Below are 72,089 nucleotides of genomic sequence, written 5' to 3'. Positions count from 1 at the left end.
CTTCGAACTAAGTGACTACAAGAGACTCAACAATCCCAAGTGTAGAGTATGAAATCTTGAAACGCCCCAATGTTTTTGGGCCACGCCTTAAGTTTGTACGAAGCGTGGACGGATCTTTAGTATGCCTATGACCGAATGCAAATATCAACAATGATCATGACCTTACTCAAATCTTACCCCCCATTTTATATTTGATCTCCGTTTAAGTTTACTTGTGTAGATAAACAGGTTGAGACCGTAACAACTCAATTTGTGCACCCGAAGAGTAAAGTAGTTTCTAACTCCTTGTGGGATTCGATCTTTGCTTACCATTAAGACTAGCTAGTCCGGTGTGGGCATATGAGCGTGTACTGTCCGTGGAGGGCATATACAAGTATTTTTATCGTACCATACGATGGGTGCGTCGTCACCTGTCCCCTTTATATCTGAGCCACTGCTCTTATGTCCCGACGGTGGCAAAGTATCGTTTCCATCCTGCTACACACGTATGCTGTTGATGTCCCTTCGAAATTAGCTGCTCCATAAGGTGCGGAAAACCCCTAGCATCAAAATGCACCAACACCGGCGACCCCATCTCCTTTTTGCCCGAGCTATCACTACCCCGATGTCCCAACGGTGGTAAAATACTCTTCCCATCCTGCTGCAGCTGTTGATATGAATCATGTTGCTCCACATGCTGTGGAGAACCCCTAGCATTAGAGTGCACCAACTCGGGACTTTGCTGTTCCGACTGAATGCATTACGGAGATACAGTAGCATGCTGAATATTCCCCACAACCTCCACCCACTGATCATCTATGAGATCCCCATATTTATTAGTCTCGGCAGATTCCTTGTGCTCCACACAATCTTTAATCCGTCAATTAGAAACCTTTTTGGGCGCCACAAAGCCAACCCAAGAAGTAGTAGCATCTTTCTTATCGACAACATCATTAGAAACGTGAGACTCACGCTCCTTGCCCTTAGCCATCTGACCCGAATCAACCTTACATTTCTTGCATTTTCAATAGAGTGGCATGTAATCCTGCATCGCGTACAATAGAATGGTAATTGTTCGAAACTAAATTCGACATAAAAAAGAGTTGTTACCACAGTCGATAAGCAGCGACTCCCGCAACGGAAGTGAGAGATCTATCTCGACCACGACACGAGCAAATTACCCCACTTCGCGATGGGCAGAGGCACCATCGATCTTGACTGGTGGCCTGAGCTTACAAGCAATTCCCGTAATGATTTTCTGATGCCAACATTCGACCGGTAGATAGTATATTCGCACCCAAACTTGGCATAGGAAATTTCCTTGTACGAATTAAAATAACGTGTTCAGTCTCGAACACGCAACAAGCCAATATCAAGCTCCCATAAAACTTGCTTCCTGGCCATAATCTTATCTGAAACATCCGAAAATTTAAGGGTGAAAAAACCTTTACCCATCTGAATAACCTGCCAAGGATGTTGAATTCCTGCACCTGTTTATTGTAAAAATCCGCTGAGATAGGTAGGAAATAGTCATCACCGCGTTTTTGGGGCCTGATCGCAGAAAATCTGTGCGCTAACACATTCGACTTCCTTGCAATACGGCTAGTAGTAATCGACAAATAGGAAGCTTTGGGGGACAGACCCTTCCTCATCTTCAGTATCGGATGATCCTTAGCAAGATGAGGGTTTTTAGTGTGAGCTTCCTCCTGAGGAGGAACCGAGTAGAAGTAAGACTTTTGGTTCCGCTGGGAGAAGCATAAGTCATATGATTCATGCCCGACGTACTATCTGCAGACATGTGAGCGTTGCCACCAAAAACGATCAACATATAGAGAAATTGGATGAAATCGGGGGGAAGAAGAGGCCAGGTTTGACGTGAATCATTCCGGCAGCCGCCCCTCTCCGATGACTCCATAGACGACGCGATGAATTAATTAGGTTAAATTCGCTAGAGAGAGAAACATGCTTCCATTCTCCTATGTAAACTAGTTTGTAACTCTTCGAGTTTCAACGGAATATTACTTTACGTTATAATTTATAAGTATAAATTATAAGAATAGTTTTATAATTGATAGGATTTTACCATGTGGAATTGTTGGTCGTGATGGAGCATGGCGATGAAACAAAACTATGAAGTTATAGTTCAACTATCCACATCCATGTAAAATCTATGGACTTGTACTAATCTCAAATGTAAAATCTATGGACTTGTACTAATCTCAAACACAATTAAAAAATAATTTTATTACGCGTTCTATCTCAAACTTATATAACATTACTTACTAATTACCCAAACCCATTTGAATGTATAAATACAATTGTTACAATAGTACAATATTTATCGCAATAACAACACGAGCATTTTTAAGTAAATGTTGCATGTAATCCTTAATGGAGTAATATATAGTATAAATATTGCTAGTAAGACTTTCTCATCTAAAACTCGCTTAATAATTTCACTGACTGACCAAATTCGTTGGAATTTATAAAATTAACTTGTTAACATAAGTAATTATATGTCTCAATAAACTCAATTATTTAAATAGTAATATTCATTTCATCTATAAAAAAAATAGTACTTATTTTTCTATTTTGGTCCGTCCACTAAAAATATATTCATTCAGATTTGATTTTCAGCAAGTATACCCCACTAGTTATTGATACGGAGTAGGATCAGCATCAGCGATGACATGTTTATTTACCCTATTAATTTTATTATTCCATACAGGAAAATCAATTAATTCTCAATCAAACGGATATACACCGATGATATAAGAAGAGGTGGCTTCAGTCAATAAAAGATCAATCGAATCTAAACAAATGGTTAAGGAATATTTTCAGTTAGATAGTGAATGAAGTCATAGAATTCATGCTTTCTACGTGATGTTGAGTCATTTTTACTCTTGTGCCCTTCTTGTAATTCCTCTATGAATAGTTGCCGTGAATTCATTTGCAGAGGAAGACATTTTTCGAATATAAGTGATCTAGAGTTTTTTTTGTGATTCTCAGTGTATCCTAAAATGGATAGGAAGTTATTTTGAAGACATCCCAAAAAGGAAATATAAGAAGTTAATTGTGGGACAGAGAGAGTATTATAAGATTATATATATATGTAAATAAGCAGTAATGAAATAGCATGTAATTCTACGCTAGTTTTTTAAATAAGAACATCAATTAGCTAAGCAACAATCGAAATCGTAAATAAGAATTAATCTAAAGAGCATACGCGAATAAATAACTGATAATGTATTAAAATCATAAATCTAATAGTTTTATCTAGACAATAAATGGAAACTTACATTAATGACGATAACTAGAAAATAAATCTCTAACTAGTGAATTACTCTAGGCGTAAGGATGAAAGTCAAAGCAAGAACCCTAACTAGGAAATCTGGTGTCAGGAATGATGGCTAAAACTGCATGTGGGAAAGTGTTCGTGTACCCTAGAAAAATGAGAAGTCAGCCTTTTATATCCCCAAAATAAAACACGCTTCTCTTTTATCTTAAAGTTGAATGGTATGAAAGGCGCATGCGTGAAAAACATACCCAGCGGCCGTTGGGTTTCTGAGCGGGCGCGGAGGCGAGAAGCCCCGCGGACGCTGGGTCTTCGAGCGGGCGCTGAATTTTGTTTAGCAATTTAAATATTTTTTGTTGAATCTAACTCATTTTTACATATTTAGACGGTATTGCATAATGAGTTTGAAAAACTCCATGGAACAAAGCCGAGTGGAGTTCATATTGGTGTGAAAACCCTGTACAATTTTTGGACTCCACCGAAGGGATTGGTGACAGACGTGAGTAAATGGGGGAAGGCGAAACAGGTATGTATTTCTAATGCTTTGTCAATTTTTTTTTGTTATTGAAATACTAACACAAATTCCTATATGTAATGTAGGTTATTATCATATGTAATGTCGGTCATCGTCATTGGGTCATCGTCCGTGTACTATTGCATGAATGGATTGTAGAGTTGTACGACTCTTTGGCCTTCAAGTACGACACTGAGGTTAGGGTTTCATTAGCCGCTCGAACTTTGGAATTGAAGCCTATTACTCGTCTCCTTCCCCGACTCTTGAGGAAGGCAGATTACTGGCAACATCACGATTCCAAGCTGGAGCAACTGTACGAGATTCCATTGAGCGTGATGCCTTCGCGTGATCAATTTTATCAGACGGACTCGGTTAGTTGTGGCCCCTTTTGCACCATGATACTTGATCGTCTCGTGACGAGCACAGAGCATCACCGAGGGGCTATCGACGAGACGTACTTGTCCCAGTATAGGCATCGTGTTGCTCGTCGGATATTTTCTCTTACTATTTGATATTTAGGTCGGATGTTGAACTATGCTTTGGATTGTGGGCTGTTTTTAATGTGGATGAACTGTGTACGTATTTAGCTACTGTGCACATATTTTGAATTTATCAATTATGCACTTATTACATCATTTGTGCTAATTAACTGTGCACGAATTTTCAAGTGTGTACGAGTCTTCAACTGTGCACGAATTTTCATCTGTATTAATTGAATTAACTGTGGTCAAATTGGATGAACTATGTACTAATTAATTAAGAAAATTAAATTACATGTGTACAAATTGGATGAACTGTGCACGAATTTTCAGCTGTGTACCACATTCTCAAGTGTGTACGAGTCTTCAATTGTGCACGAATTTTCATCTGTATTAATTGAATAAACTGTGTACAACTTGGATGAACTGTGTACTAATTAATTAAGGAAATAAAATTACATGTGTACAAATTGGATAAACTGTGCACGAATTTTCATTTATGTACCAAATTCTGAAATGTGTACGAGTCTTCAATTGTGTATAATAGTGCACAATGACAATACACAGTTTAATGCATACACATTTGATAATTGAGATGCAGTTAGGTGAAATTAAGTATTTAAAATGTATTAGTAAACATTATATTCAATATAATGAGTTAATTGTGTTCATATCCATCACTTAAACATATTGAACATATATAACATATAACTTAAGTATAGTAAGTGTATATGTTAGTGTACATATAATAGCATCTTAGTAATTTACATGTGTTTGATTAAAAACAAGTATTCAATTTGATTTGTTAACCATTGAAATTAACTTAGGAGTTTCAATTTCTTAATTTCCATTGCCCAAATACCTCAAATCAGCCAAAATGAATAGTTCTACGGTGCACAATGACAGTACACAGTTTAATGCATACACAGTTATCCGCTAACTACCCTTTAAACGGCGCATATTTTAGTAATTGAGATGCAATTATGTGAAATTAAGTATTGAAATGTTTTAGTAAACATTATATTCAATAAAATGAGTTAATTGTGTTCATATCCATCACTCGCTCAAACATATTGAACATATATCACATGTAACTTAAGTGTAGTAAGTGTATATGTTAGTGTGCATATAATAGCATCTTAGTAATTTACACGTGTTTCATTAAAAACAAGTATCCAATTTGATTTGTTGACCATTGAAATTAACTTAGGATGTTCAATTTCTTAATTTCCCTTGCCCAAACGCCATCAAATCGGCCAAAAGGAATAGTTCTACGGTGCACAATGACAGTGCACAATGACAGTACACAGTCGAACGCATACACAGTTGTGGGCTAACTACCCTTTAAACGGGGCATATTTTAGTAATTGAGATGTAATTAAGGAAAATTAAGTATTGAAATGTATTAGTAAACATTATATTCAATAAAATGAGTTAATTGTATTCATATCCATCACTCGCTCAAGCATATTGAACATATATCACATGTAACTTAGGTGTAGTAAGTGTATATGTTAGTGTGCATATAATAGCATCTTAGTAATTTACACGTGTTTCATTAAAAACAAGTATCCAATTTGATTTGTTGACCATTGAAATTAACTTAGGATGTTCAATTTCTTAATTTCCATTGCCCAAACGCCCTCAAATCGGCCAAAAGAAATAGTTCTACGGTGCACAATGACAGTACACAGTCGAATGCATACACAGTTATCCGGTGCACAATAACAGTCGCACAATTATAGTACACACTTGAATGCATACACAATTGCTCACAAACTACGTTTGTGGAGGGGGAGGGCATTTTTTCTTCGTATGATCCGTACTCTTACATATACAACACTTCTTCTTTTGTCGGCCCTTCTGTGGTTGAGGGTCCACGTCCTCGGTAGAAAGAGATGTCGTGCATGATCTCCTATTGTACCCATGGCCTTTACACTTGCCACAAATTTGTCGCGGTGTGGTGGACGACGATTTCTCAAGATTTGATTTAGCTCTGCTCTCTTTTGGTCGTCCAGATTGTCGATTAATCACTGATGGTCGAATAATGTAGCTCGATACTGAAGTCGGCACATCCCACATGTCAGGTTGTGGAACTGGCTCTACCCGAGCTGCATAAGTTTGTAATAAGGCATGTTGTTTGAAATAACGTCCCACAAAGTCATAGACATTGAGGTTGGCATGCCTAAAATAAAAATAAAAAATAAAAAAGGATCAATTGTAAATTTCATTTATCACTAAATAAATTGGAAACATTATACGAAATAAATAATTGAGATACCGTATAGCAGCACAAGCGTGACGACAAGGTATCATGTCCAAATCAAACTCACGACAATCGCATGTCCAGCTTTGTAGATCAACAAAGGTTGTCTTGTTCTCTAATTCGACTTTAAATACATGTGTCGTTGTTCCCCGAACAGTATAGCGACGACCCCCGATTCTACAGACAAAGATAGTTTTCTGAAAGCCTTCTCTGTCATCTCGTGGTCTCTCGCTAAGGCTTCTGCGCGTCGTTGGTCAAACCATTGTTCTACAGTTGAGCGATACACTTCCAACATGGCGCAAACCGGCAGACGTCTCGCCCATAACAATCGAGCATTCATACTTTCAGCTGCATTAGACGTCATAAAACTGTAGCGCCGTACCGAATATTTCGATATTGCCCACCTTAATAAATAAATAATAATCTGTCAACTGTGTATAAAGAATTCAATTGATTGTGTGCTCTGTTAATCAACTGTGTATAAAGAATTCAATTGATTGTGTAATCTGTCAATCAACTGTGTATAAAGAATTCAATTGATTGTGTACTATGTGAATCAACTGTGTACATTATGTGAATAAAAAAACTAACCTTTGAACCCCAATATCTGTCAGTCTCTTGTAAGCACCCGCCCGGTGGTGGGCTTCCAAAGCAGCAAAGCTCAAGTTAAATACTTCATGTCGATAACTGTAGGCTGCATTTTTGTATATTTTAGCTACGTGACGGCCAAATCGCGCCAAGTTCTTCTGTATATGATAAAACCACAACCCGTGAGCAACATTCGGGTATATGGACTCAATGGCACTTCGGATGCTTGTGTGTTGATCAGACACGATCAGTAAGTCATCCGGTGGATCTCCTAGGCTCGCACGCAGCATCGAGAAAAAATATATCCATGATATGTCATTCTCGATCGGACCAAGACCAATTGCAAGTGGAAAGACCCCTTCGTTACCGTCTTTGGTAACTGCGACAAAGAGAACCCCTTTGTTCTTTCCTTTAAGGTGGGTTCCATCTACTACAATGACAGGCCTAAGATGATTTTGAAAGGCGTGAATAGACTGTCCAAGAGCTAAAAACATGTAGCGGAACTCACCAGTCTGAGTAGTCTGAACATCATATATGGTCCCAGTATTACGCTCCCTCAACAAGAATAGATAAATCGGGAGCCTCTGATAAGACTACTCGAACCCACCATACATAATCTCTAGAGCAATATCCCTGGACCGCAAAGCAAACTTGTAGCCCATCTCAATGCCAAATAGCCTAAGCATTTCATCCATCATCTCTTTCGGTTTTAGAACAATCCTCTCCACCGATAATTTTTGTGAAAAGTATGCAGCAACTACTCTAGACGGCACCATTCTCAGAGCAGTGCGAGTCAAATTCGAACGGCAAGTGTGGTTTGGAATGAACTTAATGATTCTCCAAAGTCCAACTTCCTGTACTGCACGCAACATGAAAGGGCATTCATCGTCATGTTTGCAGATATAACCCAAACGTTTGCTGGTGGATCGATCCACCGCGTACTCCACTTTTTCCTCCATGTGATAAAGCCCTACAACAATTGCCAACTCATCCTTAGACCGAAATGTGGCATTCACCGCAAGTTGGTCTTTATTTGGAAACGATGGTTCAGCCCAATTCAATGGTAAGACACTAACAAAATCTGGGATAACAATCAACTAATTGCGGAGTTCATTACGCGAAGGAGGAACGTCATCTTCAGCAGGCACATCTTTGTTACCAAGATCATCAGAAAAAAATTTACGATTCCCAATCATCTTCTCGAGGTGACCAGGTTGGCGAATCCAACCTGTAAATTCATGGATTGCCGCCAACACTATCTCTTCACGACACTTGTCGACGACCTCATCATCTGAAGACTCATCATCGGAACACACTATCTGAGCATGCGCGTCGACTGTTTGACGCTTGCCGTCACCAAAACACCTTGATTCTGTGCGATTTTCTACACCTTTAGTCAACTTTGTACATATAATCACGTAATAATCATGATTTTTATGCGCTCAATTCTTAATTTAATTAAGAAGCTAAATTAATAAAACTATATATTAATTATTTTTTAATAAGAAATAATTAAGCTAATTGATAAATAATATATCAACTATGTACATTGTTCAACTGTGCACAATATTTAAACGGTTGATTTTGATCAAACGTGTACAAATTGAATCAACTGTGTACGCATTTTAGTCAACTGTGCGCAAAATAAATATAATAATAATAATAATAATAATAATAAATAAATATATAACTTAATTAATAAAAAATTAAATAATAAGCTCAATTAGTATTTTAATTAAGTATCTAAATTAACAAAATCAAATATTAATTAATTTTAATAAGAAATAATTAAGCTAATTCATAAATAATATGTCAACTGTGTATATTGTTCAACTATGCACACATTTATACGGTTGATTTTGATCAAATGTGTACAAATTGAATCAACTGTGTACGCATTATAGTCAACTGTGCTCAAAATAAATATAATAATAAATAAATAAATATGTAACTTAATTAATAAAAAATTAAATGATATGATTAATTAGCAATTTAATTAACTAGATAAATTAACAAAGTTAAATATTAATTAATTTCTAATAAGAAATATTTAAGCTAATTTATAAATAATATCTCAACTGTGTATATTGTTCAACTATGCACACATTTACACAGTTGATTTTGATCAAACGTGTACAAATTGAATCAACTGTGTACATATTATAGTCAAATGTGCGCAAAATAAATATTATAATAATAATAATATATAAAGATGTAACTTATTTAATAAAAAAATGTGCGCAAATTAAATATTATGATTAATTAGTAAATTAATTAATTAGATAAATTTACAATATTAAATATTAATTAAATTTAAATAAGAAATAATTAAGATAATTAATAAAATAATATGTCAACTGTGTATATAGTCAAATGTGCACAATATTTATACGGCATGATTTTGATCAAACGTGTACAAATAGAATCAATTATTGTGCACATATTAATTTAATTAACTAGCTAAATTAAATAAATTAAATAGTAATAATGATTATACAACTGTGTACGTATTTTAGTCAACTGTGTATATTGTTCAACTGTACATATTATTTACGCGGTTGACTGACTTTGTACATAGTTGATGTTTTACAACTGTGTCGTTGTGAATGCAACTGTGTTTATGTTTATTTTATATTTTACACACTCAATGTGGTTTTAGACGTGAAAAAACAAAATTTTATCATACAAAACAATAAATCATGATTTTGATATCAATATATTTTTAACTGTGTCATTTACATATACAACACAGTCAACATAAACACACTGCACAATTTAGCTCAACTGTGTAGTTAAGAACACCTTCATATCTCCCAACTGTGTCTTCAAAATCAAGCATTTATTTTATATTTTTCACACTCAATGTGGTCTTAGACGTGTTTTATCATTACGCAACAACAAATCTCAATTTTGATTCCAATATAATCTTAACTGTGTCAGTTACACAGAGGCTACTGTGTACTGAAATTTTCTCACCAAAATCAGAAAATAAAACATACAATTGATATATTTGCTATGAATTTAACATACATACCTAAATATAATCAGAATGCCCAAAGAATTTCGTCCGACCCAAGTTTTTTAATATAAAAAATCGCTAATTTTTTCAGAATTTTCGTGGGTTTTCGTCGATAGAAAAACAAAGAGATGAAGAATGAACAAACACCCAAATATTCATCCATTTCTTCACCAACGTACCTTACATTTGCATTTACTATCACATTAATTGATTTGTAAGGTGAATTTGCAGGTGAATCCTTAACATGCGAAATTCTAATGGCTGAGGAAGATAACTTCATTTATGAGGAAGAAGCTCAATTCGAAGAGAGAGAGAGGGTCATTTAGAAAAGAGAGAGAGAGGGTCATTGTTGGCTGAATTCGAAAGAGAGAAAGAGTAATTTATGAGTCAATTAGAGAAGAGAGAAAGAGTTGTTGGGTTCAAAAGTGAATTGTTGGCTGAATTCAAAGAGAGAGAAAGTCATTTAGAAAAGAGAGAGTCAATTTCATTTTTCTTTTATTTTTATTCTCTAATTAGTAAGGGTGTGTTTGTCATTTCAATGCCTTTTGACCCCTAAAGTCATCTTTTATAAATGGTGGCTATATAAGTCACAAACTATCTCATTTTGGCTAAGGAAGAGAATTCTCACATATTAAATTGTAAATTCTTAAATTTAATTGTGAATTCAAAAATGTTAATCAATTATCAAATATCTCAATTATTTAAAAACTCACCCAAATTGAAAAAGCTAACTGAAAATCTAATGGCCGTAAGTCATTTGCAATATGCATGACCACCATAAAATCAGGGATAATTCCAACACTTAACAATTCGAGTTAAAATCGAGAAAGTGAAAGAGAGCTGGTGCAACACGTTTTCCTGCTGTTTTTGAATTAATACCTATATGATTGTTTTTGAATTAGTTCGGTCAATTCTTCACCTAACATAATGTTGGATTATAACGATGATGAACGATCAAACAATAAGAACACAAAAGAAATTACTCAAGATATACGTGGTTCGGATATGAATATCCTACATCCACGGAGGGTCAATCAAACTCTTATTAATGTCACCGGAGAAGAACACCGGAGCAAGCAATTACAAGAACACTCTCTAGAATCGCAACTGAGAGTTACAAAACACAGCTCACTCCAAACCTCTCACTGATTTTACCTCAAAGCTCAAAAGCAAAAATACAGGAAAAACTCTCTCCGCTCTGCTCTCAAAACGTGAAGAAGAAGAAAGAATAAACCTAACAACCACACTTGAATAAACGGCACCGTATGCAAAAATTGTTATAACTGTAAACTAAGAATTAGTTTAATAGCCCTTAAGTTCCCAGAATTTACAAATAAGTCCTCCACGTGCGACTGCAGTCACTCTCCCATTTACAATCTCCACCTTGACAAAAGAGCACAACATAAGAGATGCTGACTTCCCCTCAATCAGCCCCATCACAGGGCATCCTCCTTAGTTCACAAGCTCTGCTGTGACAACAGATTTACCAACCTAAGACAATGCCTAAACTTTGAAGTTGGCAAGGTCTTGGTTAAAGCATCTGCTGCGTTGTTCTCTGTTCCTATCTTAACAACATTGACTAGACCTTTATTCACAATGTCCTTGACAAAGTGATGTCTAACATAAATGTGCTTAGACCTTTCATGAAAAACACTATGTTTTACCAATTGTAGAGCACTCTGACTATCACAGTATACATCCATTGAATTCTGATTAATTCCAAACTCTTTAATCATTCCCTTCAGCCAAAGACTCTCTTTTACTGCTTCTGTCAAGGCCATATATTCTGCCTCAGTAGTAGAAAGTGCAACAACACTCTGCAGACTTGACTTCCATGACACTGCTGATCCAAATAGGCAGAATATGTATCCAGACTGTGACCTTCGATTGTCCAAATTTGCTGCATAATCCGAATCCATAAATCCCATTAAAGGATTCCATTCACAGGCTTTATTCTGCTGATATAATATCCCAGACTTAGCAAATCCTTTCAAATATCTCATTATCCATTTCATCGCATCCCAATGGTAATGACCGAGATTAGCCATATACCTACTTAATACACTAATCCCATGCGCCAAATCTGGCCTTGTACACACCATTGTGTACATAATACTTCCAACTGCATTAGCATAAGGCACTGCTTGCATCTCATCTTTCTCTGCATTTGTTTTAGGCTTTTGCTTCTCACTCAACTTGAAATGTGGAGCTAATGGCACAGATACAATCTTTGCCTCATGCATTCTAAACCTTTTAACAACTTTATCTATATAACTCTCTTGAGTAAGCCACAGTTTCCCATTCTTTCTATCTCTGCAAATATCCATACCTAATATTCTCCTTGCTTCGCCTAATTGCTTCATTTCAAATCTGCATTCTAATCCCTCTTAAGCAATGATAACTCCCTTTTGCTTTTACTAGCTATCAGCATATCATCCACGTATAAAAGCAAAAAAGATACTACTTGTGTTCCAGCATGTTTAACATATACACAATTATCATGTAATGATCTAGTGTAACCTATATCATTCATATGATGATCAAATTTGAGATACCATTGCCTACTACTTTGCTTTAAACCGTATAGGGACTTCTTTAGAAGGCATACCTTATCTCCATTCCCTGGCATCTAAAAACCACCTGGCTGTTCCATGTAAATAGTCTCCTTCAAGTCCCCATGAAGGAAGGCTGTTTTAACATCAAGCTGCTCCAATTCCAGATCATATTGAGCAACTAGGGCCAGCAAGATTCTTATGGAACTGTGCTTCACAACTGGTGAAAAAACCTCATTATAATCAATTCCTTCCTTTTGATTATAGCCTTTGGCTACAAGTCTAGCTTTGAACCTTAATATTTCAACATCAATAAGCTCTATTTTTCTCTTGAAAATCCACTTGCAGCCTATAGTTTTCTGTGCAGCAGGCCTATCAACAAGTATCCATGTACCATTCTTCAACAGAGATTCAATTTCTTCTCTCATTGCAACCATCCATCTTTCCTTATCTTCACTTATCAGAACCTCTGCATAATTTCTTGGCTCTGAATACAAAGTGTCTGAAGCTGCCATGAGAGCATAAGCTATTAGATCATCATCTCTGAATCTAATAGGTGGCTGAGTAATCATTCTTTGCCTATCTCTTGCTAGTTGGTAGTTTGTTAGGCCTTGATGATCTGATTCAATAGTTTCAACTTCAGTCTCTTCATCAGTCTCAGTTACTGGTGTTGGAGAGTTTGAATTCATCACATCAAACTCCACCTCCATTTGTGTAACATCTTCTCCATCTACTACACCCTGACCTTTGTCAGCTGACTGTTCAGATTTAAGATAATGCATCTTTGTCTCATCAAAGATCATATCTCTACTGATCAGTATCTTCCTTTCACCTTGTTTATAACACCAAAGCCTGTACCCTTTTGTACCTGCTGGATATCCCAGCATGATGCACTTCTTAGCTCTTGCATCTAGTTTATCCTGTTTAATATGTGAATATGCCATACAACCAAAAGTTCTTAAGTATGAATAGGATATAGGCCTTCCTATCCATCTTTCTTCTGGTATCTCATATCCAATGGCTGAGGAAGGACTTCTGTTTATCAAATATGCTGCTGTACTGACTGCTTCTCCCCAGAAAACCTTTGGAACTCCAGAAGAAAATAACATACATCTAACTCTTTCAAGGATTGTTCTATTCATCCTTTCTATCACTCCGTTTTGTTGTGGATTTCCTGGTACAGTGGTGTGCCTTATTATTCCACTTTCTGCACAAAATGATTTGAATTATCTTGATAGAAATTCCAAACCATTGTTTGTTCTCAAGTATTTGACCTTTAAATCTTTCTCATTTTGCACTGATTCACACCACTCTTTGAACCTCAGATAGGCTTCGTCTTTGGACTTCAAAATGAATACCCAAAGTTTCCTAGAATAGTCATCCACTAATGACATAAAGTACTTGCCACCACCCAATGTAGTAGTCTTGTTAGGTCCCCATAAGTCTGCATGAATGTAGTCAAGTGGCCTTTGAGATATATGTTTTCCTGTTGGATATGCTTGTTTCTTACTTTTACTCAGAATACAATACTCACATTTTCCAAGCTTGAAAGCTCCACCTTCATCCAATACTCCTTTCTTGACCAGAAAGTTCATTCCTGATTCACTGAGATGGCCAAGTCTCTCATGCTATAGTTTTCCTTTGCTTTGACTCACTAGATCAGATTCTCCCACAACTGTAGTGCCATCTAGGTGATACAGTCTATTCCTTCTAGTTCATTTGAGTAAAACTGTAGAATTTTTCATGACATTCAATGAGCCTGCTCTGGAAGCAAACTCAAAGCCTTTCCTTTCTAGCATGCCAAGAGAAATTAGATTTCTCTTGATTTCTGGGATATACCTTACTTCAGTCAGCATTCCTGTTGCTCCATCAGATAATCTGAGCTTTATGTTTCCTATTCCTTTAACACAGCATGAGTGATCATTTCCCAATACCACTGAGCCCATATCTCCTTCTTTGAGATCCAGAAACCAATCTTTGTTGGGGCTCATATGAAAAGAGCATCCTGAATCCATAATCCAGGAATCACCTGCAGATCCATTCATGATGTTTAAAACTTCATGATCCTGCTTTTCTTCAGCTAAGTCTGCTGAATTCTGTCCTTGAACACCCTGCTTTTGTTGTTACTTTTTCCAAGAATAACAGTTTTTCTTGATATGGCTGGGTTTGTTGCAGTGAAAACATTTTCTTACTTCATCTTCTTCAGGATCCTTCTGCTTTGACTGGTTCCCTTTCTTGCCTTGGTGATTTCCTTACTTGAACTTTCCCGGCTTTCCTTTCTGCACATTCAGACTTTCAGGCTGAGCTGGTGCCTTGCCATTTGATGATTTCTGTAGCTCCTTAGTCTTTAGAACCCCTATTACTTCTTCGAGAGTAATCTTGTTATCCCTACCAAACAAAATAGCATCCTTGAGATTCTCATAGGATTTTGGTAATGCATTTAGGAGCAGAATGGCCTTATCCTCATCATGGGTTTTTCCATCAACATTTTCTAAATCATCAAGTGATTTCTGAAAATCATCCAATTGTTCACCAAGATCCTTCTCCTCCAGTATCTTATATTGATATAGATACTGCTTCACATATAGCCTATTTGCTATAGTCTTGGACATATACAGAGAATTGAGTTTGTTCCAAACCTTGAGAGCAGCATCTTCTTTACATACTTCACGAAGAACTCTGTCACTTAAGCAAAGAATAATGGCACTATGTGCCCTCTGATCCATATCCTCACGAGTAATTTTCAAGCTGCTCTCAGATCCTTCTTTCTCATTTGGATCTGCTTTGACCTCCTTAAGTGCATCTCCTAACCCTTGTTGGATTAGAAGTGCTTTCATCTTAATCTTCCACAGATTAAAATTGCCCTTTCCATTGAACTTTTCAACCTCAAATCTTGTTGTCGACATCGTAAATTTGATTCCCACCGGACGGCGCCAATTGTTGGATTAAAACAATGATGAACGATCAAACAATAAGAACACAAAAGAAACGACTCAAGATATACGTGGTTCGGATATGAATATCCTACATCCACGGAGGGTCAATCAAACTCTTATTAATGTCACCAGAGCAAGCAATTACAAGAACACTCTCTAGAATCGCAACTGAGAGTTACAAAACACAACTCACTCCAAACCTCTCACTGATTTTACCTCAAAGCTCAGAAGCAAAAATACAGGAAAAACTCTCTCCAATCTGCTCTCAAAACGTGAAGAAGAAGAAAGAATAAACCTAACAACCACACTTGAATAAACGGCACCGTATGCAAAAACTGTTATAACTGTAAACTAAGAATTAGTTTAACAGCCCTTAAGTTCCCATAATTTACAAATAAGTCCTCCACGTGCGACTGCAGTCTCTCTCCCATTTACACATAACTCAGACGAATTTGAGATGAAGTAGTGGTGAAATTAGTGAACAACGAAGTCCAGATCTCTGTGTGTGTGTGTGTGTGTGTGAGAGAGAGAGAGAGAGAGAGAGAGAGAGAGAGAGAGAGAGAGAGAGAGAGAGAGAATGAGCGAGAGATCGTACAGAGACAGCAAGAGAGTTAGCTCAGGGGTAGAGCAAATTGAAGATGACATATGTGATGTTTAGCTCAGGGGTAATTTGAAATTTTATACAAAAAGTGGCCAAAATTTAAAGTTTTTATATTTATGGACAAATTTTAATTTTACTATAGGAAAGTGGATATATTTATATATGGGTCAAAATTTAAAATACCCACCTTCATAACTTATCTATCAAAAATACTCACTTTCACAAAACATATACCAACCATCTCCAACTCATAATTAATGACAAAACTACCCTTTAACAAATCCTCTTAAAAATTCATCATAATACAATTCCATGTTCAAAATGGAAATAGTCTGTAAAGACATTATCAGGCCCAACATGCTTCCGTAACACTTCAAAATAATTCAAAACATAAATCAACATTATACCTTTCGTCGACTGGTCACCTTCAGGAGCTTTTGTCGCGTTTTACGGACTTCCTGCCTCCTCGGCCTTCGTCCAACCACGCACTCGCAAGTAATGGTTGCAACCTTCTTCCTTTACTGTGTTTCGGCTTTCGCCGAATGGTCACCTTCAGGAATTAGTTTCCCTCCTTCACTGTGTTTCGACGTCGAATACTTTTGTTGATAAATGAAAAGAAAATATTTTTACTAAACCGGATAGTTGAGCAAAAACAAAAAGCGTTTATAGAGGAATTATAAAATACTTAATTTATTTCATAAAATTCTCCCCAAGGGAGGAGACTAACTTGTTTAGCTACTCATAGTAGCTAATACTTGTGTACAAAAAATAAAAGGAAACTAAGACTAAAACGAAAAACTTTGAAAACTAGAATTAAAATACAAAGATAATTTTTCTAGAGAGAGAGTGTGGTGTGTGAAAATGTGTTGTGATTTTCCCGTTGCCTTCTTCTCTCCAGAACTTGGGTTTATATAGAGGTTTGATCCCCTCTATAATTGCTCAGTTGTTGGCCTTGGATTCTATCTTCGTGGCCAGCTATCTTAAATGTGATATCCACCTTCTTTTGTCGGCCATGATTGCCGACATTTGTTAATGTCATCACATGGTGCTGGACCCTTGCTTTATCGTTTTGTGATAATATTGGTAGGGGCCGGCTGCTTTTTTCTTCCATTCACGTTTGTCCTGGAACTTTTTGGTGAGGGGTCCTCCTGTCATTCCACCCATTTTTCGCTTTTTTTGTGGGTGCGATCCTTGCTGTGAATCACATGATTCACTTTGCTTTGTCGGCCACCTTACTTTGTTGGTGCCCGAGGGTTTCTTCCTTTTGGAGTCTGATGCTCATCATGTTCATCCGACCGGAACCTCCTTCTGTCAGGCTTTGGGAAGAATCCTCTTCCGAATTTCGGCTCCTTCTGCGTTGAGCATTGATCGCAGACTTTCTCAATCCAATGGCCCAGATGAGCCATGTTGCAAAATTTGCGACGAGTCTCCTTGCTCCCCGCTATCTTGTTTTCCCACAACATTTGCCGTTTATTTTTGAAGGATTTTTCGGCAAAAGGGATCGTAGTTCCTGTCATTGTGTTAACCAGGAACGTTCCCAGATCTGAACTTTGGTAGAACTTGAATCTGGACTTCATTTTATCCATGACAGACCCATAGACCCCATGCTCGTCTAGTGGTGATTTGGTCCTCCTTGAATGTTGAGACGATTGCGGCCTGGAAATCGGGAACTTTGATCCGGTTCACGGCTCCCGTGTCAGGTCTCCGAAGCTTGATGAAGTGGAAAGCTTCATGGATTCCTTTTCCAACTGGCTCTGGCGCTGCACTGAAAAAGTACAATTCCAGAACATCTCCCCGTTTGAGGGACTCGTTGTTTTCCCATGCATCAAACACCGTTTTTTGGATCCATTTGGGTAGACCCTTGATCTCGGTCAAGGCTGGAGAAGTAGTATAAACTGAGGCCAACACCCCAAACTCATACCATTCCTTGACGTCGTGTGGATTGGCTCCTGGAGTCGTCCATACTCGAGGATATTTTCCTCCAACATCAACCCGGCAATTTCCCGGATTAATGCCCTTTCTTGTGAGAAGTTTCTCCCACCTGTCTTGATACATCTGCCAAGAAGGAGAAATTTCAATAAAATCAGTATCAACCTTAACTTGGCCTGTCATTGGCCTAAGATTGATCTCTTCCTCTTTTACCCCAGAGGTGGAGGGTTGACATGTTGACTCAGGGTGTGATCCCTTAACAACATCTTCTCCTTGAGGATCCGGCTGTGAAACCATCACCTTAGGACTTGGGCTAGGGGTACTTGAATCCCCTGCTACAGGTAATCCGCCCTGTACGAAAAGCATTGCTTTAATCCGATTATCTCGGATAACGCGCAAGAGCGGCTTGTTGATTACTTCTTGAAGATTGAACATCTTCATGAAGCATGCATCAATTTGGTTAGATACTTGAGCTTCGTCAGCCGCTTGTATCTTCCCTGCTTGTTTGGTGTGTAGAACACACTTTTGCCATTCCTGTTGTAGCAACTCTAAACTTTCAAAGAGCTGCGCCTGTTTTACTTCGATGGCCTCCACCTCAGGGAGCTCCATCCCTTGTTAGGAAATCTGCAAGAACATTTTGATCAGATTTCAAGATGACAATATCATAATCATAATATTGGCATTCTGCTTGCCATCTAAGCAATCTAGCCTTTTCAGGTTTAGATTCTATCTTTTTTGTTAAGAAAGCTTTAACATTAGTGTTATCAACTTTCAAAACGAATTTCTTAGCAAGTAAGAAAAGCGGCCATTTTTTAAACGCCTTTCGCACTGCAAAGAATTCTTTTTCGTTGATGTGCCATCGCACAACTTCGTTATCGGAGAAAAGACCGCTACAATATCTGCAAGGTTCTTCTCCATAGGGGGTGATCTTTGTGAGCACCGCTGCCCACCAGAAATCACTTGCATCTGTATAGAGGACCAAGTCATCCTCATCTTGTGGTATTGAAAGTTTTGGGAGATTTTTGCAAATCTCTTTTAACTTCTTCATACCCTCCCGATGCTCCTCTTTCCATATGAATGGAATATCTTTCTTCAGTAGCGGACTGAAGACTTTCCGGTACTCTGCAAGATTTTTGATAAACATTCCTGCAAAGTTAACAACTCCGAGAAAACTTTGGAGCTGCTTCTTTTCTTTGAGATCCTCCGGGAAATTCTGGACCTTTTCCACAATATGATCTTGTAGAATGATTCCAGATTCATCAATCTCAATTCCCAGAAACTCCATCTTCTGGGTGGCTATGACTGCCTTCTTTTCAGACAGCACTAGTCCTTCTTTTTGGCAAACATCCGCAAAGATTTCCAGATGCCTGACATGTTCATGAATGTTCTTTGATGCAATGAGAATGTCATCAATATAAACAAACATAAACGAAGAATAATCCTTGAAGAGATTATCCATCTTTCTTTGGAATATCTGAGGCGCGTTGGCTAACCCCATTGGCATGACATTCCAGACATAATGTCCTTGTGGAGTTGAGAAGGCTGTGAACTTCTTACTTCATTCCTCCATGCGAATCTGGTAGAAACCTGACTTGCAATCGAACTTTGAGAATACCCTTGCATTTCTGATGCAGTTGATAAGGTGTTCTCTGCTCGGGATGAAGTATCCGTCAAACTCAAGAATGTCATTAATCCCTTTATAATTAATGACTAATCTTGGTTTTCCTCGCTTGATCTCCCCATGATTTCTCACCAGAAATCCAGGACTGCTGTAGGGTGATCTTCCTTCTTCAATCAGCTTTAAATCAAGGTGTTCCTTGATTATACTCATCATATCCTGTTGATCTTGAGGGTTCATCAGGATAGGTCTGAACCTTACGAACTCATGCTCCTTTCCAGTTTTAACTTTCAAGGTTGCTCTGAGCTGGTTCTTGTCCCACCATGCCAAAGGATCCTCGTGGTAACACTTCTGGATTCTCCTTTTGACTTCGGCAATGGACACCTGTTCTTCTTCCTTGATATCCTTGTGTGATATCAGGGATACTTTGAGGATTTGAGTTTCTTCCTCGGAGAGATCTGGGAATCCCTCAATTATGCATTTGAGCAAAACTTCTCCGAATCTCCTTTGATCCTTCATTTGGGGTCTCCGGAGTCTGCCATCATCACCACGCTTGCTGCGGAATTTGATTGGCATTGAGCGATGAAAAGCTCCATTGAGCCTTTGCACAATGATCTTGTGATCACAATTGGTTGTGAACACTAGTCTCCTGGCTTCATTGTCTTGTATGTACCGCTTGAAGCTTTGCAGAAAATTATTTCCGAATAATATATCTGCTCCGGTATCATGGAAATAAATTGGTGGAGTCTTGACCTTGTACCAAGGTGTCTGTCCTGCTCCGCCGATCAATATTTCCATTTGTTTTACTCCCTTTGATAGAAGCAAGATCTTTTTGGAGAAATCCCTTCCTGCAATTCGAGGTAGTTCTTCTTCCACCTCTACTGGAAAAACTCCTCGTTTTGCTGTACAGATCCCTGCTCCTGAATCCACATAAGCAGCAAAATATTCTGCTTTGAATTTTTCGTATAACATCCCTACAGAGATTTATATCGAGAATGGACTTGTCATTGGATCAGCAATCTCTGTCGTCCGATTGTGATCTCCATTCCTCCTGATTTCCATGACCATGGTTTATATTTGTTAAGGAAATCTCGTCCTAAGATCAGGACGTCCGCTTCTTGTCCGGCTTGGCCTTCGGTCTGGATTTCAAAACCTCCAACCTCTAGAGTTCCGATGTATCGGTTGTCTCCTGGATTAGCCAAATAATACAACGAACTACAAGGAAACTTGTTTTCCCTGTTAGTTGTATCAAATCTTGTGGAAACCTGTCTCCATCATTCGGGACATTTGAGCTTGACTCTTATGTCCAGAACCGGTGTTTCCTGAATCACTCTCCTCTCATAATTCTGAGAGAAACTCCTTGTTATAGGCCCTGAAGTTAGCCTATTTCCTTGGAATGATAAACTTGGTGCTCCCAATCTGAGACTCTGGGTATGACTAAGCACCTGCTTGTCTCCAACGTCGATGTCGATTTCTCCGATCTGGGGAATCTCCACTCGGTTTGGATTGACTGCTTTGGCTACCTCCTTGAATATTTCTGGAATTTCAATAAATTATTTTCCTAGAAATAACTCCGTGTGATGGGAATTTGATAAGGCATACGAGACTTGATAAGTTAGCGAGTATGGCCTATTTCCTCTCGTCATAAGTTCATTCTTCTTGTAGTCCTGATAGAGAGTCAGGGCTCGGCTGAAGGATGAATCCTGCAGATTATAAGCGATTTGTGGGTAAAATTCGGTTATAATCTTCTTGGCATAGAGATTGCCCGAAAAAGCTGCAAGAACTGATTCTCTGGAATCTCTGATCCTTTTGTCGCAAAGTGCGACGTCAATTGGTTGGTCTGTCCCTGGGAAGAGGGAGGATTTGATTACCAACTGAATTGCTCCAATATGAATCCATTTCATCGTACTTGCGACTTCTGGCTTCATTCTCTTAAGATCCTGCCTTATATCTTCGGCTGGAACCAGCTGGATTTCCACCTGATTACTTGTAATCTCAATTGGAAGCGCCATTTCTTGGCTTGTAACACCAAAATAGACATGATGCTTCCTTTTGGATGGAATCAAGCTATGTAAAACTCGATTCAATCTCCCATTGGAAAACCCTTGGTATGTCTGTACCTCTTCGGTTTCCTTCGTGAGTTTTTTCACGAGTTTTTTCACCACCTCCTCTTGTGGAATCAGAAAATGACTAGAAAAACCACTCTGATCCTCTTTCTGGGTGTGGTGGACCTCGTGTTCTTCTTTAGTCTGACTCGTCTCCGGTTGATCCATCAGTCATCTCCAAATCTTCAGAACTAAAGACTTCTTCCTGCTCGTATATACTCTCATCAGAGGATATGTCTTCGAACTGATACACGGGTATCAATTCCTGGTGGTAGATGGCGTCTTCGATATCCGGTGTGGATTCGAATCTTCTTATCATCCTTTTCTCATTGTCTGGGCAATTGGTGGAAATATGCCCCTTTGCACCGCACGTCCAGCAGTTGCAATCCTTAAAACTTTCATTTGTTTTGGCTTGAGTACGCCTGAAAGTTTTTCTCGCCGGGATTCTCTTTTGTTTTGAGAATTGGTTTCTTGATGGTCCGCTCCGTTGGCCTGATTTGTAGGAGCGCGCCTTCTGTCTGGTCCACATAGTTCTTGGCTTCCAAGAACTTCTTCTGGACTTTCTTTCATAGGGTTGGTACCTATGTTTCTTTCGGCTCCTCTTTTGATACAGCAACTCAGCACCAATCTCTGTTGGAAGATCAATGTTGTCGCAAATCAATAATGGAGATTTCTTATTGAGTTTCCTCAATCTCTTGAGATTCCTCTGGTCCGCCGCCTTCTGGCACCACTCGGACAGCTTCTTGTGAACATATGACATCCTTCTTGATGCACTATCAAGTGAATATTCTCCAGGTGAAACGTACTCGTTGATGAGCATCTCCCTCCACGGAGTTGGAAACTTTGTGAAAAAGAGGTCCTTGGCAGTCCGATCATCAACTATCCCCATATGGACATATAGGGTGTATAGGCGCAGAAATTCATCAAGAGCTTTTGGCTCTAGCACGACCAATCTTAGATTGTAAAGTGCCTGATGATATTTCTTTTGTTTTTCCTCTGCAGATCCTTCGAAAAAACCCATTCCAAGAAAATGGATTTTAATTTGTTTGGTAGCCAACCCAAGAATTTCAGCAGCTGATGTATGGCTGAACAATTCATTCTTTCCTTCGGCGTCGGCCCTATCCCAGAATTGTTTTGCCATGCCCGCAAAACTTGCCTCGAAGATTTTGACAAATTCTTCTTTGTCATATTCTATCGTGGCAATCACAATCTTCATTGCTGAAGCCCATTCATCGATGAGTCCTTCCCAATCTTTGAAACTGGCTTCATCGAGGTTAAGAATCAATCCGTATGGATGGATTGGTTCCAGTGTGGCCTTTCCTACAGGAGCATCCCGCATCTGTGGCCGACGTCGTCTGGTTCGTTGGTAATGGCTTGCATCATCTGAAGCCCCACCCCTTTTTGACGAATCTCCTTCTTGGTGCTCAGTTTTAGGCACCTCGTCTCCTTGGTTCATCTTTAGATCAACCATGTTGAGGTTAGCAAAAGATTCTGCTAACTCCTGTAGATCTTCTAATCCGATTCGATCAAGGCTATTCATTTGCCTTTCATGATTCGAATTATGTCCTCTGGTGTCAGCTCCTTGGGTGCTGTATCGAGTGGTAGTGGATACGTCGGGTCTTTGGACCATTTTTTCCGAATTTTTCCGGAACATGGTTTTCGCCGTTCGATGTCCTCCACTCTTTTCTGGATATCACGCAAGAGGGTTAGTATTTCCTCTTGTTTGAGTGATATTTTGCTCATCTCCATGGGTAGCTCATACAGCTTGTTGCCGTAATATTCCACCGTTTTTTGAATCTCCCGCAAGTTGACATTGTCGGAAGAGTCCGGCTCGATCTTGTGGTAGCTTGGATAAGCTACTCCTGCCTTGTTTTTTGGTTCCATCAATCGTGCGACTGATGGGCTTCGTCTCTGGTTCGTTCAATCGCCGTCCTGGTTGCGGCGAGTCCCATGAGGTTCTCATGGTAGAATTGGATACTCGTGATAATATCACGAATAATCTCGATATCTTCTCCTCGTCGTAAGTTGGTAACGAGGGCTCGATTGTTCCAGTTGAGACCGTCTAGTAGACGAGTGGTTTTGCTCTCCAAATGTTGGAGAGAATTCCTGTATGGTACACATCTCGGACACTCGTCCGGATCCATAAATTTTTAATGGAGTCTCCTCCCACATAGGTTAATTATAAAATAAATTAAAGATAATATAATTTCTCCATAAAAACCCGCTCTGATACCATTTTGAGAAGCGCAGATTAATGTATAAGATGAAGTATTAAGAAAGACTAAGTATAAGGGTAGGAATGGTATTTCACTATGAAGTGGGTATTTTTCATAGATATTTTATATAGGTGGGTAGATTTGATAGATGTATTATAAAAGTGGGTATTAAAAACCATTTGCCCTTTATATATTGACTCTTGATTTTAATGTAGATTTAATTACATTCAATTTTTCTACCCCCATCACTTAAAATTGGATAATTATTTATATATTATTATAAAGATATGTAATTGAGTATAATTTATAAGTTTTTATTTATTTTTATTTTTTATTTTTTAAGAAAGCACTTGAAGGGTGAGGGATTAGACCGACCTCAAACTTGTAAATAAGCATCAACCAATAACCCATACATGGCAACAAATAATACTCCCTCCGTCCGCCAAGATTATGTTACAATTACTATATCGACCGTCCGCCAAGATTATGTCACTTTCCTTTTATGGCAATGGTCCCACCATCCTCTTTAATATTTTATCCTTACTAACACTCTTTGGGCCTGTTTGATATGGGTTTAAAAGCAGGATAAGTTAAATTAGTATGGATTTATGTAGTGTTTGATATTATGTGTTACTAATATGGTCAACTCCAGGTTTATCCCAAGACCCTAGCTTATTTTGTGGGATTAACCCACACTAATTATCCCACCTCCCCCATGGGATTAACCCACACTAATTATTTCACCCCCTCCATAGGCTACTAATTTAGGTATTTGATTTGTTAATCCAACCTATTTCAATGGATACCAAACACTTTTTGGGATTAATTACCAATGATATCAAACACCCATCTGAGATTAGAAATCATGACTAATCCACATTAAATTATCAGGATAATTTATATCCTGATTAATCCAATACTGAAAATCAAACGGGCCCTTTATTTACAAAAAAATCACTCAAAATTCAATCTCAACCACTCATCTCATAAAGTGGTGGGACCATTTCTCCACTACATCAAAATCATCACCAATTTTATTAAATCCCGTGCCCAAGCAAATTGCCATAATCTTGGCGGACGGAGGGAGTAATTTAAAAGTTACAACTAGAATATTTTAATTTTCACCCTAAGAATAAAAATACTTGCTTCGTCCATGATAAAACTTCATATGATGGGGTACACATATTTTAAGATGAGTTTGTTAAGTTTATTAAGAGTGATGGAAAATGTGTTATAATTAATATTGAGAGTTGTGAAAAAAAAATTAATAAGATATTATAAATGGTGAGATATAATTAAAAATAAAATAAAAAGTTTTTTGATGGTTTTTTTTTTTTTTTTTTTTTAAATAAGAAATTTTATCATGTATACAGAGTTAATGGAAATGACTTTTTCTATTGTCTCAAAAAAAAAAAAAAAATGAAATGACTTTTTCTTCGGTAAATATTGGGACGGAAAATGACTTCTGAAATCGTGGACTCGTGTCTATAAAATCCTATAAGACTCTTTACGGCCTTCAATCTTCACCGATTCGCTTTCCCTTCTCTTCATAATTATCTGCTCGGCCTCTTTCCTTCTCTCTCTTCTCAATCGAATCAGGTATTCTCCACCCCAATTTGTCGCTCCACCTCTAGTATTATTTTCGGATCTGTTGTTGCTAATTATCGATTGATTCTATAGATGCGGCGTTTTTGTTTGTTTACTTTTTTTCGCCCTACTTATCGTATGAATTTTTTGGTTTGCGAACGACAGTATTTTCCTGTTGATTGTTTTATCAAACTGGGTTATACCGTGCTACTATATCAATTTATTCCGATAGGATTTAGGGTTTCCTTTGTCGGTAAATTTTAAGAATTTAATCGGATTTATGGTTTTCTTATAATTAGGGTTTAGTGGATCTTTCATGCAATTTATCATCTTTTAACCGTTGCATTCTTGCTCTGTTCGTGAGAACCCATGATTTTTCAAGAATTTCATTATGAACTTTATCTGTTAAGCTTTTAAAAAAATTCATCAGATTTATGTTTTTTCCTGGAATAAGGGTTTATGGTAACGATTGATAGTCTGAAGATCGATCTTTCTTGCAATCTATCGTCTTTTATCTGTTGAGTTTCTGCTCTGTTCGTCAGAGCCCATGAAAATTAGTTTGTTCGAGTAAAATCTGAAGGCTAATGCTTTGGTGATCTGCTTGGGTATTCTTGTAATTCCTTCCAGTCTTGTTGGGTTCATGTGTTAACGACTTGGATGTAATATCAGTAGATGCGGTTAACCGCTATTCTTATTGGCGGAATTTAGAGTACATAAGATTACTCTGCCTTGGCTTGTTGCCAACATGTTGATGTTGAAAGAATAGTTTTTGGGTCTCTTGTTGCTCGTTTTTCTAAAAATTCTAAAGCAAATCACACTAGAGAGAGAGTTAGAGCGTTTGTTCTGATATACATCTAAAGAAGAAATAGACATACTATCCACTGAATTGTGCTATTTAGCCTTTTTTTATTTATTTATTTATTAACATTGTGTTTTGTGGAAAACCCAAACAAATAAAATGTGTGCTTATATAGTTAAATCATTAATTTGTGTTTTATCCTTTCAGGTCTGACCATTCCAATCTAGCTACTCAAAATCTTGTTCTCTGTGTTACATTTGCTGCATCAACCAAGTTTCATGTCTGATCTTGATATCCAGATTCCCACTACTTTTGGTATGCTTATCTTTATTATTCTTAATTCTTTGAGAAAGTCTTGTTTTTCATATATGGAGAGGTTGAATACAATGCTAGAACATTTGATAATGTTTACAACTGAATAGATGAGACTGAAAAGTTGGCATACCTTGGATTCCTTGGCCGAGCCAAAGAGCTTGGAAGCCCTTCCCATTGTGTTTCATTGACTGACTTTTGTTTTTTTGTGAACACAGATCCTTTTACGGATGCAAATGCTGATAACTCTAGTGCTGGGTCAAAGGACTACGTACACATTCGGATACAGCAGAGGAATGGTCGGAAAAGCCTGACAACCGTGCAGGGATTGAAGAAAGAGTTTAGCTACAACAAAATATTGAAGGATCTTAAGAAGGAGTTTTGCTGCAATGGAACTGTTGTCCAGGATCCAGAACTAGGCCAGGTCTGTTTCAACATTTCCGCTTTACCTTTTATATTTCATTACTTGTCGAAATTAACCCCTTTTTTTGTATAGGTTATTCAACTCCAAGGCGATCAACGGAAGAACGTGTCTACTTTTCTTGTTCAGGTTATTACCTTATTTGTCACTTTTTATTAGATGTGTGAATATATTGTGTCGAAGTTAAATGTATCAAAATAAAAGCTAAATGATGTTATGTTGTGTTCGGAGCTCAAGAGCGCCACAAGTGAGCTAGTCTAAAGAATCACTGTGCCCCTTGATAAAATCAAAACTAATTCAATATGATTATGTGTGAGCCTTTAACAGGATGTTGTGTTTTATACTTTCAAACTTTTGTATGCTTGAAATATCTATTTATGCAGCAATTGTTCTCGATTGCAGGCTGGAATTGTGAAGAAGGACTATATCAAGATTCATGGTTTCTAAACTGCAGCATCCTATTCATATCAACTCTTTTATTTGTATAACCTATGATATGTGAAGGTTTATAACTGAACTTTGTTGTATGCTCAAGGTCTTCTGATACCTATAGTGCTCCTGTATCTCTTTTGTTTCGTTACAAGTGTCATGTCTGATGTTGAATCTACTTTTCCAATTGCTAATGGATTCAAATAAGAGAGGCATTCGCTTTTCAAATGTTGTTCCTTGTGTCTTTACCCTGTCAAAGTTACAGAGGTTTGTTTATGTTTTATGTGTCAAACCATTTCTCTCTCAGGTTAAATGTGTTTGTAGATTGCTTGTTTCCATACAACAGCTGAAGAAATCAGTAGTTGGAAAGGCAAAATATGGTACCAATTTTTGCATTAACCGTTCATTCTGCATACTTCCAAATAAGACTTATTGCAAATATATCCCTCATTTCACACACTTTAGTATGTCTGATGATTGTCTCTGTTGGAGATCCACAATTACGTTTCAAGATTAAGGTAGTTTTAAGGTCAACACAAACTCTAGAATCTTCGCACTTTTAACTTTTTCCCTCACCTTGGCAAAATCTGACATCGTGGAAAATCGGGTTGCGGGTATCGGGTATACCCTCACCCGTCCCGATACCCGCGCGGGTATCGGGTACCCGATACACGCAAAATTCGGGTGGATGGTCGGGTGCGGGTATCGCATCCTCAAAAATTGCGGGTAGAGGGTACCCTCGGGTATACCCGCGGATACCCGCATTACCCGCAAATAACATTATAAAATTAAAATTAAATAATTTTATTAGATTTTACTTTTAGGAATTAACCCCCAAATCCCCAAAACTCCTCCTAGCCCTAATTTTTCGTCTCTTTCTTATGGATAATTTTATTTATTATTTATTCGTCACAGGTTTTATGGATAATCGATGAAATAGAAAGGATATTTTCAATTTTTTTTGTGAAATGCGGGACAAAATACCCTCGCGCGGGACGAAATACCCTTTCGTGGGACGAAATACCCTCCAACGGGACCAAAAACCCGCAAAATTACAATTAAAAAAAAAATCGCGGGACTATGAGGGTACCCTCATACCCGCAGCGGGTATCCGCTGCGGGTATTCGGGTACCCGCATCAGGGAAGAGGGTCGGGTGAGGGTGCCGTTTTCGGCAGTTTTCGTCCCGCGGGTACCCGCATTTTGCGGGTAGGGTACCCGCGGGTACCCGATTTTCCACCCCTTGAGTCTGCGTCAAACCAGATAGAATGTCCCAATGTTTTCCTCGTTAAATGTCTTCACACCAAGACCTACCACGAACATCAAACAGGAGATGATCACAATGACTTTATTTCTATGACAAAAAAAGAAAAAGAAGACACCAAGTCAACAACCTATTTGATATAATGTAAGTTTGTAATTGATTTCTGTCTGGTCCATAGGACCATTATCGTAAGCTGCTGCTTGTTGTAAATTGGGAGGAGAATGGCCTATTATGACTACATAAAAGCATCAGCAACTAACATATGAAGAAAGTGGGTTGACCCGACCCGTGGACCCCACCTCTTTGGTCCAGTTTGGCAGAGCAATCTATTCATCATACTGTCAAAATACTTTATTCAAATTGCTGGAAAAACTCACATAAGGAATGAGTTCAGCTCTTACCCACCCTAGAGGGGGTTATTTTAAAGAGGTTATAAGCTCTTGGAGCTTCTAAGATGTTTCAAGAGCTTATAAGTTATACTTTCTTAAGATCTTATAAGTTGTTAAAGTGTTTGGATAATTGAGTTTATAAGCTAGAAAGAGAATTTTAGTTAGAAAGAGAAAATCAAAAAAATATGAAATTAGAATGATATATAATTAAAATAAAAAATCATAATTGAATTATTTTTGTAAAATAAGTGTGGCTTATATGAAAATAAGAAAATAAGTTGGGGTAAGAGAATTTATTTCTTGAGGAGCTTATAAGCTCTTACAGCTTAATTTTACAGCTTATAAGCTCTTTAAGAACTTTTTTTGCCAAACACTTTTAAAAAACTTATAAGCCCCTAAATAGCTTATAAGCTGAGCCAAACACCCTCTTAGTTGAGTGTTCAAGTTATCTTCCCTTAGCAGGGCCATGTTTGTTCTTCTCTAGGGTTGGGCTTGGCCCATTACTATATATGAGTCGGCCTTGGTCCAATTAGGTCTCTTCTAACCTTGCCCCTATCATGAAAATATACAAGTCATTAGGAGTTTGCATGATCTCTACAAGGAAAGTGCGTTGAGTATAATTCCATCAAACTCGGTAGATGCAGCTGTAGATACCATTTTGCAAAGTGCAAGCTAGGATTGAAGATTCTTGATCGTAATCAAGCAAAGCACAAACCACCTAAATAAGCTCCTAAAAGTGGCGTCTTATGCTTTGCACTACACCCCAAGAAATCCAAAGAGGAATAACAAAAAGAAGCCAAAACTTCACTCCCACACCTCCCCAAAAGTTGGTCCAATCCCATCTACATAAACCTCCTTCCCAATCATTCAACATTACCCTCAACCAAATCTCCTAGCTAGCTCCTCCTTCTCTACAATGGCATCCACGAATCAACGTGTCCTCAGCCTTCTGAGCGTGCTGCTTCTGATACTGCAGAGATGCCATGCCTTTGAATTCAAAGTGGGAGGATCGCAAGGTTGGGCAGTTCCCACCGACGCCGCCCTCTTCAACCACTGGGCTGAAAAAGCCCGATTCCAGATTGGCGATTCCTTGCGTAAGTCTTACATATTTTGTACCATATTTCTCCTTAGCAATATGTGTGAGTAACGATTCGAGTGCATGCAGTTTTCGTATATTCCTCGGATCACGACTCGGTTCTGCACGTGAGCAAGGAGGACTACGCGAGCTGCAGCGCCGACAAACCGCTCGATAAGTTCACCGACGGCCACACGGTGTACAAGCTCGACCAATCTGGGCCGCATTACTTCATAAGTGGAGTGGCTGAAAACTGCCATAAGAATGAGAAGTTGATAGTCGTTGTGATGGCTGATCGGAGCAATAAAACTGCTGCTGCTCCCTCGCCGTCAGAGGGGATGTCGCCCCCGTCCCCGGCTCCTGCCGGGGAGGAGTCGCCCCCTCCGCCACCTGCGGAGGAGACCAACCCGACCCCGGCTCCCTCCGAGGAGTCTTCTCCTGCCAAGAACGCCGCTTCGTCCGTCGCCTCTGCTGTGGTGGGGACTGTTGCGGTTTTGTTTGGTTCCTCATTTGCTTTGGCTCTTTGATCATTGAGGTTTGGAGTTCAATGTGCATTTCTGTCACTCTTCTTTTTTTTGTTTATAAAAAGGAAAAAAGAAAAAAAAATGGTGTATTGCAGGTTGGAAGTTTTTGGCTTGTTTTGGTTTGTGGTAGATTGATTATTTGTTTGATGCAAGTGGGGAATAAGGCGCCTCTTTGTGAAGGATTGTCATGTTTGTGTATTTGTTTTGGTTTGTACAAGTGGAATAAATTGTTGTACATTTTGTACAATTCTTGACTTGATGTTGTTCATGACATGGTTCATCAAAGTGTGCATGAGTAAATCTCGACTCTGCACAATTGCTCGATATCTATATATACTTGGAATACGACTTGTTTCATTTAGAAAGTGTTGGTGAATTTCGAACTTGAAATTTCTTGTCAGACGATATATTAAATGTAACACTTTTTTTTCATACTAACCAACTATGGTATTGGCGCAACTAATTGTATTCATATAAATTTCATTCAAGTTTACTGAAAACTAATTAACTAAGTGTTCATTTACCATCAAATTTCACGTGGTATATGTACAATATACCCAAATCAGATCATCTGTATTTTAGGGCAAAGAATTGACTTAGGGCAATTTTTCTTAAGCCTATCTAAATAAGATATTAATATTGATTTTTGTTCAATGTGGCCGATTTATGTTTATATTTTAATAAGATGATTGATGAGTTAGGCTTGTTCGAGAAATATATTTCCCCAGAAAAGACTATGCGTTACAATAAAATTGTCTGAAGTTAAACACTACATAAAATGCTAAATTTAGCTACAAAATTAGCTATGAATTTGAATTCGTAGTTGTAGAAACAAATTTCTGTATTTAATTAAAGAAAATACAAAATATTTTACAAATTTAAAATTAATGAATTGACATGAATTTAATGCGGATTATGATTTTTATGTTAATATCTTATTTTTTTATTCTATTTGTTTCTCGAACAATCTCAAATGTTCTTAGAAGTAACTAGAGTTAAGTGTTAACGTCGATCCAAAGGACCCAAGCCTTATTTTTGGATTGGACGTTGAATTTGATTTGAGTTAATTTCATTTAGTGAAGAACATCCTTAGAACTTTAAGAACGCCTTGAAGAACTCCGAGCTTTGAACGACAAAGCAAGTTTTATCTTATTTCTGGGATTGAACGCTATCTTTGATGCGATTTGATGATGATTTCGACGAAGAACATCTTGAAAGATTGAAGAACACCTTGAATTTTGGAGAGAATTTTGCAGAGAATTCCTCCAACTCCTTACACTCTTCAATATTCTTACTATTTTACTTGTCATCTATGCTCACCCCAACAACCCGTTTCATAGATGTAGGAAAATGAGCTTTGGACTACCATATCATAGACTTTAGAGTTTTAGTGCTTAGGAATTTGAGTGGCTCCTCTCCTCCAATGTGTCATTGACACTTGTATTTCTCTCATTGGCTAATAAAATCAATATATTAAATATTACTTTCATCCGTTCATGAAAAGTATGGCATCTTTGTCATTTTTTGTGTCCACCAAAAGTATAGCACTTTCCTTTTTAGAACGACCCACATCTTTTCCTTATCTTTTATCTTTATAAATACTCATTATTTACAAAAAAAAAAATCACCCTTAATTTAATCTCAACCACTTATTTCATATAATGGTGGGGCCATTTTCCCACCACATAAAATACACCACTCATTTTATTAAAACACGTGCCCGCCAAAAATATCATACTTTGGGGGGGGGGGAGTAATTATATATCTATTTAATCTTGGAATAAATTCTATTAAGAAAATAGAAAATATAATTAAATATTTAATTCATAAATTTACACATGGCGCAATATGATTTTCCAACAAATTTAATTTTTTACAAATTGTCCCATTGAGACTTGTTCATTTATGATTTGTCTTGAAAATGGATAAGTCTCGAAATCTATTTAGATAGTTTAAACTTATATCGAGTTCTTGAATTTGAAATTTGAATTTGTTAACATTTTATACTTGTATTTAGGAGTTCTAAAATTTTGGAATTTGACTTGAATTTTTAAATAATTTATACTCGTATTTAGAAGTTCTTAAATTTTGAATTTGACTAGAAAATTTTTACTCATTTCTAGGAGTTCAAAGGAGAAATTGACAAACTCAAGGATGCTCCCATTGATGATGAAAATGTTGAAGAATTTGAAGACTTTTAAGTCACTTTTGATATCTCCTCAGAAAGCTTTGGAATACCAACTCGTTGCTCTTTTTCGTTTATCCTTTTCCTTTTGGTTATGATTTGTAATGGGTTTTTTTTGTATCTTTTCTCCAAATTCACCTATATTATTTTGAACACTTGAATTCCTTCATTTCATTCATCTTCAAATAAGATATTTGGCTTGCATAAACAACTTAAATCATAAATTTGATGATATAAATTGAAAATGACAAACACAATTCGTGATTGTTTAGTGTTCGTCCTTTTCAATCATGACTGACATTTTCAGCAACTGCAAATACAATTTCTGAGCAATGGCGGCGATGCGTTTGATTCCAACTCTGAACAAAGTTCTCGTGGAGAAAATCCTCATACTGTCGAAAACCACCACCAGAATTCTCCTCCCAGTAAAATCATCTAAGTTGAACTCTGGTAAAGTAGTTGTAGTTGGACCTGGGCTGCAGGGAATAATATCACAGTTGCTGTCAAAGAAGGCGACACAATTTTCTTGTTGGAATATGGTGGAAACCAAGTGAAATTGGGAGAAAAGGAGTATCATTTGTATAAAGATGAAGATATATTGGGCACTTTGCATGACTGATTGGAGATTTTGCTGATATGGATTGAATCGGACGAATCCAAGAACCCCACATATAATAATAAGAGTAGGTAGCGGTCTCCCTAGATCAAGAATTTGATCCACCTAGAGCGAAGAAACCTCTACCCGTTGGTTGTAGAATCAGCCAAGAACCTCGATATGGTTGAACGCCACAAGTGAAAAACTCTACAAAAAGAATTCAACTCACAAGGTTAATATAATTTTCATTTATATTCAAAGGTGTGTCAAATACATGTGATTATAAGTCTATTTATAGGCTCAAAAATGACCTTTGAGGCACTAATATTCATATAACTACTTATGACTCATTAACAAAATAATAACAACATTAAAATGTAACAACTAAATGACTCTTCATTTTTGCTCCACCTTTTGGACGAAATTCAACCATTTTATTTATCATTTGAGCTTAAAAAATATGATGTATGATGAGCCCAAACTTCAAGTATCAACAAACCCATCAATTTGAATATAGCAAAAAATAAGCTCATAGCATTAGAATTTCAGCATCAAATATTATTCAGTTTTAAATTTCTTGTCCACTGTAAGCAAACCCTTTACTTTCAATAAAAGTATATGAGAGCATTACATCATTAGAACATGCAACTTTATTGATTAACAATCTTACGTTTTATTCTATAGTCAACAACCTTTTTTCTTGATTAATCATACCCTATTATTGTATATTACTTTTAATTTTTATTTTTGAAACAATAAACTGCTTTTAATATTTACCTGTTACCTAACTCTTACCTTTTTAAATCCTAACAATACACTGCAATGTGTGAGGTCTGCTATAGTAATATCTTTCCTTTAATAACGGAAAGAGTAAATTATATATACATATTGAGCTTTTAAGAGTTAATTAATTATATATACATAGTGAACGTTTAAAAGATTCTTGTTTACACACCAATATAAAAAATTGTATTCCCTATGTCTTATAAAAATATGAACTTTTTGTCATTTTGGATCGTCACACAAAAACATAAATATTTGTATTTTTGCATACTACTCCACCATAATCCTTTTACTTTAGATCTCTACTTTTCATAAATTGATACCCCTTTTTTTCACTCACAATACACTTTTATTTAATATTTCTTAAAATTCATGCCATTTACAAATGTTCATATTTTTATGAGACGGAGGGATTATTAAAATTATTCAATTATTAATTTTTTTTTCTCATTTTATTATGGGTTGGAATTAAAAGTACCCACATGCATAATATGTCTATGAAAAATACCCACCCCCTTGTAAAAGTACCAAAAAGTGTACTTGATGGTGATGGCTTGCTTGGTTTTTTTGTAAAAGTTCTTACACTTTTCTTACACAAGTACAATTGTGTAAAAAAATGCGTAAGATAGGTAGTTAAAAATGCACAAAACCAGATAAATGTGCAATTATTGTAAAGCCACGTGACCTAAAATGCCCTAAGTTTGAAAATAATGAAGATAAGTTTGTGTATAATAAAACAGTAATACGAGGACGTAAAAAATTGTAATTTAAGTATATTTGGAAACAAAAAAAAATTCTGAACCAAATTCATACAATACCCGCCAGTAAACCATAGCTGCTCGCAATAGCCGCCGGTGTTTTATCCCGGCGGCTATTGGGAGCGGCTATGATTTACTGCGGGTATTGTATGCATTAGGTTCATAATTGTTTTTTGATTCCAAATATACTTAAATTACAATTTTTTACGTCCTCGTATTACTGTTTTATTATACACAAACTTATCCTCATTTTGTATTTCTTTTTTTAAAATATATTTTATGAAGTAGAAATACATAATAGGCTTGTATTTTGACAAATTTGGATTATAGTGGGGTAATAAGTCTCAAATTTTTGATTTTATTTTATTTAACATGAATTAATATAGCGTAACACATAAAATAATAAAAAATATTGGATAAAAAAATATAAAATCATATATTATGAAACAATAAAATATTAGAGAGCCTACCACATACATACCCGCCAGTATTTAGTATCCAAAAGAAGTAGCCGCGTGAAAGAAACCCGGAGCGGCTACATCTAGCGGCTACTTTTTACTGGCGGGTATTATTACCATGTCATTTATAACTGGTTTTTATATCACAATATACATAAATTTTATTTATTATACTTCATATTAATGGTTGTTGTATTTTTTTCAAATTTGAAGACCTAAGTCTAATTCAATTGTGATTGGACAATTCAACCGGCAACTCTAGGATGGGAATCTATAGGCTTTGCAGAAAATTTAATTCACGGGTATTGGAATAGAGCGGACACGGCTTTTGTGGGATTTCTTTGACCACATTGAAGATTTTTATAATGCATGAAAGTGACGTGAGTTGACATTTTCTCACATTTTGTACAAATTTTAACTACCTATCTTACACAACTCTTACACAATTTCCATCATCATCAACTTTTACACAAAAAACCAAGCAAGCCATCACCATCAAGTACACTTTTTGGTTTTTTTACAAGGGGGTGGGTATTTTTCATAGACATATTATGGAAGTGGGTAGATTCCCCTATTAACACTTATTATTTCGTCCATTTTACGACTAGCTTAGTGTTGAAGTGGTCGTCTGAAATTCTACATGTCAACATCCACCGATTACTAAAACAATGTTTATTTGCAAATATAGCAAAATGAGTGAGATAGCATCATTTTCAAAGGCCACTTTAGCACTAAATTTTTGGCCGCAAAATAGGCGAGATAGTAAAATGAGAAAAAATTAATAATTGAGTAATTTAATACATATCTTAAAGTTGGTGTGCAAAATAATTTAATTTTTTAAGTTTAGTGATTCATATGTAATTAACCCAATTTTTTTTAAAACTAATTATACATTATTTTGCTCTTAAATACTCATCTCTCTCCACCAACAGTATAATACAATTACCTTATTTGGTGTTCACAAAAAGTATATATCATTTTTCTTTATAGGATATGATCCCCCATTGTATGCTTATAATTCAATTTTACAAACATCTCTATTTATAAACAAAATTCGTCTCATTGCTCACACTTAATTCTTATACTTCAATCTCAATCATTCATTTTTATATTGTAAATTTTTTTATCTACTAAAATGAGTATCAACTATTTATTAATTAAAATCCGTGTCAACCCTAATGTTATATTCTTAGGGTGTGTTTGTTTTCTATCCTTAGAATGATGTACAAATTTATTACTTAAAGTTGATATAACATTTTCTATATCTTGTTTATTTTAAATCATAATATATGTATCAACTTCTTATAAAGTGGTATAAAATTACGGTAAATGTCACTTTATTAACTACTCCCTCCGTCCACGAAAGAACTTCCTATCTTTCCTTTTTGGGACGTCTACAAAAGAACTTCCTACCTATTTTTGGATTATACCCCACCACTTATAATCCTCTTACTTTTCACTTTTCACAACTCTCAATATTAATTATAACACCTTTTCACCACTCCCAATACACTCAACTACCTTTTATCCACTCTCAATACACTCAACAATATTTTTTCTTAAAATCCGTGCCACTCCCTCCTAGGAAGTTCTTTCATGGACGGAGGGAGTATCATTTTAGCGGATTCTCAAAAATGTCCCAACTTAACGATAAAATCAAAACGATACCCAACCTACCAAAACAATATTGTTTGTGTCCTATTAAATTTTTTCCTGAGACCGAAAAATTGACGTGGACTGCCGGAGAGCCTACATGAATCTACCTGGAATTATTTATCTACTTGTCACACACATTTCCATCCCTCATCTCTCTTCTCCCACTCCCTGTCACACACCCACACACACACACACACATGCATAGCGAGCAGCCACAGCAGTTACGGTCAATGCCGCTCCGCCGCCGACTCCTCTCACCGGCGGACTCGCAGCAAGTAGCTGCCACCGCCTGTTCAGGTAACCTTAGCGCTCTCTCACTCTCTCTCATTTTTCTTTTCCTTTTTATTTTTCTCATCCCCTTTTCAGAAAAATTTGAAAACTCTTTTTTTTTTTGTTCTTTTGGATTTGGCTTGAATTAGAGGATAAGGAATTGGAAAATGAAAGCCAAAAAATTTGAATAGGACAAACAATATTTTTCTTGTAGGTTGGGTATTGTTTTGGTATTATTGTTAGGTTGAGACATTTTTTAGAATTCGCTAAAACGATGAGACATAAAGTGACATTAACCTTATAAAATTATAACACCCTCCCTTAGGTATAAAATATACATTGTCCAAGCAAAAATATGTTGCCCGAAATTTTGTATCACATACCCGATTTTTTTATTACATCAAAAGGTAAATAAAGCTTACCACCCTTTCTTATACCTCAAAACAAACACACCTTTAAGCACTTTAAAGCAAACACACCCTTAAACACTTGTTTGATATGCATGTTAATTTGAAAATTTATTGATTAATAAAAGTAAAATAAATAACATAATGAATAATTATTATAGCATTAAAATTAATTTATTTCAAGAGCGGGATAAAATTATTTAAAAAAAAGAATATTAAAATAAAAAATATTAATTTTATCACAAAATCTTTTAATTAATAATTTGAAATAAATAAATAATTTTAAATTATTTAATTATTCAGATCTATTACGCCTACTAAATATACACTATAACGCAGGGAGAGTATTTATTTTTCGACAGAAAAGGGGATGTTCCATGCTACTAAAAGGAGAGGGCATCATGATTGTATGTCAAATTTCAATGCATCGGTCAATGGCAGCCTCAAATGCTAAATTGCTAATGGAATAATGGAATATTCTTTTCAAATAGGAAGCCAACTTTCACTGTGCAATATGTTTTCCAACAAGAAGTTGTACTAAATTGATTTTTAATTTTATAGTCAGTGCGCTGATTAAAGTTGAACGAATTAAAGTATAATAATGGCAAACTATAAAATTCATAATGGTAGCTATTTCATTTGATCCTCTTGCCAAATTATAAGTTTATAATTTTTTTTATTTTTTCTTGTATTAACGGTAATCCACAGTTGTTATTTTCAATACGCATTAAGTAAAATTTATATGTTTAAGAAATAAAGTACAAATTATACAGATGAGTAAATGATCACATTTTGATAATTAAACGTGACAGATTCAAACCTGTAAAATAATTGGAATATATAAAAGTAACAGATTCATCAAACCTGTAAAATGATTGGTAAAATTCGAACATGCTAAATTGGTAAAATTCGAACATGTGACTTTTAGCCTCTAAAAATCCACCCTGCCTTTATTTATTATTGTAACTCATTTGTTACACGTGATTAGGGTATACAATATACATGTAATATTTAAATGTTTTATTTAGTACAAAATACACAAAATTCTATAAATTAAAAACATGTTTGTCAAACCTATAATTGAAAAAAAAAAGTGATACTCCATTTGTTCCTCATAAATATATAAAAAGTTGTTTGGAGTGTTGTTTGTGGAGAAAGGATCCCATAATGAGAGTATTGTTAAGTATATTATGGATAAATAATATAAGTTATAGGGGTAAAATTATTAAAATTATGTGTGAGTAGTGTTTAAAAATAAAATGTGCATAAATTTAAGAGATGTACCGAAAAGGAAATGTATGCATAAATATGAGGGATGGAGAGAGTAATATATACATGTAGCCAAAAAAATAAAGAATGAAATTTCATTCATAAAGTAATCTTATATTAAAGAAAAATTGTTAGGTCCGGAGGGTCTCGAATAGGTGTATGGGGGGGGGGAGAATACACCTATGTGCTATTTTTCTCCTCTAAAACAGAGGGATCTCAAGATAGAGACCAAAACGAAACTTTACAAGCAAACCATGACACTTGTTAACTGAAATGAGTTTTGACCTAACAGGGTTGACGACTGATACTGAAAACTCTTCAGTAAGGAGTTATCAGTTAAGTTACTGGAACTTAACTGATGCACGTAAGGACTTCAGTCGAGTTTGCTAAAACAGAGATGATATCACTCTTCCTGACTATCAGATGATAGATCAGTCAGACTGATGTCATACGCATCGGAAATAACTTTGTTTCGTAATAGCCTCGGTTGAGCACGTTGTTAGTCTTATGTTTCTCTTTGCAGTTATTCAGTATTCAGTTTATCAAATGAAAGAACACAAGTAATAATGTAAAACTGAAAGTTGTAAATAACACAGAGATTTTTACGTGGTTCGGAAAACACTTCCTACATCCACGGTCGGTTGATCAGACCAACAATTCACTCCGCAAGTTCTTAACTGGTGCACTGCAAACCGAACCGTATGTTTGCTGGGTGCACACAATCGTACCACTGAAGATTCCACTCTTCAGTACCAACACTTCACTCGCGTTGGATTTCTCACTCCTAGCACAACCCGTGCTAAGATCTCACGGAGTCAGAATACTTTCCTGAACTCCTAACCACTCAAACACTCGATTCTATCTCTCGAAAAGAGGTTTGAAAACTTGCCAACTATACTTCAAAGAACAAGTTCTTTGGAGCAAGTTTGACCTAGGCTTCTGGGTAAACAGAGATTTTCCTAAGGTCTAAGAGAATGTGTGTAATCAGCAGTGACTGATTTTTGGCTTTGGAATTCTCTTCTTCGATTCAAGCTTTGGGGAGGTTAAGCTTTTGGCTGAGAAACTATTTTGGCAGAGTTTCAGCTTATGTCGTTGAATCGGTGAAGATTGAAGTGATCCTCGAACGCTATTTATAGGAGAGGTCTTGAATAGATCTGTTGGCGGAGAACGTCTTCAAGATTTCTTCCGTTGGAGAGTTTTTCGAATTTGGGCTGAGGCATCAATCTTCGAGGTTCCTTGTTTGGTGGGAACGGCTATGTTTAAGAGCAGGAGATGTGACGTCTCTGATAAAGTAGCCACCAAATAGGAATGACCTCTGCAGAGAGAGGAAGATCCTGAGGTCTCTGCATTTAATGCGACTGTACTTTGTGAGTACGTGGCTTCCTTCGAACGTTGGAAGTTCAGTCCGAGGAAAAATGTTTAACTGATACTTGACTTTAGTATCAGTCCGCTGAGTCCACGCGGCACGCATTAAGTAATCAGTTCCGAACTGATTCTTCAACTGATACTTCAGTTGGTATCTTCAGTCTTCAGTCTTCAGTCCTTCGTCCTTCAGTCTTCAGTCTTCAGTCTTCAGAACCACAAGCTAAACTAGAAACGAACTCTAACACTTGAGTTCAAACAGTTCTAGTCTATTACAATTAAGACCTATGGATTTTGGTATCATCAAAACAAGGATTATGATATTCCACAAGTTTCCCAACAATTTCCCCCTTTTTGATGATGCCAAAACCATACAACAGTTCTAGACAAACAAAAAGACTGAACTCAGAGCACAAGTTCTAAAACGGGGTGAATACTATTCCCCCTTAACAATAGAACCTATAAACTTGTATTTAGAGTCTAGAACGCAACAGTTCTAACACAGAACAAGGAGAAGACAGTAAAACATTAATTAGAGCATGGACAAAGAGTCATTGTCTTCAGGTTGAGATCAAAAGAAGTTCTTTTCATTAAAAGTAAGACTGATAAGTCATCAGTCGAGGTACAAAGAAAGACTTACATTGGAGTAAAAAGAAAAACAAAAACATCATGGGAAACCCATGGACTCCAGCAGTCTGCATTGTTGCGCCTTGAACTTCTTGATCTCCATCTTCTGTCTTCGTGTTCCTAAGCTTGTTCCACTCTCACTTGTTTTCCGTTGATTTGAGGTCTCCCTGGCTAATCTTCCTCATGATCATCGTGATGATAATTTTGCTTGATCGTCTTCAGTCTTTTGAGAATAAGTCTCTAAGAACTTTCCCCCTTTTTGGCAACATAAAAAAGGTAGAATTGACTGAAGGATGAAGCTAAGACCATTGCGAGGAAACAAAATCGCAGAATGGTCCAGAGAAAGATGCTGAGGGTAAGAGGCAGATGGAGAATGCGGAGGTTTAGAAAAAGAAAAAGGTGAAAGATGAGAGGAGACGAAGAAAGGGGCAGGGGTTGATTTGCATGGCTCTCGAGACTGGGAAGAAGAGAGCAGCTATCATGCAAACCAAAGGAGGTTGAGGAGAGGGTTTTTTTTGAAGAGAAAGAAGCATATGAGGGGAGGTGTGTGGGTAAGGAAAATCGAATCAGTGACTATCGTGAGGATAGACACTGTCGATGTTGCGCCGGTTGACAACGAGCTCCTGCTCATTGCTGTTGCACCACACGGAAGCTTCATAAAAAAGTGAGAAGCTCGCCTGAGAAATAGGTGAAGTCCATCTTCTTGAGACAGGAACTTCAAACCGTATGGTCCGGGGCATGAGGATGGAAGACGCTCGCTTCGCTGGATACAAGTGAGGGTAGAGCAAACTTTGACGTCGGAGAGACGTTGAGATCCAGTGGAAGGGTCCGGTGAAGACCAAGTATGTGAGCGTCATTCTCCCACTCCATGACTTTGCAGTAATTGAAATCTCCTTTGTCGGAACAAAATTTTCTCTGCAAACTTTGGAAAGATTGTAACTTTTTCTCACAGTGAAGGCCGTGGAGAGTTGTTAGTTGATGCAGAAAATATGTGAAGACATCATGGTATAAATAGACAAATTTTACCAAGTAAGAAGATGAAAAGCTTTTTGAAAACTGTGCCTACGTCCACCGTCACTGTAGGGGACGGAAGCTTCAAAAGTTGAGAGATATCATTGCATTATGTCATGTCAATGAGATTCTCAAGAAATTTGATCACAGAGGCAAGAGGTTGGAAAGATTTTTTGAAAAGATCAGGACAAGTTCAATCAAATACGAATTTTCTCTTTAAAAATACTTGTCCTTCTCGGATATTTCATTTTCCAACAATCAGTTAAAGATTTTGAAAGAAACTGATCAGTTAGAGAAAGATTTTGAACTTAAAACACAAAGCTCTTAACTGAAATAACTGATTTTAAATAGTAAGCTTAAAAATACTTATTGATCGACTGATCATTGTAGTCAGTCGATACCACTTGATCCTGGTTTACTTATCAGGATGACTTCTCTTCAGATGAGCGCTTGTCTTCATTGTTTTCTACGTCAGCGGTCGTAGAACACCAGTTGGTTGACCACCAGTCATCATGACTATTTGAGAAAATCTTCAAACATAACATCACTCTTCTGGGTTGATGAGGCCGATCCTTCCACACAGATCGTTGAACCTTTCTTCTGGAAGAGCCTTGGTCAGCAAGTCCGCTCTCTGAACAGCAGTTGGAATCCATTCAACGGAGATATTCTTCTTTTCGACGTGATCACGAATGAAGTGATGTCGAATAGCAATATGCTTGACTCTGGTGTGATGAACTAGATTCTGGGAGATTGCAATAGCACTGGAGCTGTCGCAATAGATTGGGACTTCCTTTTCGTCTATCCCATAGTCCTTCAACTGTTGGACTAACCATAGGAGTTGTGAACAGCAGCTTCCCGCAGAAACATATTCAGCTTCAGTTGTGGAGGTGGCGACTGAAGTCTACTTCTTTGAAAACCATGAGATGAGCTTGTTGCCTAGGAATTGACAGGTTCCGGAGGTTGATTTGCGATCAATTTTGCATCCTGCAAAATCTGAGTTTGAATATCCGGTGAGCTTGAAGTCGTCGTCTGCTGGGTACCACAATCCTAAATTGGGTGTGCCTTTGAAATATCGCAAAATTCGCTTTGCTGCATCCAAATGAGCTTCATTTGGATCTGACTGATATCTCGCACAAACCCCGACTGCATATGCGATATCTAGTCTGCTGGCAGTCAAATACAGCAATGATCCAATGATTTCTCTGTACTTGGTTGAAGTTACAGATTTTCCTTCTGATCCTGGATCCACTTTCTAGTTTGTATTCATTGGGATTTTGACTGATTTCATGTGCTGAATACCGAACTTGGCGATCAGTTCCTTGGCATACTTGGACTGATTGATCAGTATTCCTTCGCTGGTCTGCTTGACTTGCAATCCTAGAAAGAAATTCATTTCTCCCATCATGGACATCTGGAATTTGTTGGTCATGATGTCAGCAAACTTCTTGCACATGCATTTGGATTTGGATCCGAAAATTATGTCATCGACATAAATCTGAACAAGCAAGAGATCTTCTCCTTTTTTGAGAGTGAACAACGTTCTACCCACAGATCCTTTCTTGAAACCTTGTTCAACAAGATACTCAGAGAGAGTATCTTGAGGCTGGCTCAGGAAGACCCTAGTCCCAATGCCATAACGGAATCCCAATGCCATAACGGAATCCTCAGTCTCAGGAAGACCCTGAGGCTGGCTCTCTGCCTCACCCTCTCGGGTGTCACTCTCCGTCAGATAAAAGTAAGGTGGGTTCGCATACATCACGAATCGGCTCAACAGAATGGATAGGTACTCCAAAAATCGCACCTCAAAACCTCCCGGTGCCAACGGGCTATAGAAGTCTGGGGCGATGAAATGACACCAGGCCTGCCAGTGGGGTGGCATCCTATGTGGTAGTATCTGCATGGCCTGCTGGGCCGTGACCCCGTACTCTACGGCGTCAATCCACCTGTGGTGGAAGCGGGCTAAGAACTCTCCAATAGTCTCGTGGTGCTCCATGGTACAGTCATAGAAAGCCTGTACTATGTCGAATCCGTCTGCCATGCTATGAACAAAATAATAACTCGTGTTACTCAAATCCGTTTGCATCATCATAAACTCATTTGCATCATCATAATAATATCATTAGTCTGCAGACATTATATATTCTCGGTATGTGCCAACTATGAGAACTCATATAACATATATATATACTAGGTGAAGAGAAGGAGGCCTCCTTCAAATCACCGTGACCGGCCGACTAGAGACGGCTCACGATCACCTCTGCGCACAAAACCTTTACTGTCATATAAATCAGTTAAAGGCCGATATCTTGCATCATGATCATAATCATGTCTTTCATAGAGGCAACATACCATATCTCATTCTCATCAATAATAAATATGGCAAGTTGACAATTTTCATAATACTCATCAATAATGCTTCAACATGCTTCATTTTCTTAAGATTCATCAATAATGCTTCAACATGCTTCATTTTCATAAGAATTTGCATTTGAACTCATTATCATGGTAGCTAGCCATAATAGAGTTAGAATAAAGCCCACCTGTCTCAGGGGTCGATGACTTAACGCTCAGAGTCGTACTAACGCCGGCCGTCACTCGAACCTTTGGTGGCGCACGTGGTTTAGATTGCCATGTGACAAAATAAACTCTAGTTAGAAATTAATCTAACTAATATCTAATACTTATACTTGCATCAATGCTTAATCTCATCTTATAACTTCTCCACTATTTACCCAATTGGACCTCCCAATTTAATTGGATATCTTATCCAATTAAAAGACTCTCAATCCTAGGTAAATAGCATCATATAAATCACATAGTCATTCATGCTTCAAATTACTCAATTAATCCATATAATATATATATATGAATTATCTCAATACTCAAGTGACTTAAAAGTCACTCTATGAACTGAAATCTTTTCCTTGTAAATAAATACTCAAATATTCATGTAAGCTTTGGAAAATATATAAAATTTTCTAGTAGCATTTTCATGCCATAACATGGTGTATTTATCCACCAAAACTTTGAAATCCTCAAAACAATTTCAAAGTAGAAATTTTCGGACTCTTCCAGTTTACCATTCTGCTTTGCCTCAACTTTAAAGAAAAAACTGTTTTGACTCAGAAATCTCCTGGATTCGAGACTTACACCGTTGAAAACCTTTCTGAGTCTAGTTTTATTTAAAAAAAGTAGAGTGAAAAACTCCAAGTGGTTTAAGAGATATGGGTGTTTTCCCACAGTCTGCCAGATTCGGCATTTTTGCACGACTGGAAGCTAGGATTTTTGAAAAATAGTAAACGTTGGCCGAATGTGTTTAAATTTTACATGAATCTGTATAACACCTGTATATTTCTTCCATAAACATTTAGGAGGCTGAATATGTTTGGAAGTCACTGAAAAGTGTGACTCAAGAGACTGCCTTTCTAGATTTTCGGCGGAAATGTGCAGTAAAGGTTTTACATTTTAAAAAGGTAGTAAACGAAGTCCAAATGACTTGAAATTTTACCAGAGCTTACAAGATACATATATATACACACTGTAAAAGTTGGATGAGTTTTGGACAAGGGAAACCTCGTCGACTCATCAGTCCAGAACGTAAGAAAACTTCTCAAAATGGTTGAAATAACAACATTTACACATATCATCATGGATCTACAATTTCACCATCATGCTCATGCATTTTCTCACTAATAACTCATCATTCTTCAATTATCATAACATATAACCCTCTCAAGGGTTTTCAAGAATATAGCTTCCCTTCTCATGCGTCTAACATGTAGAGGTGTATGAGCATATGAGGAGTAGTGGAAAGTTTGAAGGAGTTCATATGCTTTCTTTCACCAACATTTTCGAAAGTCATAAGAGTAGAGAGGGGACTATCATGCTTCAATATGGTTCAATATACATGCGTATACATCATGAAAATATATATACGTAACATAAGAGGAGGATTGAGGTTGCTACCAACAAGATCAATGGAGGTGGAGTAGAAGATGATGCGTAGTATGCTTGGAGCTTGTGCTTGAAGCTTGGAGCACACTCGATGACTTTAGTGTGAAGGTAGAACACTTTTGGCTTCCTTAACTCTTTCCAAAAATGGTGAAACAAGGAGAGAAGTGTGGTGGAGTGAGGAGTGGAGGCTGCCGAAAATAAAGGGGGAGAAAGAGAAGAGGAGAGCTTGCTTTGATGAGGTGATGTGATGGTGTGATTTGCTTCATTAATGCATATCTTGCAGTAACTAAGATAATAAATGGTGAGGATGTCATCCTCTTAATGGTGCAGGAGAATGATAAGAGAGAGATCGATCAAGGGGGGAGGGAGAGAAGCTCGTGCATGTGCATGTGTGAGCTTAAAAATGGGGATTGTGTTGGCTAGATAGGTTAGCCTTTTTAGGGGAGTGGTTAATGGTGCGGGTGAGTCTCATTTAAGGAAGAGAAAGAGAAGAGTGTGAGGGAGAAGTAGAGACCGAGAGAGAGTGATAGGAGAAGAGAGATCGAGTGAGGGAGAGAGGGGGAAGAGAGATCTAGAAGAGAAGAGGAATCGAGAGGAGCAGAGAGATCGAGAGAGCAGAGAGGTCGAGAAGAGCAGAGAAGTCGAGAAGAGCAGAGAGATCGAGAGAGACAGAGAGATCGAGAAGAGAATGAGGGGAAGAGGAATCGAGGGGAGTGAGGGGAAGAGAGATCGAGGGGAGTGAGGAGAATTTCTCTCAATTATGATATTACTAATATCATAATAACAATGCATCAATAAATCATATGTGAATATTCTACCTCGTAAAATATTTGAAGGAATATTAAACTGAATTAACGTTCCGCTTTGCCCGATGATCGTTTCTTGGTTATTATTAATTTATCATACAACGATTAAATCCTAACATGCTCCTATGAATTTAACAGCTGCACGTTGGAGTTCAGAAATACCTGAAGAATTCAGAAGAATTCGTCAATCTGTCGCTGAACAGGTCAGCCAACTTCAACGCTCCGTTTGACCCCTCAAACGACCTCCAATCGTATTTTGTGCAGAAATACGACTTCTTCGTCTTCGAAAGAGCTTTCCGTGGCCGCCTGATTCGTCTGAATCGGAGTTCTGTGGAGGAAGTTATGGCCGTTTTACGGAGACTGCCAGAACTTGGTTTCCTGCGAAAATCTGACTCCAGCTCTGATCTTCTCGACTGTATCCCGCTCAGCTTTCACCGTTGGATGGACAACGATCTATGAAAGTCCCAAGAGAGAAATAAGCCCCACACGTTTTTCTTCCCTGCGCCCCACAGCTCTCAAAACCCTAATATTTTTATCAGTGTGTTTTCCTGAGAGCTGACAGCTGTATTTAAAAATAAAATTAAATACGTGTGGGCACAGAATTAGTGTAGGAGGCGTCTTTCTCTCCTTCTAGGGCTAGGAGACATTGGGCCAGTCCAGGGACCAGATACAAGGAATAAAGATGGGCCTCAAATAAATTAATTTATCTATGGTCAGCCCAGACCATAATTAATTTATAAATATCAGTTCATTCCACTAGAGAACCGATACTGACTTACCCCTTTATTGCCGGTGATGAGTCGGGGGCTTGTATTTAGACTTATTAAATCTCCGTATTTAAAATATCCGACATCCATTAATTAATTAGAGCTCTGACAGCTTAAATTAATTAATCTCTTTATAAATCCTTAAGCAGTACCACTCAAACTTTATTATTACGCCTGAACTTAATCAACCTGCAGGGTTTAGCGTAATAAACCTTATTGAGCTCCTTAAGGGGATGTCATTATCCTATACCGGATACGGGTACTAATACAGATAATCAAATATCATATATTAACCGCTATCACCCAAGATACAGAGTACTCGAGTTAGTATATAACTTTCACCCATAGTAAGTCAAAGTGATATACGAATTAACATATATATCTGAATACTTATTAGTATTAAGATCTTATAAGTCACCGAGATCTTGATTCTTCACTTAAGTCAGATAGAAGAATACATCTCAACTGTGGTCCTATCAATACGTAATGACGTACCAGTATAGACAAGTAGCCAAGACAAACTACTTCCATCTATACTGCAGCCTAAACCAATAACTTGTCCTAGAGTTATTTCGGCTGTGATCATATTATATCTCTTAAGGTTATTCCAATTATATGGTCTTCTGTGATCTACAACACACCATATAATCTACTTATATAGAGATAAAGAACATACATATGCAATCATGAACACAATCAGATAGGAGATTAGATAGTGAACTTAGGAAACATTGTATACAAGCATAAAACGTTCTTGCTTTCAGTATACAAATCCAACAATCTCCCACTTATACTAAAGCAAACTTTTAGTATACAATGCGTCTATTTACCAATCACCTAACAATATTAATATCACATAGACATTTCAATCAAAAATATAGGGCGAAAATATGTCTTTCAAATAATAGGATTTATAAGGCCCGCGAAAAATAATATCGCCTCCTATTAAACTCTCAAAATAATTCTTATCTCAATTATTCGCCCACGTGCATAATTCCTCTAGCTACTATTTAAACTCAATTTAAATACGAGCTAGGGCACAATTAGCTTCTCAAAATACGGGGTGTTACATCCTTACCCCCTTAAAAAAAATTTCGTCCCGAAATTTGAAATCTCACCTTCGGGAAACATTTCTGGATATTTTTCCTTTATTTTATCCTCCAATTCCCAAGTTGCTTCTTCTTGCCCGTGATGTCTCCATTGTATTTTGACCAAGGAAATTGACTTATTTCTCAATTGTTGGATCTTTCTATCCAACACAGCTTCGGGCCTTTCTTCATATTTCAGGTCCGGTTCAAGAGATATATCCTCTCGATGAATAACATGCTTCGGGTCAAACACGTATTTTCTCAATTGCGACACGTGAAAGACATTGTGAACATTCGCGAAATTTGGAGGTAACGCGAGTCTATAGGCAACAGGGCCTACTTTTTCCAATACGTCGTATGGGCCTATAAATCTAGGCTTGAGCTTTCCTTTTATACCGAATCGGTGAATCCCTCGAGAAGGGGAAACTTTCAAAAAGACTTTACTTCCACTTCAAATTGAATCTCTGTGCGTCTAGTGTCGGCATAAGATTTTTGGCGATCTTGAGCTTCTTTAATTCGTTGCCGAATTTGTCTCACAGTTGTGATCATTTCTTCCACTGCATCAGGTCCTAACACTTTTCTTTCTCCTACTTCATCCCAATAAAGCGGAGATCTACATTTTCTTCCATAGAGGGCTTCATATGGTGCCATGTTAATAGTCGTTTGGAAACTATTATTGTAGGCAAATTCAATCAGGGGTAACACTTGTTCCCATTGAGCTCCTCTATCTAACACTACAGTCCGAATCATATCTTCCAAAACTTGTATAGTTCTTTCGGACTGTCCATCCGTCTGTGGATGAAATGTTGTGCTAAAATTTAACTTAGTACCCAATTCCTTGTGTAAGCTCATCCAAAACCGTGAGGTGAATTTTGTATCTCTATCGGAGGTAATCGTCATTGGAACTCCGTGTAAACGTACTATCTCACGAATGTATATTTGAGCTAACTTTTCGGATCCATGTGTGACAGGAATCGGTATGAAGTGAGCACTTTTTGTCAATCTATCTATGATCACCCAAACGGCGGTATTCCCTTTATTCGACTTTGGAAAAGCAGTGACAAAGTCCATGGCAATGTGGTCCCATTTCCATTCTGGAATTTCTAACGATTGTAATTTGCCATAAGGTCGTTGGTGCAACGCCTTTACTTGCTGACAAGCTAAACATCGTTCTACAAACGAAGCTATGTTTCGCTTCATGCCTTCCCACCAAAATCTTGCTTTTAAGTCTTAGTACATCTTCGTACCTCCCGGATGTGCTGCGTAAGGCGTGTCATGAGCCTCGCTCATGATTTCATTTCTTAATTTCTCATCATTGGGTACACAGATTCTTCCCTCAAACATTAATGCATTATCTGCGGCTTCTTGGTATGACTCAAGCTTCTCGGTACGAATTTTCACTCGTAATCTTTCCAATTTTTCATCCTCTCTTTGCATACTAACAATCCTTGATCTTAGATCGGGGGTAACACTGAGTGTCGCCATGATCAAATCTGTGGTTTGCGGTGGAAATACCACTTCCAACCTTAACCTTTCAAATTCCCTGACCAAGTCATTCTCCTTGGTTAGGATACATCCTAACTTGGCTCGTTCCATTCTGCTCAAGGCATCTGCCACGACGTTGGCTTTGCCTGGATGATAGTTGATTTCACAATCATAGTCATTGACCAATTCTAGCCATCTTCTTTGTCTCATATTCAGATCCTTCTGTTCAAAGAAATATTTGAGACTCTTATGGTCGGTGTAAATTTCACACCTTACTCCATAAAGGTGGTGTCTCCAAATTTTCAGTGCGTGCACTACTGCTGCTAGCTCTAGGTCATGTGTCGGGTAATTTGCTTCATGTGGCCTAAGCTGTCGCGAGGCGTAAGCTATTACCTTACCCTCTTGCATCAGTACACAACCAAGTCCTTTCTTTGATGCGTCCGTATAGATAGTGTATTCCTTGTTTGCTTCTGGAACGGCTAGTACCGGGGCAGTGGTCAACCTCTTCTTCAATTCTTGAAAGCTTTGTTCGCATTCGTTTGTCCACAAGAATTTAACTTCTTTCTTGAGCAGAAGAGTTATAGGCTTGGCTATTTTGGAGAAATCTTGTATAAAACGACTATAGTAGCCTGCTAATCCTAGAAAGCTACGAATCCCGTGAGGTGTCGTTGGTGATCTCCATTCTTGCACTACTTGAACCTTGGCAGGGTCCACTTTGATTCCTGCAGATGAAATGACGTGGCCCAAGAAATTGACTTCTCGTAGCCAAAACTCACATTTGCTATACTTAGCATAAAGCTTTTCAGCTCTTAGCTTCTCTAGCACAGTTCTAAGGTGCTCTTCATGATCCTTCTCATTCTTCGAGTAAATCAAGATGTCGTCTATGAATACCAACACGAATTGATCCAAATATTCGTGAAACACTCGATTCATGAGATCCATGAATACGGCGGGGGCATTTGTTAATCCAAAAGGCATCACTATGAACTCATAGTGTCCGTATCTCGTGCGGAATGCTGTCTTTGGAATATCCTCAGGTCGTATCCTCAATTGGTGATACCCTGTCTTTAAATCTATCTTTGAGAAAGCGCGTGCTCCTCGAAGTTGATCAAACAAATCGTCTATACGTGACAAATGATACTTGTTCTTTAGGGTCACCTTGTTCAATTCCTGATAATCGATGCACAATCTTAAACTTCCATCTTTCTTTTTGACAAACAGGACCGGTGCTCCCCAAGGCGAAACACTAGGTCGAATGAATCCCATGTCCAACAACTCTTGTAGTTGCAACTTCAGTTCTTGCAATTCTGCTGGTGCCATCCTATATGGTGCTTTGGATATTGGTGCTGCTCCAGGTTCCAAATCGATCGTGAATTCCAATTGTCGGTTCGGGGGTAGACCTGGTAGAATATCGGGGAAAACGTCTTGATACTCCCGCACTATAGGTACATCTTCAATCTTTATTTGTGCTCCCTGTTCTTGGTTCAAGTATACTAAATATGTTGTCGCGCCCTTTTATTTTAGTATCTTGTTCGCTTGCACTGCAGAGATGATAGGTGTCTTCTTCCATTTTCTATTGATGGCATAAAAACATGTAGGTTCCTCGCCTGGTGGCTGGAATGATATCCGTCTCTGCTCACACTGTATCACCGCATGGTGTTCTGCTAACCAGTCCATTCCCAAAATGATGTCTGTGGTCCACATGCGCATAAGTCTCAACGTCTTAGCCTTAAGCTTAAGAGGTCCTAATTCGAATTCTAAGTTAGGACACACATGTGTAACGGTGGTGATCTTCCCTAAGGGAGTGGCTACCCTTAAGTGTAGCTGGACTGGTTCTACATTCAGCTCTAACGTATCCACACAGGTATATGAGATGAAAGAATATGATGCTCCCGTATCAAAGAGAATAACAATGGGTACACCTTTCAGTTCCCCAACACATGTTAGGTTTCCTTGATTCTTATCCTGATTCTTCTGATTGATAGCATACATCCTTTGATATTGCGGTGGTCTTCCTGCCTGCGGTGCAGGTAGCTGCTTATGAGGCTGATTTGGGCGGCGAAAAGGTTGTTGCTGTAGTGGTTGAGGTAGAGGAAGAATTCCTTCCATTGCCCTGAGCTGTGGGGTTGGAAACTGATTGGGTCTTCCTCCACTCATCCCCTGCTGTTGGTTGGGGCACTGGCTCGAGTAATGTCCGGGTTTTCCACAAGTGAAACAATTTAGGTTTCCAGCTCTGCACACTCCTGTGTGTAACTTGTTGCACTTAGGACAAGGGGGTATCCCTCGGTGTCCGGGGTGTGATGTAGCTGGTCCACCATAAAATGATTTATCGCCTTTCACGAATGGAGGCTGAACATTCTGGCCTTGCCATGGCTTTTTACTCTCATTCCACGATTTTCCCATTTGCGTTTTCTTTTCTGTCCTTGGTTAGAGTAGGGAGTGTTTGATGCTTGCGTGTATTGAGCTGATGGAGGCACTGGTGCATGTGCCGCTTTCTCTGGCTGCATTGCTAGCTCCATATCTAGAGCTCTATTCAAGGCCTCGGCGTAGGAAAGTGCCGTTTGACTTGCCAATACGACTCTTATCTCTTGTCGCAGTCCGGCGCAAAACAACTCGGACATCTTCTCATCTGTATCCACTCTATACGGTGCATAGCGGGCCAGATCGCAGAATAGTCGATCGTACTCCACTACAGTTTTATTCCCTTGCTTTAAGGTGGTAAACTCCATTTCCTTCTTTTTCCTATAGCTTCTGGGTATGAACTTCTCACACAGAGCAATCTTAAAAAGATCCCAAGTGAGTTCATCTAACTGCTCCGGGGCCATAGTTTTCTGCTTTGCTTCCCACCAATAGTCGGCGGTTCCTTTCAGCTGGTAAGACATGCACATAAGACGTTCTGCGTCGTTGCATCTCAAAAATCGAAAGATTCGTTCCATAGCACGAATCCATTCTTCCGTTTCGGCAGGGTCTCCCGTGCCTGCGAAAGTCGGTGGGTTCTGTCTTAAGAAAAGTTCTTCCACCCTCCTATCTTGAGGTGGGGGTGGCGGCGTAGGTTCTCTGGGTTCTTCCTCATTCACGGGTACATTTCTGTACACTTTTCGTGGAGGCATTATGGCAATCTACAAGTTTGGGTCAAAAGATAAGTTCCTCTATGTGACAAGGCTTCTCATACTCTAGTCTCATAGCCGAGTAATTCACAACATATCATGCATCTCATATATATATATACATATACATTATCACATAGAAAATACTCAATGCATCAAAGTACTCGGTTTTCAATCAATGTACACAAATTGTTAATAACAATGCATCAAAACAAGTAATCACATTTCTCATTTAGTCAAAAATGGCCACTTTGGCCCATCATGTATATACCGAGAAAATTGCCTCAGCGAGGTCTTCTTTTGTACAAAATGTATACTATGATCTATAAACTGCTATAGGTCAGTACAAAGTACTACTCTGTTAAAGACCTAGCTACTGCATCAACACTGCGTCTATGTACAAGCAGCCCTACCACTGGGTACAGATACTATCCGTTACCCGTGTACTATAGGGGCCTAACAAAATAAGTACAAGCCCTGGTCTGGGATGGAACTATCCATTGCCAGCCAAATCTATGGGCTATCTAAACAAAGCTACCATATATATATGCATATATACTCAAAACTAGTGTATCAATACCATATCCAACCATGATCTCTACCATCACCCCAGTTACCATCGTCACTCCCATCCTCCGAAGCATCATTACCATCGTCCTCTCGAGCATCACCCAATCGAGGCACATAAGGCACACCGTCCTTACTGTTAGAGTCGGCACGGTGGAACGGGTCATAAGCGGCTCTCTCCCGAATCGGGTCTCCTCGAGGAACGTCTGTCTCGAAGGCCAAGCCCATGCTAAGAAGATCCAGGGGCTGTGAGGTGAGGGTCCCAACAACCGGGACTGATCCCGCGTCGTCCTCTGGGTCTCTAGCCATCCCCGGGGGTCGTGAAGGCCCTGGTGCGAATGGGTCAACATCGGCCATAGCAACCTCACCCTCTCCAACAGTAGGGAGGGGAGGAACAGGAAAGGTCTCACGGATGGGGCTCATCAGCTGCTCAGTGGTATCAATGGCCTCAGTGGTGTCGATGGTCATAGGGGTAACAAAGGATAAATATACGAAAGTCGGGGAGTACATCCCGGGAGAATACATGGGGTAGTGAGGGTCCAAGACATCCATAGGAGAAATCTCTTCCTCGGGCAGAGTGCCCTGAGGAAGTGAAGGAATAGGGTCATCAATCGGCTGGGAGCAAAGGAGCTCTAGTCCCAATGCCATAACGGAATCCTCAGTCTCAGGAAGACCCTGAGGCTGGCTCTCTGCCTCACCCTCTCGGGTGTCACTCTCCGTCAGATAAAAGTAAGGTGGGTTCGCATACATCACGAATCGGCTCAACAGAATGGATAGGTACTCCAAAAATCGCACCTCAAAACCTCCCGGTGCCAACGGGCTATAGAAGTCTGGGGCGATGAAATGACACCAGGCCTGCCAGTGGGGTGGCATCCTATGTGGTAGTATCTGCATGGCCTGCTGGGCCGTGACCCCGTACTCTACGGCGTCAATCCACCTGTGGTGGAAGCGGGCTAAGAACTCTCCAATAGTCTCGTGGTGCTCCATGGTACAGTCATAGAAAGCCTGTACTATGTCGAATCCGTCTGCCATGCTATGAACAAAATAATAACTCGTGTTACTCAAACTGAGTCAAGAATGACTTACTCGTTTATTACTCAATAACATACTTGTCTGTCGGTGTTCCTCTAGGATTCTCGTAGTGCATTGGTATCAACATTGATTCCAATAAAATTTCCACCATCTTACTTATCCAGTCAATCAAAACCAGATATCAATAAAATTGCATCATGCATTAATCATGCTTCTTTCTTAACTTATAAATATTGCTTTCTCATCAACTTAATCAATTGCATAACTCATGCTCATAAGCAGCTTTAAACTTAAACTTGCATACCTCGTCAAGCTGGCGGAGATGGGGTGTTGGCTCTTGTCAGTGACATAACTCTTTTAGTCTAAGACTCTAGCTTAGACTCAATTAAGAAGAAACTCTATAAGAGATTACTCTCAGAGCAGACGAGCTGCTCTGATACCACTCTGTCGCAGCCCGATATAGCCAGTGATAGCGTATACCAAGTATCGTACGACTAATAAAAGAAATAGTGAAAGAAATAGAAATACATCTTGTATTAGCGGAAGCATTTGCAATTTACTCATTTTCAAGAAAGGTTTTAAGACCCAAAATAATTACTCGCTTGGGTGAAACATAATAAGCAGTTGAAACTTAGCAAGGGTTTAAGAAGTATTTCCCTTATGGGATATTACAGGCATAAGCAAATTAAATAAAGTTTCATCAGAGTTGTGCAGCGATATGCGTTACTATATGTATGAAGACATATAGCAGGGAGTTCAAATTCTTATAGAGTCAAAGCATATAAAGATAAATATGAGGTATAGGAAAGACACAGCCAACTGACAATTCCAACAGCCTTCACCCATCCTCGCGCCAAGCCAAACCTGCACATTTAGAAATACATGCAGGGCTGAGTACCAAAAAGCACTCAGTGAACTCATGCCGGAAATAATTGAAATGTTGCTCTTAGAGCTATATGTCAATCTTGCCCTTTTCAATGCATCAACAAGATTTTATGAGATTTGAAATACATGTTCATATTTTTCTGTCATAAACTCATTTGCATCATCATAATAATATCATTAGTCTGCAGACATTATATATTCTCGGTATGTGCCAACTATGAGAACTCATATAACATATATATATATACTAGGTGAAGAGAAGGAGGCCTCCTTCAAATCACCGTGACCGGCCGACTAGAGACGGCTCACGATCACCTCTGCGCACAAAACCTTTACTGTCATATAAATCAGTTAAAGGCCGATATCTTGCATCATGATCATAATCATGTCTTTCATAGAGGCAACATACCATATCTCATTCTCATCAATAATAAATATGGCAAGTTGACAATTTTCATAATACTCATCAATAATGCTTCAACATGCTTCATTTTCTTAAGATTCATCAATAATGCTTCAACATGCTTCATTTTCATAAGAATTTACATTTGAACTCATTATCATGGTAGCTAGCCATAATAGAGTTAGAATAAAGCCCACCTGTCTCAGGGGTCGATGACTTAACGCTCAGAGTCGTACTAACGCCGGCCGTCACTCGAACCTTTGGTGGCGCACGTGGTTTAGATTGCCATGTGACAAAATAAACTCTAGTTAGAAATTAATCTAACTAATATCTAATACTTATACTTGCATCAATGCTTAATCTCATCTTATAACTTCTCCACTATTTACCCAATTGGACCTCCCAATTTAATTGGATATCTTATCCAATTAAAAGACTCTCAATCCTAGGTAAATAGCATCATATAAATCACATAGTCATTCATGCTTCAAATTACTCAATTAATCCATATAATATATATATATGAATTATCTCAATACTCAAGTGACTTAAAAGTCACTCTATGAACTGAAATCTTTTCCTTGTAAATAAATACTCAAATATTCATGTAAGCTTTGGAAAATATATAAAATTTTCTAGTAGCATTTTCATGCCATAACATGGTGTATTTATCCACCAAAACTTTGAAATCCTCAAAACAATTTCAAAGTAGAAATTTTCGGACTCTTCCAGTTTACCATTCTGCTTTGCCTCAACTTTAAAGAATAAACTGTTTTGACTCAGAAATCTCCTGGATTCGAGACTTACACTGTTGAAAACCTTTCTGAGTCTAGTTTTATTTAAAAAAAGTAGAGTGAAAAACTCCAAGTGGTTTAAGAGATATGGGTGTTTTCCCACAGTCTGCCAGATTCGGCATTTTTGCACGACTGGAAGCTAGGATTTTTGAAAAATAGTAAACGTTGGCCGAATGGGTTTACATTTTACATGAATCTGTATAACACCTGTATATTTCTTCCATAAACATTTAGGAGGCTGAATATGTTTGGAAGTCACTGAAAAGTGTGACTCAAGGGACTGCCTTTCTAGATTTTCGGCGGAAATGTGCAGTAAAGGTTTTACATTTTAAAAAGGTATATACATATATATACACACTGTAAAATTTTGATGATTGTTGGACAAGGGAAACCTCGTCGACTCATCAGTGCAGAACGTAAGAAAACTTCTCAAAATGGTTGAAATAACAACATTTACACATATCATCATGGATCTACAATTTCACCATCATGCTCATGCATTTTCTCACTAATAACTCATCATGCTTCAATTATCATAACATATAAGCCTCTCAAGGGTTTTCAAGAATATAGCTTCCCTTCTGATGCGTCTAACATGTAGAGGTGTATGAGCATATGAGGAGTAGTGGAAAGTTTGAAGGAGTTCATATGCTTTCTTTCACCAACATTTTCGAAAATCATAAGAGTAGAGAGGGGACTATCATGCTTCAATATGGTTCAATATACATGCGTATACATCATGAAAATATATATACGTAACATAAGAGGAGGGTTGAGGTTGCTACCAACAAGATCAATGGAGGTGGAGTAGAAGATGATGCGTAGTATGCTTGGAGCTTGTGCTTGAAGCTTGGAGCACACTCGATGACTTTAGTGTGAAGGTAGAACACTTTTGACTTCCTTAACTCTTTCCAAAAATGGTGAAACAAGGAGAGAAGTGTGGTGGAGTGAGGAGTGGAGGCTGCCGAAAATAAAGGGGGAGAAAGAGAAGAGGAGAGCTTGCTTTGATGAGGTGATGTGATGGTGTGATTTGCTTCATTAATGCATATCTTGCAGTAACTAAGATAATAAATGGTGAGGATGTCATCCTCTTAATGGTGCAGGAGAATGATAAGAGAGAGATCGAGCAAGGGGGGAGGGAGAGAAGCTCGTGCATGTGCATGTGTGAGCTTAAAAATGGGGATTGTGTTGGCTAGATAGGTTAGCCTTTTTAGGGGAGTGGTTAATGGTGCAGGTGAGTCTCATTTAAGGAAGAGAAAGAGAAGAGTGTGAGGGAGAAGTAGAGACCGAGAGAGAGTGATAGGAGAAGAGAGATCGAGTGAGGGAGAGAGGGGGAAGAGAGATCTAGAAGAGAAGAGGAATCGAGAGGAGCAGAGAGATCGTGAGAGCAGAGAGGTCGAGAAGAGCAGAGAAGTCGAGAAGAGCAGAGAGATCGAGAGAGACAGAGAGATCGAGAAGAGAATGAGGGGAAGAGGAATCGAGGGGAGTGAGGGGAAGAGAGATCGAGGGGAGTGAGGAGAAGAGAGATCGAGGGGAGTGAGGAGGGAAGAGAGATCGAGGGGAGTGAGGAGGGAAGAGAGGTCGAGGGGAGTGAGGAGAATTTCTCTCGATTATGATATTACTAATATCATAATAACAATGCATCAATAAATCATATGTGAATATTCTACCTCGTAAAATATTAATATCACATAGACATTTCAATCAAAAATATAGGGCGAAAATATGTCTCTCAAATAATAGGATTTATAAGGCCCGCGAAAAATAATATCGCCTCCTATTAAACTCTCAAAATAATTCTTATCTCAATTATTCGCCCACGTGCATAATTCCTCTAGCTACTATTTAAACTCAATTTAAATACGAGCTAGGGCACAATTAGCTTCTCAAAATACGGGGTGTTACAACCTTGAATCCTTTGTGAGCTGCGAAGGTTAAGAAGAGTCTGACTGCTTCCAATCTGGCAACTGGGGCAAACGTCTCATCGTAGTCGATACCTTCTTCTTGACTGTAACCTTTTGCTATGAGTCTTGCTTTGTTTCTCACAACATTTCCTTTTTCATCTTTCTTGTTTTTGAAAATCCATTTCAAACAAATCACCTTTGCATCGTCTGGTCGATCCACAAGCTCCCAAACTGAATTCCGATTGAATTCATTGAGTTCTTCTTGCATTGCGATGACCCATTGAGTGGACTTCAAAGCTTCTTCGATATCCTTGGGCTCTGTAGATGATAAGAAACAGCTGAAATTCTTATCTTCGTCGATGCAGTTCTAGTTGATATCAAAGACGAGGTTGCACATTGATCTTCGAGTCTTGACACCGTCTGATGGTTCTCCAATGATGTTCTCCTTTGAATGGAGGTCAAACCATCTTCGATACTTCTTGATCTCTTCTGGTGATGGTGGGGCTTCTTCAGTCAGAATGGTTCTGAAGTGTTGAGCACCTTCTGGAGCAGGGGAGAGTTGAGCTGGAGCTGCTTCGGCATGTTCAACTCGTTCTTCGGCAACTGGAGTTTCCCCTTGACTGATGCCATCTGCATTGGCTCCAGTCTGAGCTTCAGACCTTTGACTGATCTTCTGATACTGAAGCTTCTCAGTATCTTCATCTTTTCCTGGTCCCCACATCAAGACAGTAGAAGACTCGGTGTTGTCGATTTCAACCTTGGAAACTTCAGTGTTCTCAACACATCTTTCAGTTTCCTGTTTCCTGAAATCATCTGTAGACTCATCAAAGACAACATGTGGTGTTTCTTCAACACAAAGAGTTTGAGAATTAAACACTCAATAGGCTTTGCTGGATCGTTCTGTTCCAGAGTATCCAAGAAAGGATCCTGGATCAGCCTTGCTATCGAATGTGTTTAATCTCTTCTTATCATTGTTGTGGATGAAACACCTAGAACCGAAAGCATGAAAATATGCAATTGAAGGCTTCCTGTTCTTCCATAGCTCGTATGGAGTTTTTCCATATCTTTGAGTGACGAAGGAGCGATTCTACGTGTAGCATGCGTTGTTGACTGCTTCGGCCCAAAACTTCAAAGGGAGTTTTGATTCGGCTAGCATCGTCATTGCTGCTTCCTTCAAAGACCTGTTTCTTCTTTCTGCAACTCCGTTCTGTTGAGGAGTTCTTGCTGCAGAAGTTTGATGAATGATTCCTTGTTCCTCACAATACTCACGAATGACAGTATTGTGGAATTCAGTCCCACGATCTGACCTGATGCTGATGATGTTGACTTCCTTTACGACGCTCAGTCTTCTCAGCAGCTTTGGCAATTCCACCAGTGTCTCTCTCTTGGTGTAGAAAAAGATAACCCAAGTATATCGTGAATAATCATCCACAACAACTAAGGTGTACTTCCTACCGTTGTAGCTTCTTGGAGGGATTGGGCCAAATAGATCCATGTGAAGTAGTTGAAGAATTCTTCTAGAGGAGTGTCCTGACTTTGACTTAAATGACGTCCTTGTCTGCTTTCCTCTTTGACATGCTTCACATTCTTGCTTCTTCTGGAACACAATAGAAGGCATACCTTCTACCAGTTGATGTTTAGCAAGCTTGTTGATCGTCTTGAAATTGAGGTGGTTGAGTCTCCTGTACCACAGCCAGTTGAGCTCCGAGACGACGTAGAGACTTCCTATCTGAATCCTTTCATAACCAGCTTTCTTTGATTGTTTATAACAGTGAATTCATCCTTTTTTTATTTTCACTGTGAAACCGATGTCACAAAATTGATTCACAGACAACAAATTATGTTTAAGACCAGAAACAAAGCTAACATTACTGATACTGACGTTACCCATGTTGAGCACACCATAGCCTTTTGTTTCTCCGATTGAGTTGTCTACGAATGCAACTTTGGATCCAGCTTTCTCAACATACTGAGATAGATATTCTTTATAGCCCGTCATGTGCTTCGAGCAGCCGCTATCCAGATACCATGTCCTGATTGAAGCTTTAACTTCTTCCTTCGTTTTATGTTTCCTGTTTTTGACCTGCAATGAAGAGTTAATTTAGGTACCCAATCAAGATTTGAGTCCTTCAATGTTAGCTCGAGTTCCCTTTGGAACCCATATCTGCTTCAGAACTGGTCTTGGTGATCTCTTGCGCTTTGCTGGTCGTCTGACTGAAGTAGTTGGCGCTTCAGTTGGCACATGAGCATTCTTCTGTTGAGCTTTCCTTTTGAAGGCAACACTCTTGTAGGAGTTCTATCTGATGAGTTGTTGAGGTCTTCTTTGCTCGATGAAGTATCTTCCTTGAGATACTCGAGTCATTCCAGACTGATGGAGACTTGACTGATGTCGTGGAACATGAGTCATATGATGTCCAGTTGCTTGTCGTCGTGGATGTCGCTTGGCTCGTCTGGACCCATCATTGCTTTGTCTCCATGGATGTTGTTCTTTCTGAAACTGAACTGACTTCAGTTTCTGACTGATGTAGTTGTTCTTCCCCCTGGGCTGGTGAGGAAGTTTCTTCTTGATTCCTGATGTTCCTTTCCCGATCTTTGACTGAAATCTGCTTTCCAGTCTTCTCAGTAGGATGATCTGGTTGGGGGCCTCCTTTGCTCGTCTGTAGCTCCGAGGAGGTGGAACATTTGTCCTTGCCATCAGTTTGCGTTTGCAAACTTCATCCATATCATGATCTCTTGATTATTCTGATGTGGTGTTTTTCAGAATTATCGTCCTTTGCATTGATCATGACATTCTTTCCTTTATCAGCTGCAACCTTTCCTCCAATGCTTTCAACAAGGCCTTTTGATGGAAAGTTGCTCATCATGGGAGACTTCATCATGCAGTCCTTGACTGTTTCTTCCAGTTTGTGATTGAGCCTCTTGATTTCATGAGATGCTTTATCATATTCTGAGTTGGAGATTCTGAGCTTTTCTTCCAGTCGACTGTTCTCCATGATTAGCCGATCAAGACAAGTTTCATTCGGAAAGTAGATGATTGTCTGATTTTTAGCTCGTTCATCATTGATCTCTTTTTCCATTTTCTGATTGTACTTGAGGAGATCTTCGAACATTTTTCTCAACTGACAGTGATCAATCATGAGCTGATTAAACTCGTCAGTTTCATCGGATGAGCTTTCTCCAGATTCTGAATGGTCTCCTGAAAGCATCAGGAAGTTATCAGTATAAGGAGTTTTTGAATGAGAGATTACCTCTGAGCCATTCATTCCATTGTCGTAGCTGTTGTCAGCCATGCTTTCAGATCCATTGGCCATCAGGGCTCGGCTCTCATCGTCTGAGCTGGTACTGTCGAAGTCGGATGATTCTTATGTGTCTTTGGAAGAATCAGCATCGTCAGCAACCATCGCTTTCTTCTTTGAAAAGCTGCGATCTTTCTTGGCTTTCAGCTCTTTGCGCTCAGATTGAGTCAGTTCAGGGCAGTCATTTCAAAAGTGCCCTTTCTTTCTACATCCAAAGCATTCCATATCCTTGATGTCGTAAGCGGCTGACTTCCTTTCTTCGCTTCGATCAGTGGAATGTCTAGAGTTGCTTTTCTCTTTCATTTCCTTTGTAGTGCTGCTTGTGGAACCTTTTGTACTTCCGGAACTTGGACTCCATTTTGTTGAATCTTTCAGTCAACAAAGCATATTGACTGAAGAAGTCCTCAGGGTTGAGTTCCGTTGGTTCCTTGATCTGCTTCTTGCCTTCTCTTGTTGAGGCTTTCAGTGCTGCTCCTCTTGAGGTTGATGGACCATCTTCGTCTGATCCTCCAGCCTTCTTGATTCCAAGATTTCTCTGGATGTCGAACTCATTTGCCAAGAGATCAGAGAAAAGCTTGTTTGTCGGGAGATGACTGAATCCAGGCTTATTCTGATGAGCGACTGAGTAGATCTGTCATTCTCCTCGTGGCAGTGCTCGAAGAATCTTCAAGTTGATTTCTCGTTGAGTGTACTTGTCCTTCGAGATGGATTGAACTTCATTCAGAATTTGATTCAATCTGAGTTCCATCTCTTCGACAGATTCATTCTTGAGCATGAGGAAGGAGTCGAACTTCTGGCAAGCTATGGATAGCTTATTCTCCTTGATTTTCTCGGAACCTACGCATATTCTTTCAAGAATGTACCACATCTCCTTTGCAGTTCCGCACTTGATGATCTTGGTGATGTGCTTGTCAGGAATGGTGCCGGAGATAATGCTTTTGGCGAGGTTGTCTAGCTCATCTTGCTTCCTTTCTTCTGTGGTGAAGTCTGCCTTTTGCTTGGTCTGGACCTCATCGTATGGAACCCGATTTGGATCAACGGGAACCCTTTTGACGATTTCGATGATGGTGATTGGTCCGTTAGTGATGACTTCCCATATTCGGCAATGTTGGGCGGTGAGGAAGCTTTCAAGCCGAAACTTCCATATGTCGTATTTTTCAATACTAAACATAGGTAGAGAGGATAATCTGCTGTAGTTAGTCTCCATCAAAAAAGAAAGAATAGATAGCAACAGATAAAGCAAATAGCAAGCACTTTTTGAAAGAGAAAAGTTTTTCGAGACCTTTGAGAAAAAGGATCTAGTTCAATTAGAACCTAATCAGAAACAGAGTGTTCTTGCGAACAACCTGCTCTGATACCAATTGTTAGGTCCGAAGGGTCCCGAATAGGTGTATGGGGGGGGGGGGAAATACACCTATGGGCTATTTTTCTCCTATAAAACAGAGGGATCTCAAGATAGAGATCAAAATGAAACTTTACAAGTAAACTATGACACCTGTTAACTGAAATGAGTTTTGACCTAACAGGGTTGACGACTGATACTGAAAACTCTTCAGTAAGGAGTTATCAGTTAAGTTACTGGAACTTAACTGATGCACGTAAGGGCTTCAGTCGAGTTTGCTAAAACAGAGATGATATCACTCTTCCTGACTATCAGAGGATAGATCAGTCAGACTGATGTCATACGCAGCGGAAATAACTTTGTTTCGTAATAGCCTCGGTTGAGCACGTTGTTAGACTTATGTTTCTCTTTGCAGTTATTCAGTATTCAGTTTATCAAATGAAAGAACACAACTAATAATGTAAAACTGAAAGCTGTAAATAACACAGAGATTTTTACGTGGTTCGAAAAATACTTCCTACATCCACGGTCGGTTGATCAGACCAACAATCCACTCCGCAAGTGCTTAACTGGTGCACTGCAAACCGAACCGTGTGCTTGCCGGGTGCACACAACCGTACCACTGAAGATTCCACTCTTCAGTACCAACACTTCACTCGTGTTGGATTTATCACTCCTAGCACAACCCGTGCTAAGATCTCACGGAGTCAGAGTACCTTCCTGAACTCCTAACCACTCAAACACTCGATTCTATCTCTTGAAATGAGGTTTGAAAACTTGCCAACTATACTTCAAAGAACAAGTTCTTTGGAGCAAGTTTGACCTAGGCTTCTGGGTAAACAGAGATTTGCCTAAGGTCTAAGAGAATGTGTGTAATCAGCAGTGACTGATTTTTGTCTTTGGAATTCTCTTCTTCGATTCAAGCTTTGGGGAGGTTAAGCTTTTGGCTGAGAAACTATTTTGGCAGAGTTTCAGCTTATGTCGTTGAATCGGTGAAGATTGAAGTGATCCTCAAATGCTATTTATAGGAGAGGTCTTGAATAGATTAGTTGGCGGAGAACGTCTTCAGGATTTCTTCCGTTGGAGAGCTTTTCGAATTTGGGCTGAGGCTTCAATCTTCGAGGTTCCTTGTTTGGTGGGAACGGCTATGTTGAAGAGCAGGAGATGTGACGTCTCTGATAAAGTAGCCACCAAATAGGAATGACCTCTGCAGAGAGAGGAAGATCCTGAGATCTCTGCATTTAATGCGGCTGTACTTTGTGAGTACGTGGCTTCCTTTGAACGTTGGAAGTTCAGTCCGATGAAGAATGTTTAACTGATATTTGACTTTAGTATCAGTCCGCTTAGTCCACGCGGCACGCATTAAGTAATCAGTTCTGAACTGATTCTTCAACTGATACTTCAGTTGGTATCTTCAGTCTTCAGTCTTCAGTCCTTCGTCCTTCAGTCTTCAGTCTTTAGTCTTCAGAACCGCAAGCTAAACTAGAAACGAACTCTAACACTTGAGTTCAAACAGTTCTAGTCTATTACAATTAAGACCTATGGATTTTGGTATCATCAAAACAAGGATTAGGATATTCCACAAGTTTCCCAACAAAAATAAAAAAGAAATTGTGTTCCCTTTTCTTTGATAACAATAACTTTCTTTTTCATCTAATTATAAACAAATTTTTGCATTAAATTAAAAAAAATGCATGTTGTTAATTACACGATATTATATATGAATATGAACACGAATGTATTTTTATACTAGAATGAGTAATTTAATATTTTGGGTCAGTTATTGTATGGGTCATATATTATTTTCAGTTATAGTTGGTCACAAAATTCTTAGTTCGCATTTTCTTGAGTACACGATGGTGAAGCACTGAATCACCAACACCTAAACTAGAAGGTTGATAGTAGATCGGAACCTGAAGTAAATAGACGGACGGATGTTTCTTTTACTCTTCAATGGAATAGTCTTTTACAGATACCAAAACATACATGTAAAACTTGAGAGAAAAGATCGGTCCCTTCTACTATTACAGACATGCTATTTATAAGAGATGGAGAGGAGAGGGTAAGATTGTCTTTTCCTTCATGGCACGTGCTCGGTACGTCCTTGACGTCGTTGTCACTGGTGGTTGTCCTTGCTCCAACGGCCTTGCAGCTTTTGTATCCTTCAGAAAGTAGTTGGGAGCTCTTCGCTCGTGCAGTCATCTCTAGGTGTTGAAGCCTGCGCTGCCTTCTCCAAGGAGTGCTGGTGCTGCGCCGCCCTCTCTTAGGGTGGTGATGACTGCGCTGCTCCTTCAGGGGGTGGGGTGACTGTGCTGCTCCTTCTAGGGGTGGAATGACTGCGCTGCTCCTTCAAGGGGTGGAATGACTGCGCTGCTCCTTCAGGGGGTGGAATGACTGCGCTGCTCTCTCAAAGGGGCACTGGGATCTCCGTTCTTTGTCCTGCACTGTTAGTTTTCCTATTTTGTGCGATAATCATTAAGGCAGTAGATACTTCATATTGGTAACATATGGAATACGGGTCGTGTGCTGCGCTGATGAGGACCTTATCCCTCATCAGCTACTCTCCCCCTTATTCTACGAAAAGAAGTAGATTTTCACGTGAATTTTCGTAGATGAAAAGTGTTTGCTTTGAGGTATGGAAGAATGGCCGATATCAGGGAAGGCAATGAGTGAGCCTGCGCAGGAGGGCTTCGTATCGCCGCCTGCGCTGACTGCCATGGTACAAGCCTTGTCCCATCGCATTTAATGTGATCTGATATTTTTGAGTACTTTGTGACGTCCTTCCACGCTTCTACTTTTGTGAGGGTGAGATCTCGACCCTCCGTTTTCACCCACCATTCTGGGATGAAATCCCAACCTTCCATTTTCCTTTCACATATCCCAACCCTAATGATTATTCTCCCTCCTTTCCCTCGATTCAAATTCCCCTCTTATAAATACCCCCCATCACCTTCATCTTCTTCTTCTTCTTCTTCTCATTCTCCGAACTTCCTTTCAGATTTTTCCGGTTTCTTCGATCTCTCGTCGTCCCCAGTTTCCTTGTTAGGCTTCCCCTCCGACCATCACTTCTCCTACCAGGTTAGGTTCTCCCTTCCTCCATTATCCCCTGCGGCCTGCTCGCTTCCTCTCGGTTGTGTTGTTGCGTGTTTGTTTTTTTTTTTGTTTTGTGTGTTTTTTTTTTCGTGCGTTCGCCATGGCCACCGTGGGTGCCAGACAACAACAAATAAATGAGGCGGATGATATGACGTGCCAAGGTTGTCGTTTTCCTCGTTCCACCATCTCCACTGCCCAAATGGCGGAAGTACGGGGGTTATTACGCATTAAGCCGGATGATCGTGAACTGAAAATCCGGATGCAGCGGGAATCCGGCGATATGCCTGATGCGGACGGGCAATGGCGCCCGGACACCATCCCTATTTGGCATGCGCAGGTGAAGGCGGGTCTGCGCTTACCCCCTTCCCCTTTTCTTGTGGGGATATGTGAACGATTCGGGATCCCCTTTTTTCAGATCTCCCCTTCTTCTCTTCGTAGGGCCCATATTCTACATATCCTCTGCGTTGCTAATAACTACCCCCATAGTGTAGAGTTGTTTCACCAGACCCACATCCTAAAAAAGACCGATTGTCACTACAACTTTACTGCCAAGCCAAAGATGAACTTGACATTCCTAGGTAATCTTCATTCTAGGGATAAGAAATTTCGTGACAAGTATTTCTTTGTACAAGTGCGGAATGGGACTTGGGCGGACTGCGCAGGGACTAACGAGGTGGAGTGGCATCGGACGAAGCACTCCTCTCCCCCAAATAGAAAGCCCCTAGGTAACCTAGAAATTGCCTTCATCGATCTCCTGGGCCAAGCCTTTGCTAACAAAGATTTTGATGTCCTTAAACTAGTCGCTTCTCCCTCTGTCTTGGCTGGGGCTGGCCTCTTCTCCCGTTATCCCCAAACCTCCATCGGTATATTCCAAATGTTTGTATCGTCTTTCGTGCTGAAATTTTTCATTTCCTAATCATTCTCCTTCCTGCGCAGGTATGTGGAGATCTGCTGAGCACGGTGCCATTGCTTCATTCAGTTTCCTCCCCGATCCTGCTGTTGAGGGAGACACTACCCCGCAGACTGGGTCGGCGCAGCATGTGTCCCCTGAGTCTTTCAATCCTGGGCGGCCCCGTCCGGGTTCGTCTGCTGCTGACATTCAACCTCTTCAACTCCACGACGAAGGTGATGCGAGTTCCGCTGAGGGTACTCGTAAGCGTCGCAAGACTCGACAGGTAGTCTCATCCAAGAAGAGAAAGGTCCCTGCTTCTGGTGCCGGGAGTAAGGATTCTTTCGAAGCCTTACTCGATGATGTGCCTCATCAAGCTGCGCCGGCAAGGGAGGGGTCTGACTCCGTTGTGGAGATTCCAGGCCCTCGTGCTTTGAGAGATTTGACCGGTCAGGAGTGCCGGTCCCAGATGGAATCGCAGATCGCCTCTGTCGACCTGCGCAGGTACGATGTCATGAACATGGGGGACCTGGCCTTTGACATGTGCCTGGGCGTAGAGCAGGTAAGCTATGCGTGTTCTTGCTTTTATGACATTACTATTGTGCGGATATTTTATTCATGCCCTGGATTGTGATTGTGTCTGCGCAGTTGCGGGTGAAGTGCTTGTTGGCCTCCCGACATATGACCCGGGCAGCCGCTGATCTTCATGAGAAGGAGGGGGAACTCATGGCCGCTCTGGCTGATAATACTGAGTTACGGGAACAGCTGCGCCAAGCTCAGGCTGAGCTGTCCAAGATGAAGGTGGAGAAGGAGTCCCTCGAGACTGAGCTCGCTCGTGTGTCCCAGAGCAAAGAGGAAGAACTCAAGGCTCTCAAGCATGAGATGTCGGAGGAGTGCCGGGCAAAGTTGAATCAAATGAAGACAATGATTGCCGATCAAGAAAACCAAGCCTTCATGCGGGGGATACAAGAGTTTCGCCAACAATACTTCCTGACTGCGCGTGGTCAATTGTTCCTGCGCTATATGTTAGAGGATTCTCTTCAAGCTTTCCGTCGTTCCCCTGACATGCTCCTCTTGATGGAGCCTGCTATGTAGTTCTTGGTTAAGGAAGGCAGTCGGCTCGCTCTTGACCAGGTGGAAGCGACGCCTGAACAGCGCAGCAAGTTTGATTTTAAGGCAGTGCTGGATCAAGTGGATGACACCAGTCTAAATGGGCTGTTGGGCGTCGATCCTTCCGCCCCTTCGACTCCTGGTTGGTGGCTTCCTGTTTTGGATAAAGCTCTCCTGCTCTTTGCTAGGGATGAGGCGAAGGACGCCCTACCTGCGGCGCCGGTGATTCGATCTCCCTATCTGAATGATCTGCGCAGCCATATGCGTTCTCCTCGAGGCAACTATCCCGGGGGGAACTTGGTCTACCCTCCTCCAACTTCCTCCTCGGTCGTGCCTGACTCTCAGGGCCAAAAGGGGTCTACTTCCCGAGCGGCGCAGGTCGGGACAGAAGTTGTGGTAACAGAGGCTGCGCAGGAGGAGGTTGTGTTTCAGCTGCCGGTGGTGACGGATCCGGTGATCGAGGAGATCGCGCAGCCTGCCTTTGTTGAAGATCCCCCTGTCGAGGAGTTCATCGTGGATCCTCCTTCTTCTCCCCAACGCCTTGACTAAACAACTCCCTTCTATGTTTCTTTTGTTTGTAAAAGATTGTTCTTTTTGTAGACATTATCCCAGTTGTAAAGTTTCTTTTGAACTCATTTTATATAATCGTATGGTTTGATCTTCTTGAATGCTCTGGATGGTGTTATTTTATTTTGTACAACCGTATTTCGTGTTTGTCTTCATGACCTCCTACTTCTCTGTGAATATGATCGTCATTTTGTTAAGTCTTCATGTGTTCATGAAGAATTTTGTTTTAAGTTTTTAGTTCTCTATTTTTCTATCATTTATGCAGCCATTGTGTATCCCTCTTTTAAGCATCCGTTGTCCCGTTTTCTGCGCAGTCGTATCTGCACATCCACTATCCCCTTGGTCTGCGCAGTCATATCTGCGCATCCACTATCCCCTTGGTCTGCGCAGTTATATCTGCGCGTCCACTATCCCTTTGTTCTGCGTAGTCGTCTTCTTGATATCCTGGCATTTCTTTTTGAGTAATAGTGCTATTTTCTTTCTTTAGATCCTTGGTGATAGTTTCCCTTGAATAGTTTCCCTCAAGATGGTACACCCCTAAGGTGGAACAAAGATGGTACATTTCCGCAGCGCGGCCCTTAAGATGGTACATTTCCGCAGCGCGGCCCTTAAGATGGTACATTTCCGCAGCGCGGCCCTTAAGATGGTACACTTCCGCATCGCGGCCCTTAAGATGGTACACTTCCGCAGCGCGGCCCTCAAGATGGTACACTTCCGCAGCGCGGCCCTCAAGATGGTACACTTCCGCATCGCGGCCCTCAAGATGGTACACTTCCGCAGCGCGACCCTCAAGATGGTACACTTCCGCATCGCGGCCCTCAAGATGGTATACTTCCGCATCGCGGCCCTCAAGATGGTACACTTCCGCAGCGCGGCCCTCAAGATGGTACACTTCCGCATCGCGGCCCTCAAGATGGTACACTTCCGCATCGCGGCCCTTAGTGAAATATAGATGCAGTGTGAGTGTGTGTCTAGATGTTATGCAAGTAAGAATATGTTTCCCTAAACCATGAAATCCATTTTATTAAGATATCCATGGCCCAAACCTCGTTAAAACCCAGTGGGAAAAAGAGTGTTTGGTCTACATGATAGTGACTGACTTAGCACTTACACGTAAAATTTCTTGAGGTTACTTATGTTCCATGGCCTGGTAAGAGGCCGCCCTTCTTGGTCTGCTAGGTGATAAGCTCCTCCTCCCAAGACTTCCGTGATGACAAAAGGACCTTCCCAGTTAGCTTCAAATTTCCCTACGGGCTTCAAGGCGTCTGCCCGTTTGAGTACCAAATCTCCCTTCCCAAGTCTGCGCAGCTTTACTTTCTTGTCGTAACCAGCCTTAACAATGCTCTTGTGTTTTGCCGCTCTTACTTGTGCTTCCTCTCTATGTAACTCAATCAGATCCAAGTCCAGTCGGCGCAGTTCCTCATTCTGTGCAGTGTCATAGGTAGTAACCCGATGAGATTCCAGCCTTACCTCAGCAGGTACCACAGCGTTCGACCCGTATACCAAAGTGAAAGGAGCCTCTCCGGTTGCGGTTTTCGGGCTGGTTCTAAGTGCCCATAACACTGTATCTAGCTCCTCAACCCATCGTCCCCTGCTTCGTTCGAGTCTCTTCTTGATCCCTTCACATATGGTGCGATTTGCCAATTCTACCTGTCCATTGGCTTGAGGGTGGGCTACTGACACAAATTTCTGTGTGATGTCCATCCGAGAACAAAAATCTTCGATCTTTTTGCTCGTGAACTGGGTTCCGTTGTCCGAAACCAAAATCCCTGGCACCCCATATCGACAACAGATGTTCTTCCATATGAACTTTTCCACTGTGTTATCATCGATTTTGGTGACAGCTTCCGCCTCGATCCACTTAGAGAAGTAGTCTACGGCAACTATGATGAAGCACTTGCCTCCCGGAGCAGTTGGTAATTTACCCACAATGTCGATTCCCCATTTGTCGAAAGGATGCGCAGCATGCATGATCCCCATTTCCTCCCCAGGTATGTTGATTTTGGGAGCGTGTTTCTGACAAGCCTCACATTTTTGCACGAAGGCTTTCGATTCTTTGCTGATTCCGGGCCAGTAGAATCCTGCTCTGATTATCTTCCTTGTCAAATCCCTGTGTCCACCGTGATTACCGCAGCACCCTTGGTGGATCTCTTTTAAAGCAAACTGTGCTTCCTCTGGGGCCATGCATTTCAAAAATGGATATGTGAAAGACCTCTTGTAGAGCTGATCGTCGATGAGGCAGTAATTCTCGTATTTGGCATACTGTGAAGTATCCTCTTCCATTCGTTTACCATTTTTCAGATAGTATATGATGGGTGTTCTCCAATCATCCTTGGTTTCAATGTTGTATACCTGCGCCACCACCGCTCTCTTAGGTTCGAACACCAAGGTAATGTCCTCGCTCCACGTTTGTTCGACTACACTGGCTACTCTGGCCAGGAGGTCTGCTCGTTGGTTTTCTTCTCTCGGCACTTGTTGTATTTCAAATTTCTCAAACTTTTTCCCAATCTCCTGGACTTTGTCAAAGTAGTGTTTCATTCTCTTTTCTTTTATCCCGTAACCTCCTGTTAACTGTTGCGCCACCAATTGAGAGTCAGTTTTAATCACTGCGTTGTCGGCTCTGAGTTCTCTGAGTATGTGGGCTGCCCTTAGCACTGCTTCATATTCGGCTTCGTTATTGGATAGCTTATCTTCAAACTTGATAGCGAATTGGTAGACTTCTCC

At 39.3% G+C, this 72,089-nt stretch overlaps 3 protein-coding genes and 1 pseudogene across 3 annotated transcripts; 3 read left to right on the top strand and 1 right to left on the bottom strand.

Moving 5' to 3' along the window:
* Positions 1-25,513: 25,513 nt before the first annotated feature.
* Positions 25,514-27,873, top strand: LOC131011624 (protein translation factor SUI1 homolog). The gene is made up of 5 exons (XM_057939398.1): positions 25,514-25,696; positions 26,691-26,798; positions 27,014-27,219; positions 27,292-27,345; positions 27,619-27,873. Exons 2-5 carry the CDS (start codon positions 26,762-26,764, stop codon positions 27,661-27,663), a joined length of 342 nt encoding a protein of 113 aa, XP_057795381.1. The 5' UTR covers positions 25,514-25,696; positions 26,691-26,761; the 3' UTR covers positions 27,664-27,873.
* A 2,187-nt stretch (positions 27,874-30,060) lies between these two features.
* On the top strand, positions 30,061-31,149 carry LOC131011623 (early nodulin-like protein 9). The gene is made up of 2 exons (XM_057939397.1): positions 30,061-30,390; positions 30,462-31,149. Exons 1-2 carry the CDS (start codon positions 30,213-30,215, stop codon positions 30,896-30,898), a joined length of 615 nt encoding a protein of 204 aa, XP_057795380.1. The 5' UTR covers positions 30,061-30,212; the 3' UTR covers positions 30,899-31,149.
* A 2,210-nt stretch (positions 31,150-33,359) lies between these two features.
* On the top strand, positions 33,360-33,699 carry LOC131011622 (10 kDa chaperonin, mitochondrial-like; annotated as a pseudogene).
* A 19,013-nt stretch (positions 33,700-52,712) lies between these two features.
* Positions 52,713-53,486, bottom strand: LOC131008146 (uncharacterized). Its single transcript, XM_057935040.1, has one exon. It carries the CDS (start codon positions 53,484-53,486, stop codon positions 52,713-52,715), a length of 774 nt encoding a protein of 257 aa, XP_057791023.1.
* Between the last annotated feature and the right edge of the window lie 18,603 nt (positions 53,487-72,089).

This window comes from Salvia miltiorrhiza, chromosome 2 (genome assembly GCF_028751815.1).
Source record: "Salvia miltiorrhiza cultivar Shanhuang (shh) chromosome 2, IMPLAD_Smil_shh, whole genome shotgun sequence".
In the NCBI taxonomy this organism is placed as follows: Eukaryota; Viridiplantae; Streptophyta; class Magnoliopsida; order Lamiales; family Lamiaceae; genus Salvia; species Salvia miltiorrhiza.
Note: the sequence above shows the minus strand (reverse complement) of the source record. Positions and strands in the feature narration are given on the sequence as shown.

Coding starts and splice junctions, on each gene's coding strand:
- LOC131011624 (XM_057939398.1), top strand. CDS start 26,762: ATGTCTGATCTTGATATCCAGATTCCCACTACTTTTG. Junction 26,799..27,013: donor CCAGATTCCCACTACTTTTG/GTATGCTTATCT, acceptor TTGTGAACACAG/ATCCTTTTACGGATGCAAAT. Junction 27,220..27,291: donor AGGATCCAGAACTAGGCCAG/GTCTGTTTCAAC, acceptor TTTTTTGTATAG/GTTATTCAACTCCAAGGCGA.
- LOC131011623 (XM_057939397.1), top strand. CDS start 30,213: ATGGCATCCACGAATCAACGTGTCCTCAGCCTTCTGAGCGTGCTGCTT. Junction 30,391..30,461: donor CCAGATTGGCGATTCCTTGC/GTAAGTCTTACA, acceptor GAGTGCATGCAG/TTTTCGTATATTCCTCGGAT.
- LOC131008146 (XM_057935040.1), bottom strand. CDS start 53,486: ATGCCTCCACGAAAAGTGTACAGAAATGTACCCGTGAATGAGGAAGAA.